Here is a 72089-nt window from a genome sequence, read left to right on the forward strand (position 1 = left end):
AGCTGGTAGAAAATGAATGAATGTTTTCTCGGTCCCCTCTGAAGCCAGTAGTAGCTGGTATTGCTATTGCTCTTTGTTCTTGTCAATGTGTCCCCTCTTAATCCAGGGTATAGCCGTTGTTGCTTAATTTTTACCTTTTTTGTGGTTCTGTTCTCTTTTTGTCTTTGTGGCAAGTACTAGCTGATGTTGTCATTGTTGTTATTTTCTGTCCCCTCTTAAATGTAGGCAACACAGTCAGGAAATGACGAAGACCTGGGATTGAGTCTCCGAAGACCTGGGATTGAGTCTCTGCTTGGCATCTCTGTGTGGAGTTTACATGTTCTCCCCGTGCATGCGTGGGTTTTCTCCGGGTACTCCGGTTTCCTCCCACATTCCAAAAACATGCTAGGTTAATTGGCGACACCAAATTGTCCATAGGTATGAATGTGAGTGTGAATGGTTGTTTGTCTATATGTGCCCTGTGATTGGCTGGCCACCAGTCCAGGGTGTACCCTGCCTCTCCCCCAGAGTAAACTGGGATAGGCTCCAGCATACTCGTGACCCTAATGAGGATAAGCGGCATAGAAAATGCATGGATGGATGAGTCCCCTCTTAAACTGCATACTGTCTGATTGCTGTCCTTTTAGCAATAGATTTTTTTTTTTGCAATTTTGAAAAAAAAGATTGTGGGTTCACTCCTTGAATGGGATACACATTCCATGAGACTGACTATTAAAAATGCCACTACAGTGGGAGGAGTAGCGGGTATGTGTTTGGAAAGGTGCATCTGTGTGTAAACAAACAACAACACCCCAGGGGGGGCACGGCACAAAACACCTTGATTCAATATCTGTTGCTGTGATAGATCATCACTCATGCATATACTGTCTGATGGATTGTGTGTGTGTGTGTGTGTGTGTGTGTGTGTGTGTGTGTGTGAGGGAGGGAGATGGTGTGTGAGTGTGTGGGAGTGTTTGTGCTTCTGACTTCTAAGCAGAAAGTGGCGAAATGACGACAGCAGAAATCAATAAGTGTCCTGACATCTTCTGATTCATCCTGTCTGCTCATTTCCACACAGCTTCAAGATATTTTCATCTCAAGTTGTTTTACCTTACCTTTCTGAGGTCTTTCAAAATAGGAACCGTCTCACCATCAGGTTGTTGTTACTGTAGTTTCTTTTTGTCAGTACTGATAGCGCTGAAAAAAACAAAAAACTCCTTTCCCATGCTTTGCTACACATCTTAAAATGCTCTGCCAAGAATCTGTCACCCGGCTACTGATGTGGGAGCTGTAGGTTTGATCATTTGGGAAGATTACTTTGTATATCAGGGGTGGGCAAACTACGGCCCGGGGGCCACATCCGAAGTGTTTGGCATCATGTCTTAAGCCAACCTTTTGATGGTTGAAGTCGCTGTTTTATCAATTTCGTTGTCACGATCGGGCTTCACCCCTTCGTGACAGCTCTCTTAGTTTTCCTCTTTGCCTCTGTTCCGGTGTCCATGTCCTTACTTTGTAACCACTTCCTTTGTTGTTCCCTTCCGGTTTCCTTATCCCTGCTCTTTTCACGCACCTGCCTCTAATTTCTTAATCCTATTTAGTTCAGGTTTGTGCTCGTTCTGTTGTGGCTTCATTGTCTTTTGGTTGGGTTTGTTTGGTGGTTGTTGCTGTATCCTGCTGCTGCAATTAGCAATAAAGAAGATGCCCTTTTATCTGCACTTTTGGTCCTGCTCTCTGCATGCTGGGGTCGCATCGCAAAGCTACCAAGACCGCTTGTGACATTTGTTATTTGATGTGGTCTGTTGTTTACAAAATGCTCCTGAAAAAAGGGACACAAGCACATAATAATAATAATTAAAAAAAAATATTATTATTATTATTATTTAATATATATATATATAAATATATATAATATATTTATAAAATATATATAAAATATAAAATATATAATAATAAAATATATATAAAAAATAAATGATCTCAAAGTGCACATATAGCAGATGCTATCTGACACAGATGACACTTTTACCTGTAAAATATGTGTAAAAAAATATACATGTAACATGTACTATATAGTCTACCCCCCCCGCCAATTTTGTTAAATCAATGCCGCGCGTGAGTCAAAAAGTTTTCCTACCCTGTCGTATATGTAAAAAGTGGACCCTTCTTGGACGGATACAGGTCATTAACATTAACATATAAAGAAACATATATATAACATTAACATTAAAGCGGTATGACTTACTAAAAGCACTAACACTTAAATTCCACCCTCAAAACTACATTTCCACTGCTATTGTGGCACTTCTGACATATTTAAAACCGTTGATGATCATTGTTGAAATGCTTCTCCAAATACTGTCTATGATTCATGGTTATTTTCCATGCAGTGAAGGTTGCCGTGCCCTATAATTATAAACAATGGTCGACATTCTTTTCTAAAAGACATCTTTTGTACATCGTTTACAGAGGAAGATGATACACACCAGCCCTTTTGTGTCTAAACTGCAGCGTAAGCAAACATCCTCACAGCAACCCAATTAAACATTAGTGAAGCCAAACAATGTGAACACAGCTCTGCGGAATGGAATGGTTGCAAACCAGAGACTGTTCTAATTTACTTTACTACAAATGTGCAAACATGTATTCATGAATGTGGCAAGTGTTTGGACACTTTGCAAACAAACATTCTTCAAGTAAATAAATAAAGGAAAGAAAAAGACAAGGCGCAAACACCATGGAATGAAAAACTAATTAGTGTCAAAACAAAGTGCTAACTATGCTAATGATCAAGCTATGTTTATTGTGAGACTTGACTAGGCAATTGGAATTCTGTGGACCAGCAGAGAATTAAAATTTAAATAAGAATACTGGAATACTATACTGTATAAGCAGGTGCTACAGTTCACTCTGAAATATTTCAGTTCTAAGAAATGACCCCAAAAATGGGGCAAAGATAATAAAAGATACAAACACATTAATTCCAAGTAGCTTTCACAAGTCTGTTTTAGTAATAATGCTGCCATCTGCTGGATCTAGTCAGGTACTACATTGTTTGTGCCAAATGCTAAATGACTTTAGACAATATGAGGCAAATTGGTACTGCCGCAGCAGCAATGAAAACATACTTAAAAATAGCAGTAAAAACTATACAAAAACCAATATTACAATTGCAAGTCGTAACTTACGCCAGAAAGCGTAAATAGGCATTGTGGAAAATGGGCTAATGTTATATGCTAACACTAAAAACTACTACTACTAACCCTGACGTCCTTGCCATAATAATAATTAATAATAATAATTATATCCTTTTTTTTTGTTTTAAACAAATGAAAAAAAAAATGCCAAAACAAACAAAAAAAGATTAAAGACTAAAAAACAGGAACAGAATGTGGAGTCATCAAGTTAAAGATTACATGATTATATTACAAGATTACAAGATTCCAAGGCATTTACAAGAGTACCACATTTGGTAATGGTAATGGTTTTATTTCATTTGAACATGCATCAGATTACAATTGAATGCATCACATAATCAGTTCACAGTTCCACATGTCCAAAAGGAGTAGGAAGAAGCAAAGCTTATTAAATCCTACCCCTCCATCTGCTACTTTTACAATCAGTAACTGTTACATTTGTTCACTTCCTGCTTTCCATAATACAGTTTAAGGTTTTTTTTGTTTGTTTTGTTGTTTTTTTTACTGAAATGCTATGGCTAGCATAACGTAGTCCTAGCATAGAAGTGTTTCAAATGTATGATCATATTTCTCCTTTCTTGTAGAGAAGTATTGGATGACATTTTTAGCTAATTGCTTATTTTTAGCCTTATGCATTATTTTAGCTGTTTGAAGATGAACTATATCAGCAAGTTGAAGTATTTGTGATTTTAGAAATAAGGAGTTAGTATGTTCTCTGTAGGCGGCATTATGAATTATCCTTACTGGCCTTTTTTGCAGTACATTTAGCCAGTGAAGATTGCTTTTATAGTTATTAGCCCATATTTCTACACAATAAGTAAGATATGGTAGAACCAGAGAGCAATAAAGAGTGTGGAGTGATTTCGGATTGAGAACAAATTTTGCTTTGTTCAATATTGAAATATTTCTGGCCACCTTATGTTGTATATTTGTAATATGAAGTTTCCAGCTCATATTTTCATCTATTGTGATCCCCAGAAATGTATTTTCCTTCACCCTTTCAATGTCTACACCGTCTATTTGTATTTGCTGGTGCGTGTCCTTTCTGCTGTTAGCAAACAGCATGATTTTAGTTTTATTTAGGTTCAAGGACAATCTATTATCATCAAACCATGTGTGACCTTGCAGAGTTACATTGATGTGGTGCCCTGATGAGAAGCTTGTGCCCATGGATATGGTATGCCGTAAATAGAAGCCTCAGCTTTCAGGTGCAGTACCTTCCTCTTCCAATGGAAAGCCAGAATGAGGTCTGGTCACTTTTTCTGTTTACATGCGGGCTTGAGGTTGGATCACCTCCGGCTCCCATCTCCAAGGCAAGTCAAACTTCTGTCGCTTCCTATCCCTGTTCCACGTGTCCAGGTTTCCCCTGTTCCCACTCCAAGGCAGACCGAGGTCCGGTGCCACTGGTTGCCTCCAATTTCAGCACCACCACCACATCGCACTGTTGTTAGGTCACCTACTGTTCTTGCGCCACTCCACTCCACTCCAGCCCAAATTATGGAATATACTGGTTCCTGCTGAGTGGTCAGCGTGGGGGTGGTCATTGAGCTTTGACCCTCTTCCAAGCCTCCCTCCAACCAACCAGAACCATAATATCTTCAGGTTCTGACAGGCCTACCCGGGCCACTTCAGAGAATGTGGTCATGTGGTTGTCAGGTTCAAATTTTTAATTTGGTTTCACTTTTAAAAACACTTCAATACAGAAATACAGAAGAGACAGACAACAATATTCAAAGTTACTCGCAGCGAGGAGAGTGAAACCACATACCCAGTGACATGCCGCTCCACTCTGAATATGCAGTTCACACTCCTCTCTATTTATTCTCTTTCGAGGGTCCCTACGACATGGTCGTGCAACTCTAAGGGGGGGGGGGGCAGTTGCACAAGCTGTGTTTGTTTGTCTATGTGTGTGTGTATATGTGAGAGTCATTACTTTTATTGTTTTATGAGTTCTTATCTTGACACATTCTTGCAGGATTAACATGAACATCTGCAGGGTTGTTGTTGGCGCATCCAGGCACCTCCAGGACCTGGGGGTCCCTGGGGGTCTCTGATCAGGGTCACGGGAACATTTCATCTTCAGCACATTCAAACACTTTCTATCGTCTAAGCCAGGGGTGCTCACACTTTTTCAGCATGCGAGCTACTTTTAAAATGACCGAGTCAAAATGATCTACCCACTACAAAAATGCAAAACATCTATTTATTTTCAAATGTATTGAGGATTATTTGTACGTACAATGTATGTTGATGTACCTTACATAACCAAATGAGACAATATTGCAAAACACACATAATTAACTATTAACATTTTTTGTAATTACCTGAGTTTACTTTGATGACTTGCACTGAATTGAATCAGCCAGGAATGCATAGTCCGGACAGTAGCTGCTGATAGCCAGGTTAGCCAGGCAAACGCACTTCGAAAAAGACATTGTGAAAAAAAAAGTCCACCTCCCATTCCGTATGGAAGTGATATGTTTTTGCCTTTTTACTTGGTCCAGCTCCTTCACTCATTTTAGTGACCATAAACTTTAGCGAGGGCTTAAAATCTGACGCAATTCGCCGACTAGCTTAGCACTTTGCATCGTTGTTTACGCATGAGCGGTGACCTAAAGGTCAAAATTCAGTTGTCATCTGACTGGTTGTCCTGTATGTCAATCAAGTAACGGGGATGGATGATAGGCTGACATCGTAAGTTCTGCTGCACTTAGAGACGTTGTTTGATTTGATTGGTCACCCGAAGGGCAACATTCAGTTGTCATCTGAATGGCTGCCCTGTATATCAATCAAGTGACGACATTGATGCTAGGATGATATTTTTTTTAATGTCACGCCGCGATCGACCAGTACCACCTCCGCGATCGACCGGTAGATCGCGATCGACTTAATGAGCACCCCTGGTCTAAGCAAATGGATATAAGGGTGATAATTAACACTATATTCATTCTATCTACATTTTATTCTAACAGTGGTCCAGTCTGGTTGCAGCGCCATCCATCAGGCCTCCGTCAATCTCATCTTTCTCACCTGTTGCTATGCTAACCTCGGGTGTCATCTCCCTCACCAGCCACGGCATCGCTCTACTTGTCACCATCGTCCTCATCATCTTCGGCGAGGGAGTGTCAACCATAACCATGCTAGGTTAATTTGCCACTCCAAATTGTCCATAGGTATGAATGTGAGTGTGAATGGTTGTTTGTCTATATGTGCCCTGTGATTGGCTGGCCACCAGTCCAGGGTGTACCCCGCCTCTCACTCGAAGACAGCTGGGATAGGCTCCAGCACCCCCTGCGACTCTTGTGAGGAAAAGCTGTAGAAAATGAATGAATGAATGAATGATATCTATCAACTTAATAATAATAACCAAACTCACTCATCTCTTACATGAATAACTACAGCATTATACTGCCAAAACAATTATCTTCTTTGAGATATTTGTTGTTATATTTGTCTAAATAAAGGTACCTTTAGTTGTATCAGGCATTAAAATGAACAAGAAACTGAAGAAAGTGGTCTAATATTTGTTTCCATGACTGTATTTGATTAATAAAAAGCCTGCAGCATGTATATATTCCCCCCAGGAGCATGAAGAAATTACACCCCTAAAAAAGAAAACACTCCTTGAGGCAGCGATCCATTTTTCTGTTCACCTGCTGTGTTGTTAAATAGCCTCAGTTTGTAGTTACTCATCTTTAAGCAAAGCCTTCATCCGGTAACATCTAGACCAGCGGTCGATCTTGAGTGACTGGTAGATCGTCAAGGTTGATCACGTAAACGTCACCTTGCAGATGTCATATGACATCAGTCAGCTGACATGAAGCTCACATCTTGATTCACTCTTGTTTCCCCGCAGCGTTTCAAGCTAAAAACATCTGTATTACTCTAAGTATGGATAAGCTAATTCAGCTGTAAGATGCTTATAATATCTATAACAAGTTATTCATTCACTTGTAGCAGATCATGTGAACTACTGCCGTAAAGTTGGAAATATATTCACAGATTCAAACTTGGACATTTATTTGGACATTTTGGACGTATTCATAAATGTAGCACATGAAGAGACTTATTTTGCTCAAGTAATAAAAAACAACCTCAATATGTAATCACGTTTATTATATTTAGAGTCTTGCAATTACGTTCAGTTCTTTTAAAGTTTGTATCAAAAGCGAACTTTCCGCTGTAGTCCAGTGATGACTGCTCGCCGCCATTTTCAAAACCTGAGCGACGTCTGCGTGTTACGACACAGCTGAGCATGCGCTGAAAGAACGCACCCTGACAACTTTCCGATTGAGTGGGTACAAGATACCTCAACCGGATTGGGGAAAGGAATATTCCACCCCTGTGAATCCGATTATATATTCATTCGGAGTGGCACTTTTCTTTCGCAACGAGGTGTATCCCTGCCGTTTGAGCAAATAACTGGAATGGAATTGGAATATTTGGGTCCATGTAAACGTGGCTACTGATAAGGAACAGCAAAGAAACATAAGGAAGCTTTTGGGAAACATTTGAGTATAGGAACAAAATAGCAGATGAAACAATAACATCATGATGGTCCACTCACATTGGGCCAAAATAAAGCCTTTTTCTTTTTCTCGGTCCGCTGAGGCAGAAACAGCATCAGAGCAAATGAGATGGGAGGAGAATAAATAGCGTTATGATGAAGACGGTCCGATTAAACTGTGGCTAAGCCTTATTATGTGAGTGGTGCCTTGGTGTAATTCCAGTACTACCCCTTGGAGCAAAGATCTTTCCATGATATATGAGGCCCTATTTGCATGTGACACCGAACATGCCATCTTAGATAAGCACCTCCTTTAATGGCGCTCACATTTACCAAATGCAGTGCACTGTTAGTGCCTGGATTTTGGAATCAACGGTCAAAATAGTAAGTTAGCACAAGATAAGATAGCACACGTTTACCTAACAGTAGTCTTTTTGTTTCATCATAGCACAACATTTGAATCACACTTCAGCTGTGCTATGATCAATCCTAATACTTGGGATTGAACAACTGATGGACCACAGAAACAGAGCAGAAAGCAGACAAACAGAACCGCAGGAAAACTAAAGAAGAACAGCAGGATAATGGATTGGAGGAACAGCTGAGAAATGATGTCAGAAAAGTAGAGGTACGGAAAGTTAGAAGTAACGGCCAGAAAAACAGCGGAGGAAAAGCTGAAAAATAAATGGAAGGACACAGATAAAAAAAGATAAAGAACATCTGAGAAAATAAATGGATAAGGGGGAACATCGCGAAGTCATCTGTCTCACTGTTCCGAGGGACTAGCGGGAGAAGCCAGTGACAGATAGCTACAGTATAAAACTTAGAAACAGCAGAAAAAATGAACAGCCTAGGAAAGAGCAGAGGAAAAGTAGAGAGACTGATAAGGAACACTGAAACAGATAATGAAGCAAGGAAACGAATGAAACCCAGCTGAGAAATAGCAGAAAAAGAAACAACGACAGGCACAAAAAAAGATAAGGAACAGCTGGTGAATGGTTGGATAAAGAGAAAAAAAAACCCGATAAGGGACAACACATGAATAGAGAAAGGATAGCAGTGAAAAAGATTAAAAATAGCAGAGAAAAAATTAAGAAAAGAGGAGAGGAACAGCTAGGAAACATTACTGTGACAGCAAGACATTTTTTCATTCATTCATTCATTTTACTGGGGGTGCTGGAGCCTATCCCAGGGGGGTACACCCTGGACTGGTCGCCAGCCAATCACATGGCACATATAGACAAACAACCATTCACACGATCATCACTCAAAACCCATGCATGCACGGGGAGAACATGCAAACTCCACACAGAGATGGCCGAGGGTGGAATTGAACTCGGGTCTCCTAGCTGTGAGGCATGCATGCTAACCACTCGTTCCGCCGTGCAGCCCCACATTTTTGTCATCTTCTATTTCAATCAAAACAGATCAAGATATAAGATGGAGATACAGCTACATGTGATAACCAGCACAAAAAGCTTTGGAGATCTTCCAGAATCTGCACCTATTCCAGCTGTATTTCGTGCTGGGATAAGGGTTGATAATAAATGTCCATTTATCATGCCCAGCCGGGAAAAGGCCCTGGGGCAGACCTAGGACACGCTGGAGGGATTATGTCTCACAGCTGGCCTGGGAACGCCTTGGTGTCCTCCCGGTGGAGCTGGAGGAGGTGGCCGGGGATCGGGAAGTCTGGGCTTCCCTACTAAGACTGCTGCCCCCGCGACCCGGATAAGCCGAGGAAAATGGATGGATGGATTTATCTTTTTAAAATGTCCGCTTTTAACATAAAGCCATATGCGTTGGATCCCGAATCTGATCTGGAAGTAGAGACTGGACAGTCTGAAGTTTCTCAAGAAAAAAGGTTACTTCAAGATGTCTCTCAATAAAGTAGCTTTAGCATTTTAGTTTTCCGTAATGTGGTCATTACACGTTTTTTGCAGGACTACAAGTGTTTAAACAAACCTTGGGTAGACCCACTGATTGTGGTGGGGAATAACTATTAGCAACTCCAGATTCTGTGAGCTTGTAATTTGCACCCCACTTCATGTATGCACACTCTATAATGCTACACAGACAACCGCTTCTGCACAATAGCATACTGGCCCATGTTCACAAAACAGTCCAGTGCGAAATGCCGGCGACAGATTGAAATGTTTTTCTTTTGCTAGGAGGGAATCAGGAACTCCAACCACTTCTGCCTGATGTTTGCTCGGTTAGGAATTGTAAACAAATGTAGCTTCCTTTTACACCCGGAGGAACACATCCTGTGAGGCGTTCTAACACTGTAAACAGAGACGCTTAGGGGTGTATCTGGCTTACAGCCACGCCCATATAAGGAAGCCCGGCACTCTGTGACATCACAAACCGCCAGTGTTAGAAAGCACTCTGAAACCCAGCGTTCAGAGTCATCCCAAACTTCTTTCAGGGATCACTTCCAAATGCGCAAAGCTCATTATCTGGAATTTTGGCATTGTTTCTAACTACATTTATAGGTCAGACAAGTGGAAAAGCATAATAGGTCACCTTTAATTTATGTCAGTCTTGGTTTAGTATCCTGACAGCTTGTTCTCTGCATGTGTAAAGGCATTCAGGGACAAAGTCAGGCCCTGCAATAAACCCCCAAATGTGATTTATTTCATAGCATGTCATACTGAATGTGTTTGCATATTTTAGTCAAAGCGCCGCGGGTATATTCATTGCTATCATTGGCATCGCCTCCATTCACATATCTTCATGTTACATCATCATAGCCTATTGGCAGACAGAATAAAGATGTATGTTTAAAAGTCAGAAGAGAACCTGTGGTTAAAAAAAAAAAAAAAACGCCAATGCTTTGTATTCAGGACCTGGTGATTGAAGAGGCTGTGTGGGTTATCGCAGTGAATACTGAACACTATTTCTTTTTACATGTCTCAAATTCAAGTAGACTGATTTACCTATTGTATGTTGTACAATTTGAGGAGGTAATTGTGGGCTGACATTAAAATGGGCTTCAAGTTCAATCAGCCATGTAACTGGATAACGATGATACAGAAATGAGGCCGTCAAGAGGCGCCCGACTCAATCACTCGATGCACCTAGCTCTACATGGAACCAGAAAGACGGTAATAATTGACTTTATAGGAAGAGTGGGGACAATGCAAAGGAATGAGATGGATAGCAATGATGAAGACCAATTTAGAGCTAATTGATTTAACAAAGTGATTCCCATCTGTCCATTTTATATCCAGGGGAGTCCACCGTGGACCGGTCGCCAGCCAATCACAGGGCACATGTTACATTCATACCTATGGACAATTTAATTGTGGTTGCACCTTGTAGATTTATTGTTGACTTAGCGTTCGGGTGGTTGAGATAATGATGAGTTGTTATGGTCATCAAGATCAATAAAAAGCCAGCATTCTTAGTCCAGTGAACGGCATCACGGTTTATCATGTGATATAACCAAGCGCATGGGCTGTTCCCAATCCAAAACTGGCATCAGTAGCCACGTTTACATGAGGCGTTTTTCTCTTTCCTAATGGAAATTTTCCAAATGACCTTTCCGAAAACAATGGTATACATGTCTACATGCGCCGCTATAATCAAACAGAACAGTCAATGGGCCAAGCACAGTAAAACGTAAACATCAACATCACGTGATACCGACTTTACACAAGTTTTTCTTTCACTTGTTGGAATAACTCCGTATTGCCAGTTTTTCGTTCATCCAGTCTTGGAATTTAGTTTGAATCAAAAACAAATTTTCCACAGCAGTCCGGTGCCGATTGCGCGCCTCCATTTTTAAAAGTGAAGAACGACTGGAGCTGAGTGTTACGTCATTGTTAGAATAAAATGTAGATAGAATGAATATAGTGTTAGTCATCACCCTTATATCCATTTGCTTAGACGATAGAAAGTGTTGTGTGAAATGTGTGAATGTGCTGAAGAAGAAATGTTCCTGTGACCCAGGAGATCAGAGATCCCCAGCGACCCCCAGGTCCTGGAGGTGCCTGGATATTCATGTTAATCCTGCAAGAATGTGTCAAGATAAGAACTCATAAAACAATGAAAGTAATGACTCTCACATATACACACATATACATAGACAAACAAACACAGCTCGTGCAACTGACTACCCCCCCTCCTTAGAGTTGCACGACCATGTAGTAAAGACCCCCGAAAAGGGAATAAAAAAAGAGAACTGCATATTCAGAATGGAGCGGCATGTCACTGGGTATGTGGTTTCACTCTCCTCGCTGCGAGTAACTTTGAATATTGTTGTCTGTCTCTTCTGTATTTCTGTATTGAAGTGTTTTTAAAAGTGCCACAGGAGTTTGAACCTGACAATCATATCTGAGCATGCACTGAAAGAACGCACCCGGGATAAATTTAAACAGGAAAAGATCAAATTCAGTATTTTATTTTATTTTTATAGTATTTTATAATTAAAACTCATTAAACTCATGTTTGATATAGATATATATTTCTTTTTTAATAAAACTGGACTCGTGAATGGCGTATAGAAGGGTTTAGATTCTGTTCCACAGATGGCGCTAATGCACAAGCTGCTTGCCAACCGCCAATAAACAACAGAAGAAGAAAAACATAACAATGAAGAACGCACCCTGACAACTTTCCGAATATTCCACCCCGTGAATGCTATTATAAATTCATTGGGATTGGCACTTTTCTTTCGGAATGAGGTGTATACAAAGGTTCAATTCTTTCTGTTTCAGCAAATAAACTGAATGCAACAGGAATATTTGGGTCCATGTATACGTGGCTAGTGCCAAAACACTACAGGCTCTATTCACGACATTTCAACTTGGCCGTGCCAGTCGTACAGGATAAGATTAGAAGCAGCACATTAAGCAGCCCCCGAGTCGCCCCCAACCCCCCACCTTCTCTCTCAGGAGCACCAGTTGTGTTTGTGTGTGAGAGGACAAGATGCCCTCAAGAGGGTTGCACTGCAGTCTGTCTTATTGGATTAGCGGCAGACGTGTCTGTCATTGACATTTCCTTTCATTTCTCTAATTGAGTTTTTGTGGAGACATTAAAGGAAGACACTGGGATCCCTGATATGTCACCCATGGCTTCTTCTCCAAGAGCAGTCGTGAAAAGATAGCAAAATGTGTGTGGTTTTTTTTTTAAAGTACGTAGGATTCAGCTCTACAGAAACTTGCTGTAAGTTTAGGTTGTTTGACCACAGAATTTGGAACTCACCTTTCGGCGACTGATAAGCACATGTCTGTAAAATTTGAGCATGAATGGCTGAAAAATATGGCCACCATCAAGCAAAACATCTTTCAACAAACAACATATTACAAATATACAACATAAGGTGCACATAATACTGCAAAAAAGGTCAGTAAGGATAATTCATAATGCTGTCTACAGAGAACATACTAACTCCTTATTTCTAAAATGACAAATACTTCAACTTGCTGATATAGTTCATCTTCAAACAGCTAAAATAATGCATAAGGCTAAAAATAAGCAATGAGCTAAAAATGTCATCCAATACTTCTCTACAAGAGAGGAGAAATATGATCTCAGGGAAGAAGTACATTTGAAACACTTCTATGCTAGGACTACGTTATGCTAGCCATAGCATTTCAGTATGTGGAATCAAACTATGGAATGGATTGAGTAAGGAAATCAAACAATGCACAACGATGAGCCAATTCAAGAAACAATACAAGCAGTTGATGTTTGCTAAATACAAGGATGAAGAGTCTTGAACCAGTCATGATGTGCTATATATATCACTATATTGACACGCACTATGGTACACATTATGGCATTGGATGCTCATATCACAGAGTACTTCGGTATGAGGTACATTATTACAAAAAAACAACAACAAAAAAACCTTAAACTATATTAGGAAAGCAGGAAGTGAACAAATGTAACAGTTACTGATTGTAAAAGTACCAGATGGAGGGGTAGGATTTAATAAGCTTTGCTTCTTCCTACTCCTTTTGGACATGTGGAACTGGGAACTGATTATGGGATGCACTCAATGCACTTATTTCAATGAAATAAAACCATTACCATTACCATTACACTTGGCTCGCTCATGCAGGGGCAGAGGCAAAGAGCAGGTAAGAGTTTTTAATGCGTCTTTAATGCTAGTATATGTGCCCTGTGATTGGCTGGTGACTAGTCCATGGTGTACCCCGCCTCTCGCCCGAAGACAGTTGGGGTAGGCTCCAGCATACCCGCGACCCTACTGAGGATAAGCGGCATAGAAAATGGATAGATGGACAAAACAATGTATCTGCAAGCATCTTTTTTCCCTCCTAATTTTTACTACGTTTAGTACGTTGCATTGCTCCTTACGAGGCTACCCCCCCTCCGAAAAAGCGACTATATGACAGACCTCCTTTCTCCTCAATCTGACCCTCATGATGAAGTGATTGGCTTCATTAGATAAGATATGAAACAACAAAAGCCTGTGACTTGTTTTTTTTCCACTCAAGCAAGACTAGTATTGATTAGCAGAGCTAATTAACTAGCGGCCCAAGGACAGCTTGAGCATGCATTATTTTTCTCTGCTTAATGATGTTATCAACATGCCAGGAGAATGACATTTTTTACTCTCCCTTTCAGACAGAGAACAAAAATAGCTGCCAAAGTAATACAGCATATAAAAGACCAAGCACCAAGATGACAGATTATTATTGGAACAACTTCTTTTTTAATTAATTAAAAAAAAAATTTCACTTACATCAGATTGACCTGAGCTAAAATTGGCAATAGTAATAAAAATAATAAAAAAAAGGGTGTGACTCTCTTTGGGGAAAGAGATTAGAACAGACTTCCTGTTGTGCTCAGCTTGTTTATCGTCTATGACATTCATTTCTAATCAAGAGCAGTTTAGTAGGAAATAATCTAAAGCCAATGTGTTTCGTCATTTTAATCTTAAAATCTGTATCAGTGAGCACCTCTTTGTCACACGTGCGGCATATCAAGATGCCGATTAGGCTGACCACAATAAAAGGTTGCTCCAGATTTAGACAGGTTTGTGAACTGTTAAATGTCTTTATTGCATCTTTAGATTCAGTCGATTAGCTTTATCAATCTAATAGCTTATCGTAAAAGGACTTCACACAGCACATATGAAAGCTCATGGAAAAGTACTGAGTTGAGGAGGAATAGTTTGAACCCGTCCCTCTCAAGCTTTCACTTTCCATAAAGGCATGGCAGAGTTTCATTGTGTGTTTACTTTCATTTTGTTGAACTTGATCCATGATTAGAGTTCAGCAATGTAAACAAATGTACTGGTATTATTTTTAAATACTTGAAAAACGTTGAAATTGTGTGATCGTTGACATGACAAGTGTGTTGATGTGTTCCCTAGCAGAGTTCCGCTTAGATTCTGGGGCTATTTAAGTAAAGAGACTGACTTTTCAAAACAATATGCATTCAAAAGAGCATTCTCCATCGCTGCCCCACCCTCTGGAATTCTTTGCCCCATTCACTCTGTGCTTGCCCCGACCTTCCCAAAACAACTCAAACCCACTAAATACGTTTTTAATGTTTAACTTTTATATACCTGACTGCCCCCCCCCCCCCCCCCGCTTTTAGCCTTTTTTTTTTTTTTTTTTTTTTTTTTTAGCTCTGAATGAATGTATGGATATTGTATTTTAATGCATCTTTTACTCTGTTTTTTTTTCAACTCTATTTTTTATTTCTTTTTTCTTCACTGTGAAGCGTCTTTGAGTACCCTGAAAAGCGCTGTACAAATTAAATGTATTATTATTGTTATTATTATTGTTATATTGGTGTTATTATTATTATTATTATTATTATTATTAAAAATGTAGTACAGTTGCATCATGAAATTGTGCCGTATCCCTGTGCTACACACACACAAACGTCTTCATCGCATCGAAAATGTTGGCAGTTTTAATAAAGTGTAAATAAAAAAGGCAAGGTCATTTATTTTTTTGTATCAAAAAAGTATTGAATGGTAACACAAACATTCCGAACTGATGTGTATCGGTGCATTCCTAGACTACACTGCTGATGGGAATGTCACACAACAATCCCTTTAATGGCGGGTGGACAGTTGTGTCGTCTCAGCGAACACCGACACCTTGTGGCCAGTTGAGAATTCATTTTGAATGCATCTGCCTTGTATTTGTATTTTAGCTCTTTAAGTAGTTCATTTTTATGCTTGAAAATACTTCATTTTGGCCGGGATTAAGTACAATTTGCTTAAATATGGATATTTTATATTGATGCATATGAGTCGCAACACTGCTTATTTCTAAAATGTAAAATCTAATCTTTCTAAAATACTTCAACTTGCTGATATAGTTCATCTTCAAACAGCAAAAATAATGCATAAGGCTAAAAATAAGCAATGAGCTAAAAATGTCATCCAATACTTCTCTACAAGAGAGGAGAAATATGATCTCAGGGAAGAAGTACATTTGAAACACTTCTATGCTAGGACTACGTTATGCTAGCCATAGCATTTCAGTATGTGGAATCAAACTATGGAATGGATTGAGTAAGGAAATCAAACAATGCACAACGATGAGCCAATTCAAGAAACAATACAAGCAGTTGATGTTTGCTAAATACAAGGATGAAGAGTCTTGAACCAGTCATGATGTGCTATATATATCACTATATTGACACTTACTATGGTACCCATTATGGCATTGGATGCTCATATCACCTTGTAAAAAATAAATGTATAAATGTATAATAAATGTAAAAAAATAAAAAATAAATGTATAATAAATGTATAAATAAATGTAAAAAAATTAAAAAATAAAAAAATAAATAAATAAAACTGTATTATGGAAAGCAGGAAGTGAACAAATGTAACAGTTACTGATTGTAAAAGTACCAGATGGAGGGGTAGGATTCAATAAGCTTTGCTTCTTCCTACTCCTTTTGGACATGTGGAACTGTGAACTGATTATGTGGTGCATTCAATTGTAATCTGATGCATGTTCAAAGGAAATTAAACTATTCCCATTACCATTACAACATTTCAAAGTGCATGCAGAGGTAGATAAAGCTGCTCATGATGCTTCCAACGCAGTTACTGCTGTTTTATGGAGTCAATTGAAAAGCTCCACCAGGCCACAGCTGTGAATACCAATGTTATTTTAATTAGAGACCCTTGTGGGTATTTACTTTTGTGGCTATACTAGCTGTAATGGATTGAATATCAGTGTTAATTGGAGCATTTACGATAATCGTTTGCTTGAAATGAATGAAGAAGCCAGACCCTTCCCGATGTTGCCCGCTGTGCCTCTTTGTCATCGCTGGTACCCTTCTGTTGTGGCCTGACCAAAAAATGAATAAACAAGGCTATGGAAGTATGATGTGGCACACGTTTGTCTAGACGCGATCCTGCTGTTGGAGTGGTGTGCAGATGGCGAGGCAGTTTGCCGTTATTACACAAGCAGCAATGACAAGCAACACCGAGGAAGCTGTGGCTTCCTGCCACAGAAATACGCCGGCATGTTCACTGTGGGCTTCCAAGGAGCAGGATGCTATTGGAAGTGCACGGACACTGTGCAACACTGCCCTTGTTGGTGTCAAACAGCTTTTTTTCTTTTTTTTTTGCCGAAAGAGATTAGCATTCCCACAGAATGGATTGAACTTGATTCGGCTTTTGAATATTCACAAGGAACAAGACTGGGCCTCATTGGGATTCGGAGGGGACCGACATAGACTGACATGTTATGCAAAGTATTGTTTTTGTACACCTCATATACACGGCGTTATTGTGAAGGATTGGAAATAGCATGTCCTTGCATCAACTGGTTGAATCTGGAAGAGGAACTGACACTCAGGTTTGATTGACAGTCAGCAATGTATTCATATTACATATTATTATTATTCCGCTTGTAGTTGCTGCTGCTTCTTGTTCCAATATTTTGGTTACATAAGAGGAGACGATAGACGACTGATGATGGGATTACAACATCAAATATCAATGATAATGAGATCCGACATGGTCCAATTGCAATATATTCTGCATACATTCACACTCAAGATGAAAACGAGACATCACTGCTTTGTACAAGAAAGAGATGAATGTGGGAGCAGATATTTGAAAATGGAATTATATATTTACCACCAGATTTCATTCTGCAAGATGTGCATCTTCTTCAAACAGCCCTTTTTTAGTACACGATCTGCAAAATGTTACATTCACTACAATACAGATGTTAAATAACATTACACTCAATGCAACATCTGTAATATTAATAGAAATAAAAATCCTAACTTACAAGAATGGAGGCGAAAAAGCATGTAAATACAGTTCTATATTATCAGCATAACATTTTTTTCAGCAGATGTTCGTACTGTACAGTATGTGAGTCTGGTATATTATAATGCATTTTTATTGCATCCATCCATTCATTTTCTATGCCGCTTATCCTATCTAGAGTCGCACGTATGCTGGAGCCTATCCCAGCTGACTCCGGGTGAGAGGTGGCGTACACCCTCGACTGGCTGCATTTTATTGCAGTTTTTAAAAATAAAAATAAATTCCTACACATTAAAAGAATACAGTTAAAATGTTATAATTGTATGAATGAACTTGTAAAAATTCATTAATTCATTCATTTTTTAATTTAATTTAATTTAATTTAATTTAATTTAATTTAATTTAATTTAATTTAATTTAATTTAATTTAATTTAATTTAATTTAATTTAATTTAATTTAATTTAATTTAATTTAATTTAATTTAATTTAATTTAATTTAATTTAATTTAATTTAATTTAATTTAATTTAATTTAATTTAATTCATTCATTCATTTTCTTCATGTTTTTGGAATGTGAGAGTACCAGGAGAAAACCCATGCATGCACGGGGAGAACATGCAAACTCCACACAGAGATGGCCGACGGCGGGATTGAACTCGGGTCTCCTAGCTGTGAGGTCAGCGCCGCCGCCGTGCCGCCCAATTTGTAAAAATAAAAATAAATAAAATAAATAAAAACAAAAACGGACACAGTCGGAATTTCATGAAGTTTCATAAAGTTGTCATATTAGGTGTATAACAGCCCAACTTTATGAAAGTAATGACATTTATATATATATATATATATATATATATATATATATATATATATATATATATATATATATATATATATATATATATATATATATATATATATATATATATATATACACACACATACATACATATACAGTGAAGAAAATAAGTATTTGAACACCCTGCTATTTTGCTATTTCTCCCACTTAGAAATCATGGAGGGGTCTGAAATTTTCATCGTAGGTGCATGTCCACTGTGAGAGAGATAAACTAAAAAGAAAAATCCAGAAATCACAATGCATGATTTTTTAACAATTTATTTGTGTGATACAGCTGCAAATAAGTATTTGAACACCTGTGTATCATCTAGAATTCTGACCCTGAAAGACCTGTTAGTCTGCCCATTAGAAGTCCACCTGCACTCCATGTATCATCCTGAATCAGATGCACCTGTTTGAGGTCGTTAGCTGCATAAAGACACCTGTCCACCCCATACAATCAGTAAGACTTTAACTTGTAACATGGCGAAGACCAAAGAGCTGTCCAAAGACACCAGAGACAAAATTGTACACCTCCACAAGGCTGGAAAGGGCTACGGAGCAATTACCAAGCAGCTTGGTGAAAAAAGGTCCACTGTTGGAGCTATCATTAGAAAATGGAAGAAGCTAAACATGACGGTCAATCTCAATCGGAGTGGAGCCCCATGCAAGATATCACCTCGTGGGGTCTCAGTGATTCTAAGAAAGGTGAGGAATCAGCCCAGAACTACACGACAGGACTTGGTCAATGACCTGAAAAGAGCTGGGACCACCGTTTCCAAGGTTACTGTAGGTAATACACTAAGACGTCATGATGTGAAATCATGCATGGCACGAAAGGTTCCCCTGCTTAAACCAGCACATGTCAAGGCCCGTCTTAAGTTTGCATATGACCATTTGGATGATACAGAGGAGTCATGGGAGAAAGTTTTATGGTCAGATGAGACCAAAATAGAACTTTTTGGTCATAATTCCAATAAGCGTGTTTGGAGGAAGAAGAATGAAGAGTACAATCCGAAGAACACCATCCCTACTGTGAAGCATGGGGGTGGTAGCATCATGCTTTGGGGGTGTTTTTCTGCACATGGGACAGGACGAGTGCACTGCATTAAAGAGAGGATGACTGGGGCCGTGTATTGTGAGATTTTGGGGAACAACCTCCTTCCCTCTGTCAGAGCATTGAAGATGGGTCGTGGCTGGGTCTTCCAACACGACAACGACCCGAAGCACACAGCCAGGAAAACCAAGGAGTGGCTCCGTAAGAAGCATATCAAGGTTCTAGCATGGCCCAGCCAGTCTCCAGACCTGAACCCAATCGAAAATCTTTGGAGGGAGCTCAAACTCCGTGTTTCTCAGCGACAGCCCAGAAACCTGACTGATCTAGAGAAGATCTGTGTGGAGGAGTGGGCCAAGATCCCTCCTGCAGTGTGTGCAAACCTGGTGAAAAACTACAGGAAACGTTTAACCTCTGTAATAGCAAACAAAGGCTACTGTACCAAATATTAACATTCATTTTCTCAGGTGTTCAAATACTTATTAGCAGCTGTATCACACAAATAAATTGTTAAAAAAATCATGCATTGTGATTTCTGGATTTTTCTTTTTAGTTTATCTCTCTCACAGTGGACATGCACCTACGATGAAAATTTCAGACCCCTCCATGATTTCTAAGTGGGAGAAATAGCAAAATAGCAGGGTGTTCAAATACTTATTTTCTACATATACATACATATATGTATATACATATACACACATATATATATATATATATATATGTGTGTATATACACTAAAGAGGGTCACAAATATAAAGGCATAACATCACATGGATATTGTTGGAATTTTATGAAAATACATAATTTCTGTGGCTAAAGTCGTAATACTGCAATGCTAATTGCATTGTATGACCATTTAATTTGTGTTTGCTCAAGATAAAAAGCTACACCCCACTGAACTGAACTGAGACTGAGACTGACACCGCCTGCATGTCTTTTGTTGACCTTGTGTTAATCATCAACCACAAGTCCGTTCAACACACATGACCTTCCTGACAAGTAGATTGGGCATACTCATTCTACAGATAATACAATCAGCTGATATTTTACAGTACTTTACAGCGAGAGATACACAATACAGTACATACCGGTCGTCTGAGGTTTGGGAACGTTTGTGACATTGAGCAAAATGGCACACCAAAGGTAAGATGTTTCTCAACAAAGGTCTTATATTTGGAATATTTGGCATTCCTGATGCGTTTGTTTATGTGTATAGAAGTAAAAGATTTTATTTTTTCATGAGAATAAATAACAATATTGTAATGATAACCTCAGAACTTTATGAGGAAAAAGTAAGCGGTAGAAAATGAATGAATGAAAGTCGCAATACTAATAGTATATTGTTATAGTATGAAACGAGGTTGCAATTTTACAAAAATAGTTGCAGTTTTATGAAGATAAGTTGTAATGTTATTAGGATGAAGAAGCTTTCGGAATAAACTGCAATTTTATTTTTATTTTTATTTTTATTTTTATTTTTATTTTTATTTTTATTTTTATTTTTATTTTTATTTTTATTTTTATTTTTAATTTTAATTTTAATTTTAATTTTAATTTTAATTTTAATTTTAATTTTAATTTTAATTTTAATTTTAATTTTAATTTTAATTTTAATTTTAATTGTATTTTCTACCGCTTGTCCTCACGAGGGTCGCGGGGGGTGCATCACAGAGCACATATAGACAAACAACCATTCACACTCACATTCATACCTATGGACAATTTGGAGTGGCCAATTAACCTAGCATGTTTTTGGAATGTGGGAGGAAACCGGAGTACCCGGAGAAAACCCACACATGCACGGCGCGCTAACCACTCAACCGCTGTGCCGAATTTTAATTTTAATTTTAATTTTAATTTTAATTTTAATTTTAATTTTAATTTTAATTTTAATTTTAATTTTAATTTTAATTTTAATTTTAATTTTAATTTTAATTTTAATTTTAATTTTAATTTTAATTTTAATTTTAATTTTGATACAGGGGGAACCTTTTCAAAGCTTGTTGTACCTTGTATAATGACAATAAAGGTTTTCTAATACCAGGAGGAAGTTGTTTTATCAAAATAAGTTGTAATGTTATGAGGAGGAAGTCGGACATTTATGAGAATAAGTCATAATATTACGAGGTTGCATCTGAAATTTTATGGATGAAGTCGGACTTTTATGAGAATAATTCGCAATATTACCTGGATAAAGTTGAAATTACAGAAAATAAGTCCTAAGGCGAAATTATGATTTTAATGAGAACATGTTATATTACAAAATTGAAAGTTTGAGAATAATTCATGATGTTTTGTGGCAAGAATAATTACATTATGACAAACATATTTTGTATTAAGTTGCAATGTATCACCGATAAAGAACTTATTTTATGATATTAAACTGGCAATTTTATACATATAGGTCAATCAGGTTGTCAATAAACGAGGAAAGCATACATTCTGAGTTGTCTGATTTTTGTTAAACATGCTGCTAATACTCTGAACAGTGTCAATCAAAATAATGATTGCCTTTGTTAAGGCATTTATGATAGTGAATTTATGATGCTGAACTGCGACAGCCAGTGGACATAAATGACATGTCAATTTCCCTTTGCCTCAGTGTGCCTCTGAGCAAGGACCAGTTCCTCTTCCATTATGATAATTTGTTACTGGCAAAGGGCCGGAAGGCAACATATTTGTGCTATGAGGTGAAGCGTGAAAATTCCCCTGACTTGACTGGATTCTTTAAAAATGATCCCGTAGACCATGCAGAGGTGAGTATTCAATAAAATACATAGTATTGCATTCCAATATATACATTTTCTTCTTCACCTGCAGATAAAGTTGAAGTCTTTCATGGAAAAACTGCCTCCAGGATGTTACACAATCACATGCTACTTGTCCTGGTCCCCTTGTGCTGATTGTTGCAACAAGCTGGTGGATTTCATTAGATTGGCGGAAAACATGAAGCTTTGCATCTTTGTGTCACGCCTCTACTACTGGGACAACATGGAAAACAAAAACGGCTTGCAAGCGCTGGGAGACGCTGGCGTAGAGCTCAAAGTCATGCACAAAGAAGGTATAAGGAGTATTATGCCGGCCATATTCATAATCTTGTTGAGGCCAAATATACCAATGACTTTTTTGATTTGGTCGTTATTTTTCACAGAGTTTGAACACTGCTGGTTAACCTTTGTTGATCATCAGCAAGGGGAATTCCCGGCTTGGGATGACCTGGACCACAACTCGTAAATATACATTACACTACACTGCATGTGTCTGTCTATGCACCACACCGCAGATCCAATGTTACAATCTTGGAAGTGAATACTGTCTACAGTGTTCCCTTGTTTATCGTGGGCCATAGGCTCCCAAAATAGCCCGCAATACATGTCAAATGGAGTGGGAAAAAGGACAAAATAAGAAGAAAAACATACCACTTCCACACGGAATAGGAGGACAACTTTTTCTCACTATGTCATGTTGGATATGGGGCGGCACGGCGGACGAGTGGTTAGCGCACAGGTTGTGCTTTTCTCTTTTTAAAGTATAGAACAAACTACAAAAACTGGCTGCACAGTGGACGAGTGGTTACACAGCTAGGTGACCCGGGTTCGATTCCCCACTCAGTCATCTATGTGTGGCGTATTCTCCGGGTACTCCGGTTTCCTCCCACATTCCAAAACCATGCTAGGTTAATTGGCCACTCCAAATTGTCCATAGGTATGAATGTGAGTGTGAATGGTTGTTTGTCTATATGTGCCCTGTGATTGGCTGGCCACCAGTCCAGGGTGTAACCCGTCTCTCGCCCGAAGACAGCTGGGATAGGCTCCAGCACCCCCCGCGACCCTCGTGAGGAAAAGCAGTAGAAAATGAATGAATTAATTAATTTAGATCGCTATAATGTACGTATGTTTTACTGATGTGTTGATGACTAGCTAGTGAGCTGCTCATGCTAGCGCTGTTAGCTCATGTCACTTTGACATATTTTTAATTAAATTTTAGTTTGCAGTACAAGGCAAAGAATCAGCCAAGAAATGTCTCACAGCATTCGTATGCCAAGGTACGGCTGTATAAATGACAATTAAAAAATACCCGCAGTGCTTCAGTACCTTCTCATTTTTCTCCAGCAAGTCGACGTGACAATTCCAATCACAGAGACAGTAGATACAAATAACGTTGGGCTTGTGATAGACATCTGCCGGGGCTTTAAAGCTAAATTGCCCAATCAAAATACCCTTTTCTTTGTCTATTTATGCTCAATATTTGTTCCTCCTTGTGGCTCCATGGTCACCACTACATCCTAAAACTACAGTGTGACCTGAGGGTCAAAATAGGGTGTGCACATGTTAATCACGCGCCCTATTAAAAAACACTTCTAGTAACTTTGACAACCCTGATAAAAACCTAATCATATAAAAACAAGGACACATGAAAACAAGTGTTTAAAGGGGACCTATTGTGCTCATTTTTCGACCCTTTGTATTGGGTTGTGGTCTCCTGTAGAGCAGCTACACACAATAACCCACACAGAAACTTTTAGGATTCTCCAGAATCTGCACCTATTCCAGTTGTATTTCCTTTGACTTGTGCCTCCTGCCAAAACGGTCTGTTTTAATTTATTCCACCCAAGCCATGCCCACTCCGCTGCAATTGGTCAAACGTGCTTCCTAACTATGAACCATATAAGGAAGTCCGCCCCTCTGTGACATCACAAAGGAACAGTTTTACCACGTCTTTTGAAACGGGGCGTTTTGAGCTATTCCGAACTTCTTTTAGGGCTCACGTCCAAATGCGCACACCTGAAACTTTGGCACAATTTAACACAAAAATACAACATTCCATCTGCATTCATGGGTCAGAAAAGTGGAAAAATCATAATACGTCCTCTTTATTGTAATTCACCAAAAATGATCCCAACATGAGGATTGAATTCTATTCTAACATCTTTTTTTTCAATTTTTTTAAAGGGAAGAGATTGATGAACAGCTAGAAGATTGTTTGAATGACCTTCATTGACTGGCTCCAAGAAAGATCTCCAAGAAAAGGACAAAAGTGTATTTTAAATATTGTTTAAATATTGTATTAAATATTGTTTTTGAATCATATCGTTTCTTGTGTATCTTCATTTGAATCACATCGGCCATCACAAAGAAATTTACATCCCTAATAATCTGACTGTAAAGATGACCATAGGGGTGTTATTTCATGTCTAGAGGGCTTTCATAATGTTAATGATATTTACAAAGTTGTACACAGATTTTTTTATGCTCAAACTACTGAAATATTCTATTCATAAATAAGGAATCCTAATTTGCGGAAAATCACTTACCACGGTTGGATAGCCAATGTTGGAGCCAATGAAGTGCTACAATGCAGTGGTGTATTATTGTACTAAAAAGGAACCCCCGGTTGTTAAGTATGGATGTGTATTGATGGCAGGTGTGGCGTGGAAAACTACCTCACAGAGGAGAACAAGCCCCATCTTGACATTTGCATGTGTCCAACTACAGCAGACACAATACCAGCTCATGAATAGAAATAGCAGTAAGTGTTTGTATGGATTATTATGTCAAACGGAGATGGCCTTTAATCATAAAGGGATGCAGAGAGGAAACACAATGAAAGAGAGGAAAAGGACAGCCGAGTTATAACACGTTTCAATACGGCCTTTATGTAGCATGTTAAAGGTCAAGCATATCAATACATCCAAAAGAATGGGCTGTTTGTTAGTAAGCAATATTACGCGAAAACTACAAAAACAATTCTGTTGAAACTTTGCAGAGAGATGCCACCAGTACCGAGGAAGAACCACATTTTTTATGGAACACATGGGACAAAAAATGTGGGTAATGAAGGTATTCGCTCAATTTTGCTAGCTAAAGATAAAAGCTAAAATAAACACATAGTCTCACAAATACAGACAAAAGATACTTAGCAGAATGTTCCAGATGCCTTGACGCCCCTGCAAACAAAGGAAAAGATGCCTCGATGCCCCTGCGAACAAACGAAAGCAGAAACGCCATGAAAGCGGTTCAAGTAAGGGCAGTGGCGAAAGCTGATTGGTCCAGGACTCCAGCCTCTTACACAATCTTGAGTGTATAAAAGGCCGGGCAGGGAGAGGAAGGGTGCTTTTTGCAGCTATGCTGCAATAAGACCCGCTTACTTGTAGGCATACAGGGACTGCAGATAAGCCCGGTCTGTATTAGGTATTGTTGTCAGAAATAAACAATCTGGTTCTCATTCTATAATTTGGTTCTTTAAGATTCCCTTATCCTCTATTCGAAACCCACTTAGAGTCCTCAGGGGGAGGATTTCTTCCACAATATATAAAGTATTGTAATTGTAGGCCCTACTGGAAACACAGTGTTTCTGTCCACACAAATACACACAAAACATAGCATAACAGGGAAGCGTTCAATGTGTGGGCAAAGCAACTCAGTCAAATGCAATCCAAATGTCCTTGCCATTCCAACATTCCCTCGCCATTCTTCCAAAATAACGACATTGTTGTCAAAGGTCCGAACGGGTCTTGTCCCAAATCGCCATCATTGGCGAAAGCGTCTTAGCAGTTTTAGTTTTAGAGAGCAAAACAGCAGCAGCAGCGTCCCCCGTAGCCCATAATGGTGCAGTTCATACTGCATACTGAGTTTTCCGAAATCTTGTGATGAAGTATTCCAAAAACTCAGTTTTTAAGGATAAAATGTTTGTGTGTGGACGAGAGGCCCAAACGCATAAAGAAAATATGCGCTGGTGAAAAATCGGAATCGGAGTTGCTTATACCTACAATAGAGTGTGTGTCTTCAAGAGGTTTGACAACAATAGCCACGTTTACATGAGGAGTTTTTCCTCTTTCCGAATGACTTTTCCCGAAATAGCCACGTATACGTGGACCCAAATATTCCAATTGCATTCGGTTTATTTGCTGAAACGGAAAGAATGTAACCTTTGTATACACCTCATTCCGAAAGAAAAGTGCCAATCCGAAAAAACATATAATCGGATTCCCAGGGGTGGAATATTCTTTTCCACAATCCGATTGAGGTATCTTGTACCCGCTCAATGAGAAAGTTGTCAGACTGCGTTCTTCTTCGTGGTGTTTTTCTTCTTCTGTTGTTTATTGGCGGTTGGCAAGCAGCTTTCGTATGCATTAGCGCCATCTGTGGAACAGAATCTAAACCCTTCTATACGCCATTCACAAGTCCACTTTTATTAAAAAAGAAAATATATATCTATATAAAACATGTGCCGAGCTTAATTATAAAATACTAGCAAGATTGAATTTTATCCTTTCCTGTTTAAATTTATCCCGGGTGCGTTCTTTCAGCGAATGCTGAGATATGCCGTAACACGCAGCTCCAGACATTCTTCACTTTTAAAAATGGAGGCGAGCAATCGGCACTGGACTGCTGCGGAAAGTTTGTTTTTGATCCAAACTAAATTTCAAGACTGGATGAACAAAAAACTGGCAAAAAATACAGAGTTATTCCAACAAGTGAAAGAAAAACTCGGGGAAGCCGGTATCACGTGATGTTTACGTTTTACTGGGCATGCCCCATTGACTGTTCTGGTTGATTATAGCGGCGCATGTAGACCAAGAGATTAGATGTATAAAGGATTATTGCACCCCTGTGAATTCGGATTGGCACTTTTCTTTCGGAATGAGGTGTATACAAAGATTCAATTCAGTCCGTTTGAGCAAATAAACCGAATGCAATTGGAATATTTACAATACAAGCAGTTGATGTTTGCTAAATACAAGGATGAAGAGTCTTGAACCAGTCATGATGTGCTATATATATCACTATATTGACATGCACTATGGTACCCATTATGTCATTGGATGCTCATATCACCGAGTACTTTGGTACAAGGTACATTATTATGGATTATGGAAAGCAGGAAGTGAACAAATGTAACAGTTACTGATTGTAAAAGTACCAGATGGAGGGGTAGGATTTAATAAGCTTTGCTTCTTCCTACTCCTTTTGGACATGTGGAACTGTGAACTGATTATGTGATGCATTCAATTGTAATCTGATGCATGTTCAAATGAAATTAAACCATTACCATTACCAATATTTGGGTCCATGTATACGTGGCTAGTGTAACATGAAGGAGTGGGACAGGAGTAAAGCCTGTAGTGGATGTATAGTACATTGAGTGGGTTCATGTGACAATAAAGGGTATCCCCGTCCACAAGATATTTTTCATGATGTCATCAAAACACGCAACCTCAAAAGCATAACTTCAGCGAAATAAATATTTACAGTATCTTTTAAAATGGTACCTTTGAAAAGCAGCATCTACCCACCAAACCTCCACCGTTTCTCTGAATATTGCATAAATAAAGAGGCAAATCTACCTCTCCTCAATGGATTACATAAGATAATGGGACAGGCCGCTATCGCCGATGTCACTGGCTGACCGCATTATTTCGGACGTAAACAAGGCTGCCACCGTTTGGCGGCGTTAATTATAGAATGAATAAAAGGATCAAACTGGCTGGTGTCTTCCGTGGGGTCTTCATTGAAGTAAAAGGCGTTCTTGTGTTCCCCACTGCACTTCCATTCTCTTGGCTCTGTCGCGTGATCCGCTCACGGGTGGTTAGGTGTTCAATGGCGCCTGTCCTCTGATCGTGGCCGCCCTCACTGGGCCGCCACTTTCCAGTGTCACGATCGCTCTTCTTGACGTCTTGTTTGATGCAAGCAGTCCAATTTGCAGCTTAACAAAGCGCTCCCATTGGAGTGGAAATACCAATGATTCTTTTTTTCTTACTTTGTACCCAGCTCCAAAAAGCTTTTTCATTATTATTTTTTTTTCCTACTGAAAGGGAAGGAAACCTTTGAAAGCACAGCCCAAATGTGTCACAGAAAAGCAAAAGCCTCCAACGTGACAACACAAGTCTTATTTTGATAAGATTGCTTCCTGCGACAACTAAAACATTCTGTCTCCCTGAGAGAACATCAACCAAGATCCTGTGAGGCTGCGTCAAAGATCCTCAATTTGACAGAAATGATCTGTTGAAAAAGAAAAAAACACCACTTCAACATTGTCCATATGGCAAACATGCTGTAGTGTCTTCAGGAATCTGGAGGAAAAACACGAATCAAAGATCCTCAATAGGACGGAAGCCATCATCTGTTTTTAAAGACATACTTGGGAAAAAAAACAGATTTAGCAACTGCTGCAAAAATGCTCATCAAAGATCCTGTGTAAGACTTTCTGCTGTTCTGTTGGATCTACTTCAAAAATGCATGTCAAAGGTCATCCAATTGATACAACTATTTTTAGGGACCTCCCGCAAATAAGATTCTCTCTTTAACCAAAGTCAAGTGCTGTAAAAACGGCTGCACAGTGACCGAGCGGTTACCGCGCAGGCCTCGCAGCTAGGAGACCAGGGTTCAATTCCACCCTCGGCCATCTCTGTGTGGAGTTTGCATGTTCTCCCCGTGCATGCGTGGGTTTTCTCCGGGTACTCCGGTTTCCTCCCACATTCCAAAAACATGCTAGGTTAATTGGCCACTCCAAATTGTCCATAGGTATGAATGTGAGTGTGAATGGTTGTTTGTCTATATGTGCCCTGTGATTGGCTGGCCACCAGTCCTGGGTGTAACCTGCCTCTTGCTCCAAGACAGCTGGGATAGGCTCCAGCACCCTTGCTTGTTTAATATGCACATCAAATTAAATGCAAATTGAGCTCTGTTGCCGCTTTTTCGATTTTGGAATGCTATATAGGAGGAATGTGTTTCCCATTACATGCATTCTTAGCTGTGTGTTTTTATCTGTTTTTATATCTTTAGAACACACATAAAAGAGGACGAAATGTGTTCATGTCCCAGATAAGGACTGTGTATAAAATTCCAGAAAAGAGCAGTTTTCCTTTAAATCTCTGACAGAGTTTTCTCCGGGTACTCCGGTTTCCTCCCACATTCCAAAAACATGCTAGGTTAATTGGCCACTCCAAATTGTCCATAGGTATGAATGTGAGTGTGAATGGTTGTTTGTCTATATGTGCCCTGTGATTGGCTGGCCACCAGTCCTGGGTGTACCCCGCCTCTCGCCCGAGGACAGCTGGGATAGGCTCCAGCATACCCGTGACCCTTGTGAGGATAAGCGGTCGAAAATGAATGAATGAATGAATGAATGAATACTGAAAACACCAGGTCAAGATTGTCTATATGACAAGAGTGCTTTACTCTTTTGAGGATCTACTGCAAAAACGCTCGTCAAGATCTGCTATAAGACTCTCTGCAAAGGACAAACTCCAAAAACAAAGATCCTCTAAATGTGACTACAGCTTTTAGGAACCCCTGTTAGTGACAGAAAGGATCTGTTGCTATTGATGTCATTTATACTGTTTTTAGGAATCTGATCTAAAAGATGATCTGCTGTGTCTGAGGATCTACTAGGAAAAAAAGAGTGCTGCATTGTTATTAGGAATCTGCTGCAATCACGCAGTCCAAGGTCCTCTATATCATACTACTGTTTTTAGGGACCTACTGCAAGAATCAAAGATCCTCAAAAATCCTCTATATAACAGAAGTGATCTGCTGTTTTTAAGGACCTACTGCAAAAATCTTTTTGCCAGAGGAGTCAGCTGCTGTCTTGAAGGGCTTGCAAAAGACGCCCGGCCAAAGAGCCTCTCATCTCTATGGCAGTATAAGAGCTCTCTGTTGCTTTTAAGGACCTACTGTAAAAACTCGAGTCAAAGATTCTCTTTATGACAGGAGCTCTCTGCTGTTTCCAGGGATGTACTGCAAAAATGCGAGTCTCTACGGCATAAAAGATAAAAGCATGATAAATGCCGGATACAGTCACAGCTCTCATCTCATGTCTGCATAACTGATGATGACTTTTTCACGATTGTCACACCACTTTTTTTTCTCCTCTATTTTTTATGACAAACCTGCTTGTGCAACATGATGATAATTACATTCATGCTGCAGTAGTCATGTCAACAATGCGACACTTTGTGTTGTGGAGCACAGTAGAGGTTTCATGGGTCTTCCGCTCTTGGATGTCTTTCTTCTTCATATCATTTTCTTGGCAGTGTTGTTACTGACAATCTGTTCTCTGGTTGGGATGATGAGTGCCTCGTGAGACAGGCCACACTTTCTGTTATTTTTTTGTTTTTTTTCCTTCCATACACAAAAATAAAAATAGAGAATAAAAATAATAAATAAAAAATAAAGTAAAGTAATTGATAATAATAATAATAATAATAATAATAATAATGATGATGATGATGATGATGATGATGATGATGATAATAATGATAAATTAATAGTATTATTATTATTATTATTATATTATATAATTATATATATATATATTATAATTATATAATATAATAATAATAATATTATCATTATTATTATCATCATTATTATTAATAATAATAATAATAACAATAATAATAATAATAATAATGATAATAATGATAATAATGACAAATTATTATTATTATTATTATTATTATTATTATTATTATTATATAATTATGTATATATATATTATATAATAATAGTAATATTATTATCATTATTATCATTATTATTATTATTATTGTTATTATTATTATTATTATTATTATTATTATTATTATTACCAATTACTTTACTTTATTTTTTATTTTTATTCTCTATTTTTATTTTTATGTATGGAAGGGAAAAAAACTAAAAATATTATTATTATTATTATTATTATTATTATTATTATTATTATTATTATTATTATTATTATTATTATTATTATAATACTCTATGATACTACTATTGATACTTAATATATAATAATAATTTATATATAATATATTTTCTAATAATTTAGATCTTTTAGCTATTTTAGATATGATAATAATAAATATATACATACCTACACACACACATACTATATACAAATATAGCCAATACATACCTAAGGGAGAAGGCTCTGCAAGGGCAGCGGGGTACAACCACCCGTGCCCACACCAAGGGCAGGGCCAAAGCCTCCTATGCCTACACCCCACGGTCCCACACAGTAGCTACACTTTCTGTTTTTAATGTGCTCAATCTGATAGCTCACCCGTCTTCTATCCTACTTGGCATATGTGATATTCATTGAACAATATGTTAATTACTGTGCAGTGTACTGTACAATTGCACTGCACTGTTTCTAATATTTCCACCTTCTCACATACTAGCTCAAAAAGCAAACTAAAAACGGGGCGTAATTATGATCTCTGTGCCACTGCAGTGACTTCAAAAGGGGCTGTGTTCTCTGCCGTAATGCAGCAATCGCCATGATGGACCTTAATGCATCCTGACATCATCATCACACACACGGAACAATCCTGTTATGAATGCAGCACACTGCGCCTTGTCCTCAGCGCCATCTTGACATGAATTTGTCTCTCTGCTGTCACGTCAGCCTTTCAGACCTCTTGAAATCCTGTCTCTGATGTCACCTTTATGCTACTTATGGCCTCTAAGGGGCAGATTTGCAATAACTGCAAACATCTCGGCAAAGATCCTCTATGGAACAGGAGCGTTCCGCTTTTTGAAGGACCTACTGCGAGTCAAAGATATGACAAGAATGCTCTGCTGTTTTGAATAACCTTTCATTCATTCATTCATTCTCTACCGCTTTTCATCATGAGGGTCCCGGGGGTGTTGGAGCCTATCCCAGCTGTCTTCGGTCGAGAGGCAGGGTACACCCTGGACTGGTGGCCAGCCAATCACAGGGTACATATAGACAAACAACCATTCACACTCACATTCATACCTATGGACAATTTGGAGTGGCCAATTAACCTAGCATGTTTTTGGAATGTGGGAGGAAACCGGAGTACCCGGAGAAAACCCACGCATGCACGGGGAGAACATGCAAACTCCACACAGAGATGGCCGAGGGTGGGATTGAACCCTGGTCTCCTAGCTTTTTGAATAACCTATTGCAAAAAAAAAATATATATATATATATGTAACAGGAGCACTATGCTGTTATTAAGGATCTACTCTTTTAATGAGCAGCAACAAAAGGATTGTTAAAAAGCATCAATATGACAAGAGTGTTTAGCTGTTTTTGAGGACCAGCTGCAAAAAAAAGCTTGTCAAAGATCCTCTACATAACAGGAGAGTTTTGCTGTTTTTAAGGATCCACGGCAGGTAAAAAATATCTACCATTTGAAAAGAAAACACTAGTCAAAGATGAAACTATATTAGGAAAGCAGGAAGTGAACAAATGTAACAGTTACTGATTGTAAAAGTACCAGATGGAGGGGTAGGATTTAATAAGCTTTGCTTCTTCCTACTCCTTTTGGACATGTGGAACTGGGAACTGATTGTGGGATGCATTCAATTGTAATCTGATGCATGTTCAAATGAAATTAAACCATTACCATTACCATTACCATCTATGTGATATGAGCCCTCTGCTGTTTTTAGGGAACAAATGCAAACAACATAATACATAACAAGAGCCCTCTGCTGTTTTTCTGTGCCAGAATAGTTCTGCTGTTTTTAATGACCTACTGCAAAATCACTGGTTAAAGATCCTCAGACTTGGTCCTGCGGGCCCCTGGTTGAATATCTTGGATCAGATGGTGACGGTATGGTGCACCAAAGTTATTGGTGCATGATATATTCACTGAATTATGATATTATTAATTATAACGTATACATGAGCTCCAGTGAGGAGCGCCTTTCATGCCCTTCGAGCTACTTTCAGCATGATGAGCACTTCCTGCATGTGGGCATGGTGACATATTGACAAGAAAACACGTGCACGCTCTCATAAGAGACTCTAGAAAGTGCGGAGGAAGCCCACAGCTGGTGGAGTTAGTTGAGACGAGAGGTGTGTTATTATCCTCCGACTGGTATCAGCAGGACGTAGGTGGTTCAGACGTTAATAAAAAATATAAAAACAAGCGGACATTTAATTGGCAGTATCTCTATGGTGACCATGAGAGGATGAATCACCATGGCGACACCCTTTTTTTACTCTTTTTTGTCTCGTGTTGTCTAAAGAAATCCTTCTAGAAAGCCAATGGCATCATAACCCTCTTGTATTTTCTAATATGATGCGCAAATGAAGACACATTTTTAATTGTGGAAGTCACAGGAAACATAATAATAATAATAATAATAATAATAATAATAATAAAGCCCTTTATAAACTATACAGACAATGTTTTGTAGTTTCCCTCCAAGTGTTAATACAATACAGTACAGTACAATTAAATTACAATAAAGTAAAAGTAATCAGCTTTTGAAGATGCACTGGAGATTGAACAGGAAGCTGGTCTTCTTCTGTGGTTTGGTGTGTCAGTTCACAGCGCCACACATAGGTGTGCCTTGTGTACTATGTCGTTCATTATTATTATTCTATTATTATTATTATTCTATTTCTGGTTCTATGGTTATCATCACCGATACTGTACCATTGTATGGTCTAAAAAAGCACTTTTCCAGTTAATCAGAAATCTTAAAAGATCCTCTAAATCAGGAGTTATTAACCTTTTTGACATTGAGGCCCAATTTTTTCAGTGCATGGTGGCCCGGGGGCGTATTACATACTAAAATTGTATCAATTTAATTGATCTTAATCATTTGTTTTCAATATTAAATCAAATCCACTCACAGTTTAACTAACAAGCTAAAACCTGTAAAACCTGTAAAAAAAGTTTAATGAATAATGACATGATAAAATGTGATCATCACAAACATTTTTATTAATTTTATCTTAACTTTTGCTAATAATTCATGGAATAAATCAAACAAGAAAAAAAAGGTCAGGCGTATTTATAAAAAAATAACAAATTATTAATATGAATAAAAATCGATAAAATTAATCAGTCAAAATAAATAAATAAATAAATAAATAAATAAATAAATAAATAAATAAATAAATAAATAAATAAATAAATAAATAAATAAATAAATAAATAAATAAATAAATAAAAGCCATTCTTTGTGACTTTTGGGGGTGACTGGCACCATTTTTGTCTTATTTTTTTCCTTTTAAAAACGTCTCCATTCCTAAGTGTAGTTGAAGGTCTTCTTCTGATCTTCTTGTGAGCTTGTTAAACAACCGACGGCCACATTACCGTCACCATCTGGTCGGAAACTGCACTGTAACTGAGCGTCCCCTGGATAACATACAGTAGCATAGCGGCTAGCTTACGTCTGGTGTCTTCAGTTGCTAACCTACTACGCAGTCCCGCGGCCCTATGGTTAAGAATCACTTCTCGATAGGTCAGTGGCTTTCTACTGTTTTTAAGTACGTACTTAAAAGAAGCAGTAGTCAAATATTTAAAGTCAAATATCCTTTCTGTTATATAGACAGAAAAAGCGTTTGTAGCGTTAATTCCGTAGACGCACGGAAGTCATTTTTGTTTTGCAAATTTGAGGATTAAATCCAACTTTGGAGGTCATGTGGATGCCTGGAATCCCAGATGTGTTGTTTTTTTTAATTGACTAGACAGCAAATGCATCCTGTGTGTGATTTGTCCGGTGGAATCATCTAAGAATCAAATCCTACTTGATGCCAGTTTATGTCAGCTGAGCTCCAGCACCGGCAGCTAAGCTTTTACTGCCATCTAGTGGAGGAGCTTCACACTGCAATTCCCATGCAGCGGAGGACATCCATTAAAAAAACACAGATTTATTCTTCAGAATGTATTTATTTGTTTGCATTGAATTGCATTGGAGTAATGTTGTATATAATAACATCCATCACAATACACGTATTCTTAAAATGAAAACTATTTATTGATTTATATATTTTTTTATGTTTTTAAAAAAAGAGGACACACTAAAAATACAAAATACAAAAAGCAAAACAGACAAAAACATGAATTATTATATAATTATTCTGGAGGGGAATTAATGAATTTGTGGTTTGGTAGTTACCAGCTCACTAATGATGTACAGTTTGTAAGTGAGTGATTGATTATGTTCCAGGAAATGGTTCATTACATTGATTGAGAACAAGACAATGGGGTGTGTCAATAGTCACAGTCTAAATGCTAAAAACGCTATGTTTGCATTGTCCATCTTCTTCTACATGTGCTGGGAGTCCATGATGTCCAGATACTTGGCGTCAATCATTCTCGGAAGCAAGCTGGTCCTGAAGCGAAACATGCAGAGAACATGATTGACACAGTTGCATGTACGGTACCTAGAAGAACTACACATGGAAAGGTATGTCCATTCACACACAAATGTCCGAGTACTAATTACATACAAACAAACGTAAGCCTATTTGCATACACAGAGAATGCACGTCTGTCTGTACTTCCACACACGTAATCTTTATTTCCATTTAAGTAACGAGATAATGCAAATGCCGGTCAATCCATTTACTTACACTGATAATGAAAATGTCTGTCTGTGTATTTAGTACATAAAGAGGGAATGTAAATGCTTGTCATTGTCATTTCATTGACATACACAGACATAACACAAATGTCTCTTTCTGACCAGTCATTTACACACACATATTGCAAACATCTGTCGGTCCATTCGCACACACATACAATGCAAATGTCCATTCACATGTTTTCGCAAATTTAGCCTAACGCAAATTTCTCCAAAGTAATTTTACAGATTTTGGAAAAGTCTAAACCGGGGGTCAGAAACCCACGGCTCCAGAGCCGCATGTTGTTCTTCAGCCTCTTTGTTGTGGCTCCCTTCGCAATGCTCAAGTATTTTTTTTTTAACACCTGAATGAGGAAAATACACATCTTTGTAATGGGTTTTGGAAAAAAATATGACTTTCTGTGAGACCGTACACTAGCAAGAGTAATAATAAATAATAATAATAATAATACATTTTATTTTGTACAGCGCTTTTCAAAATACTCAAAGACACTTTACAGAAGAATGGAGTTGAATAAAAGCAAGTAAACAGAGTAGAAAACACACCAAAATACAACATTCATTCGTTAATACACACACTCAAAAAAATAAATGTTTAGCCTCAACAAAAAAAAATCAACACAACAGTTTCCATTAGTCTTTCTTAGTTAGGACAACTTAATTTGAAATTGCTTTGAATCAACAAGCAATATTGCATCGCACAAGTTAGCTTTTCCTCTTCACTCAAAGCTTATTTTAAGTAATGCTTACTGAATAATTGTTGTCATAGGGACAAGTTTTTAAGTTCGTAACTCAAAAAAAAATATGTTAAGTCAACTGACTTAATCATTTTATTCAAGGAAGTTAAATTTGTTGTCTACTTAATTATAATAACAATGCACACAACTTTTTAAGTAGCAGTAACTTTATATACATATATATATATATATATATATATATATATATATATATATATATATATATATATATATATATATATATGTATATATATATATATATATATATATGTGTGTGTGTGTGTATATATTATGTTACCAAGCTAATTTTATTAAGTCATGGCAAGTTGAATTTTGTTTTAAGCTTACCAACAATAAAATTTGAGTGTATATGACATGCTAAATTAAGTCATAGCCAACATTATTATTTGAACCTAACTTAAAAAATAAAGTTAGCAACTTAGAAAGTTTATCTAAATCAATTAATTAAATTTTTTTACATTGCATTTATGTATTAAATCAAGTGGTGTCAACAGATACGCTGAATTACTTTTTAGAGTGCAGTTAAAACATGAGTAAAAGCGGGGAGGGGCGGGGCACAGCAGTCAGATATAAAAAGTTAGACATTAAAAACAGATTTAAAGAGCTGGGTTTTTAGTTGTTTTTTGAAACTGGGGAGGTCAGGGCAAGCACGGAGTGAATGGGGCAAAGAGTTCCAGAGGGTGGGGGCAGCGATGGAGAAGGCTCTGTCTCCCCTTGATCAACTTGATCAACTCTGCTTTTTCTGCTCTCAACTACTTTGATACCCCCAAATTCCCTCCTAATCAGATTACAAATCAAATTAAAATCTTGGGAGACTCGCAATTGGCTCTGGATGTGAGCACGTCGCTGCACATTTCTTCAGGCGTCAGATATTGAGGTTTAACCAAGATGATACTGTCATCGCTCCATGAGTTGGCTTCCATTACACATGCACACTGCACTTCTATTTGCTGTATTCTGCTGTTAAAACTTGTTAAAATTAAGAAAGAGTCAGACTCTCAAAAGTTTATAAGATATTGTTTTAAAATTATGTTTTGCGGCCTATTTTTCTTTAGTGAGCAAGTGGGTAAAATGGCTCTTTAGATAGTAAAGTTTGCCGACCCCAGGTCTAGATCCTCAACATCCTTGATGTTTTGGTGCCGTCCTCATATACGTTGAAAAGAAATATAACAGTAACTTGGTTTAATGTCCTCACCTGACAGGGACGAGCAGGATCATCAGGAGGGGGAAGACCATCTTCATGTAGGGCAGAGGGTACATGCCAAAGGCACACAGGATGATGAGCTGGATCATCTGCAGCCCCGTGAAGTAGTGCACCTTCCTCTGGGGTACACGGCGGACATAGTGGGTGGGGGGATAGGCGGTCTACATGAGGAAATGTCAAAAAAATGTCACGGAATTTGGTACAACATCTTGGGGGACTGACAAGCACTAGTATGGAACATTTGAGCGAGATTGTTTGAAAAACGGGGCTGCGCGGTGGTCAAGTGGTTAGAGCGCAGACCTCACAGCGAGGAGACCAGGGTTCAATTCCACCCTCGGCCATGTCTGTGTGGCGTTTGCATGTTGTCCCCGTGCATGCGTGGCTTTTCTCCGGGTACTCCGTTTTCCTCCCACATTCCAAAAACATGCTAGGTTAATTAGCGACTCCAAATTGTCCAGTCCAGGTTGTACCCCACCTCTTGCCCCAAGACAGCTGGGATAGGCTCCAACACCCCCGCGACCCCCGTGAGCATAAGCAGTAGAAAATGAATGAATGAATGAAACGTGCACCAAACATGATCTCCTCTATTGTGCAGTTGCATCATCACCCACACGCCAAAAACATGCTAGGTTAATTGGCGACTCCAAATTGTCTATAGGTATGAATGTGAGTGTGAATGGTTGTTTGTCTATATGTGCCCTGTGATTGGCTGGCCACCAGTCCAGGGTGTACCCCGCCTCTCGCCCGAAGACAGCTGGGATAGGCTCCAGCACCCCTGCGACCCTCGTTAGGAAAAGCGGTAGAAAATGAATGAATGAATGTTTGAAAAACGGGCTCCAAGGCGGTTAAGTGGTTAGCGCGCAGGCCTCACAGCTCGGAGACCCGAGTTCAAATCCACCTTCGGCCATCTCTGTGTGGAATTTGCATGTTCTCCCCGTGCATGTGTGGGTTTTCTCCTGGTACTCCGATTTCATCCCACATTCCAAAAACATGCTAGGTTAATTGGCGACTCCAAATTGTCCATAGGTATGAATGTGAGTGTGAATGGTTGTTTGTCTATATGTGCCCTGTGATTGGCTGGCCACCAGTCCAGGGTGTACCCCGCCTCTTGCCCCAAGACAGCTGGGATAGGCTCCAGCATACCCGCGACCCTCGTGAGGATAAGTGGTAGAAAATGGCTAACATTTCTAATAGTTTGACATGTATGCTAGCATGTCTTTCAAAGCATTTTGACACATAATGGGGTGCCACAGGGGTTTTCCTGTAATGAAAAATGATGTCCAAACAGGTTTCTTTCTTCCCCACCTGTTCCTTCAGCAGCAAGGCCATGCGGTCCACCATCTGGTTCCCATCCAATGAAGTGGCAGCAATGTAGAGAAAGAGCCCGTAGAGGACGGGCTTTGGAATCCACTGGAGTGGAATGGGCAGCATGAAGGCAGACAGGCCGATCAGGATGTTGGCGGCCAGCGAGGTCAGACGCGTCTCCTTCACGCTGACGATCCTGTAAAACGAGAGAGAGAGAAAAAATGCTTCGTCTGGATTTTTTTTAGGTTCAGTTAGCTGTCTTTTAGTTGGAGCTGTCCTCGAGACGCTCATTATCGACATTCCCAGTCAATCACACTGTGTGTTCGGAAAACCTTGCTCCAGGAGGTTGTGTTTTCATCGACGTGGGTTTATTGTTTGTTTTAGTGTCACTTTGCAGACTTAGCATACACACAGCATCATATCCTCTTTATGGCTACCAAATGTGACAAAAATCCATCTTCTGCAGCTTTGCATTAAAGCAGGCTTTGCTACATATCTTAAAATAAAACCTTGATATCTACAAATGTATTATCAGCAGCTTATATCGATGTTTTATTCAGATTCAAACATAAGAATATTCAATTTGTTTGAGGTTGACATACGTGGAGTAGAGGTGGCCGTTCTCCACGTGCTGCTCCACTTTGGCGAGCTGACGGGCGTGCAAGGAGGAATGCGGGAAGGCGGCATGCATCCATGGCAACCCCAGACAGGACATGAGGATGTTGATGAGGCCCGTCAGCACTAAGTCCCAGTGGAATGCCGTGCCTTTGAGCAGCCTGGTACCAACAAATGCAGACATTTCAAAGGTACGCTTTGTTTTTCAACATAAACATAATCAATTATGACGCCCATTCGTAGTGTTGTAGAAACGCATTACACTGAGACCTGTAGCCAATACGTTAAATCTGGTTCAGTGGTTATCATATTATGGTTAGTGTTTTACAACTGTGGGCCAAATCAGGACTGGTGTACAATGTCACTTCAAAACTTTGGAACGACAAACATTTTTGCAGTATGTTCCAAATAACGGGTCGCACGACTGGTTAGCATGTAGGCCACATAGGAGAGTGGGAAGACCCGGGCTCAATTCTCCACTTAAACATCTCTGTGTGGAGTTTGCATGTTCTCCCCATGCATGCGTGGGTTTTCTCCGGGTACTCCGGTTTCCTCCCACATTCCAAAAACATGCTAGGTTAATTGGTGACTCCAAATTGTGAGTGTGAATGGTTGTTTGTCTAGATGTGCCCTGTCATTGGCTAGCGACCAGTCCAGTCCGCCCAAAGACAGCTGGGATAGGCTCCAGCATACCCCCGCAACCCTAGTGAGGATAATCGGCATAGAAAATGGATGGATGGAGGGTTCCAAATAACAGCAGAGCACTTGTCTTAAAAAGATCTTTGACTAGTGTTTTTGGTTTGCAGGAGGCCCTTAAAAACAGCAACATATTCCAGTCATATTTTTGCAGTGGTTACTAAAAACAGCAGCATGTTCATGTTGACTAGTATTTTTGCAGTTCGCCTTAAAACAGCAGAGCACTACATAGAGTCATAGAGGGGATCTTTGATTAGCGTTTTTGAAGTAGGTCTAGTGTTCTTGTCATATAGAGGAGCTTTGACCACTATTATTGCAGTAGGTCCTAAAAAACAGCAGAGCACCCCTGTTATATCAGGGATCTTTGACTAGCGTTGTTGAAGTAGGTGCTTCAAAGCAGCAGTCTATTCCAATCATTTGGGGATCTTTGACCATCATTTTGCGGTAATGGTAATGGTTTAATTTCATTTGAACATGCATCAGATTACAATTGAATGCATCCCATAATCAGTTCCCAGTTCCACATGTCCAAAAGGAGTAGGAAGAAGCAAAGCTTATTAAATCCTACCCCTCCATCTGGTACTTTTACAATCAGTAACTGTTACATTTGTTCACTTCCGGCCTTTCTATATAATAAAAAAAAGTATTTATTTATTTATATTTTTTATTTATATTTTTATTTATTTTTTATTTTTTGGGGGTCACAAAGTACTCGGTGATATGAGCATCCAATGCCATAATGTGTACCATAGTAAGTGTCAATATAGTGATATATATAGCACATCATGACTGGTTCAAGACTCTTCATCCTTGTATTTAGCAAACATCAACTGCTTGTATTGTTTCTTGAATTGGCTCATCGTTGTGCATTGTTTGATTTCCTTACTCAATCCATTCCATAGTTTGACTCCACATAGTAGGTTCCATTACCATTACCAAGTGTTTTTATTTTGTTTTTTTAGGTTCCAAAAAATGGCAGTTCCTTCCTTTGAAGGACACCTTTGCGTTTTTGCAGTTGGTCTTCAAAAACTATTCTGAAAAACAGAACTTCACTTCCACATTTGGGGCATTCCCTATTTCGAGTGTCATGTTTAGGTATATGAGAGAAATTAGAAACACCAATATTCCGTCAATGCAGTTCGACACCACAGTAAACAACCATAATTGACATTAGAGCACACACTCAAGCTCTTACTTGTGTTCCGGCACATGTGTGAGTGAAATGACGATGTTCTGGTCTATAAAGATGAGCAGAGCGAGGAGGAAGCCGAGTCCCACTGCGCTCAGAGTGTTGAGTCCTGACAGCTTGTCAAAGGGAGGGTAGTTGAAGACGGGTCCGTCGTGAACGCTGAACACAGGAACTGTCAAGAGCGTAGCATTGGGAGGGTAACATCAGACCGGTTAAACATGGGTCACATGGACAAGAACAAAATAAGTCTACTGACAGAGGTTGAGATGTCGTATATGAGCACTGTGGAGATTTGCACTCACGCTGTACATCGAGGAAGAGGTAGGAGCCGATGAAGGAGAAGATGACCACAGAGATGGGCAGAGCGCAGTCTGACACTACTTCTCGGATTTTGTCGTTCAGATACGGGCTAAAGGGGCCAAACATTATTCAGCTGGGAGATTCTTACAGATTTTTTTTATAGCCGTTTTACATGTTATAGGCCCAAGACCAATAGGTCACGGTGACTGTCAGACAAATAGACTGCAGTGGCAAGTAACTCATTCACCTACAAAATAAAGTGCTAACAAATGCAGGGCCCGCTTGTATTTATGGGTATGTACAAAATCTTTCAATACTGAGCACTCACCATCCTTCCATAGAGAGGAAAAACCAGTGTGTTTTTTATAGTTTTTTTTTTTACAGCTGCACCAGCTGAAGCTAGATTTAGCAAAAAGTGAACAATGAATTTTGACTGCCAAGATGAAGAATTTAATTTAATAATAATAAATGTAATAATAATAATAAATGTTATTTATATTGCACTTTACATTACAGAAATGCTACAAAGAAAGCATAAAACCTACAGTGAAAAGCATAAAACCTACAGTGATAAGCTTTGCTTCTTCCTGCTCCTTTTCAGACATGTATAGTGATGAGGGTTTGTGTGTGTGTATGTATGTATGTGTATATATATAGATATAGATATTGTAAGTGTATTGTAAGTGTATATGTGAGAAAAAAATGTAACATAGTATGCATGTCTGAAATAAATTAATAATAATAATAAGAACTATATAAGCTCAACAGAAGGTGATCAGACTTTTACAACAAAGTTTTTCCAATAGAGGACAGGCCACACGTGCCTTGTTTACAAATAAAAAGTAAGACCACATGTTTTTTGAGGTTATAAATAACTAAATAGCGGGGCTAACAAAAATGATCTTTTTATCCTATTAATGAGCAATCTGTATTAAATGGGACCTATTATGCTTTTTCCTTTTTTCTGACCTATAAATGTATAAATGTTGTATTCTCGTCTTAAACGATGCCAAAGTTTCAGGTAATGAGGTTTCCGCATTTGGAAGTGAGAACTGAAAGAAGTTGATGGCTCAAAGGGCTCGGTTTCAAAAGGCGTGGTAAAACTAGACCTTTGTGATGTCACAGAGGGCGAACTTCCTTATATGGTTCATAGCTAGGAAGCTCTTTGGGTGTGCATGCCTGGCAGCGGGCCGTGGGTGGAATAAATTAAAACTGTTTTGGTAGGAAGCACAAATCAAAGGAAATACAGCTGGAATAGGTGCAGATTCTGGAAAATCTAGAAAGTTTTCTGTGCGGGTTATTGTGTGTAGCTGCTCTATACGAGACCACAACTCAATACAAAGGGTAAAAAATTAGCATAATAGCTCCCCTTTAACATAAAAATAATACATATAATACCAAATAATGTAATTGAAGTTCAGATATAGCATTATTGTGTGTATTTTCCCTTGAGAAGATATAATAGCATATAGTGTAGCGATAGTACAAATTTTAAGCACAAGGCTGCATACGTCATGTATTTAAGGTATTGAAACACATTGTGTGGCCCATCCTGGGTCTGTTGCAGCAGTTGGCCTACCTCCTCTTGATAAGGTAGAGAGCGTAACCCAGCCACAAGGTCCCCAGCATGAGCAGAAGGCACAGGATGGGGATCTCTCTGGAGCACAGCACCAGAGACTTGGGCAGGAAGACTGAGGCATGTCCTTCAGCGTGAGCCATCAGAGGCACACTGGTGTTGGCATGTCCTGCTGTCTGGTTCTTCATCTTCTCTAGAACCTCGGCGATCTCGTGAAGCACCAGCGTGCTGTTTGCAGTCGCCAGCGTGGGCTCGTGGAAGAAGTGGTCAAAAACTAGCGAGTGTGAGAGAAAGGTACTGTTAGGTGTCTTGCACTGGCTAAAGGTTACACAGTCCTCCGATCTGCTCATCGCTCTTTAGTATTGACTACTACAGTTTGTACTTTAAATGCACGTGTCAAATATATTTATTCATTCATTCTTTAGCGCTTATACTCATGCGGGTCGCAGGGATGCTGGAGCCTATCCCAGCTGTATCTGCACAAGAGGTGGGGTACACCCTGGACTGGTCGCTAGCCAATCACAGGGCACATATAGACAAACAACCATTCACACTCACATTCATACCTATGGACAATTTGGAGTGGCCAATTAACCTAGCATGTTTTTGGAATGTGGGAGGAAACCGGAGTACCCGGAGAAAACCCACGCATGCACGGGGAGAACATGCAAACTCCACACAGAAATGGCTGATGGTGGAATTGAACTCTGGTCTCCTAGCTGTGAGGTCTGGCCGCTAACCACTCGACCGCCGTGCCGTCCCTTGTCAAATATATAATAGATGTTTTTATTTGCATATAATTACTTATGCTCACGGTCCAGGGTCCAATCCCTGCACAAAGCTAGGATCGCCTGCATTACACTACAAATGATCAATATAAAGTGATTTCACTTACTTTTAACCGTGCCTTTCACCGCATCTCCGACAAATGCGATGGAGATGAACAACGCGATGACTTCCTCAGTGGAGCTGGGGAGAACACGGTTATTTTTTTTCATGCAAGCAGACACAACATGACAGCACAGAATGTAATGAAAGATTACAGGACAGGCAGAAATAAAGGAGTCATAACACAGTCTGTCCTCGTGTTAAGGTCACATGATATATGCAACAAAGACTTAAATATTTCAACCGGGGTTTTCTTCTGAGAAAAGTGTTATGTTCCTGGTTAATTTATGCTTCAAACATGGCAGATAGGCTGTGGTGAAAATGATCATTACTGTTTTTATAGCGGAACCTCCAAAGTCAAACATTCATATTGGACAGAAGTGCTTTGTCGTTTTACGTTTGACATAAGAAAAACTTATATTCTGTCTGTATGAATAAGTCATACACAGGCTACTTGTGTTACTTGCTTCTATCCATCCAACCATCCATCTTCTTCCACTTATATGAGGTCTGGTCACAAGGGCAGCAGCCTAAGCAGGGAAGCCCAGATTTCCCTCCCACCGACTAGTTCATTTAGCTCTTTCCGACGGATCCCAAGGTCTTCCCAGGCCATTTGGGAGACAAGGTCCTGCTGGACGTAGGGAGGTGTCCAGGCGGCATGCTAACCAGATTTCAGAGCCTCTCTTGGCTCCTCTCAATGCATAGGACCTTACTCAGAGCCCCTCCAGCCACCCTCAGCCGATTGTACCCACGATCTTGTCTTTTCGGTCACTACCCAAAGCCCATGACCCCGGGTCATGGTAGGAATGTAGATCGACGAGTAGATTGAGAGATTTGTCTTTCGGACGCAAGACGGCGCATCAATCTGCCTGTCAATTTAATTTCAGGTTCCGTCCTTCCCTCACTAACCAGAGCAGGCTCTCTTGGCATCTTGACAAAATTGTAAATTGATATTGTAAGTGTATTGTATTGTAAGTGTATATGTGAGAAACAATAATGTAACATAGTATGTATGTCTGAAATAAATTAATAATAATAAGAAGAACTATATAAGCTCAACAGAAGGTGATCAGACTTTTACAACAAAGTTTTTCCAATAGAGGACAGGCCACACGTGCCTTATATACAAATAAAAAGTAAGACCACATGTTTTTTAGATTATAAATAACTAAATAGCGGGGCGAACAAAAATGATCTTTTTATCCTATTAATGAGCAATCTGTATTAAAGGGGACCTATTATGCTTTTTCCTTTTTTCTGACCTATAAATGTAGTTAGAATGTTGTATTCTCGTGTTAAACAACACCAAAGTTTCAGATAATGAGGTTTCCGCATTTGGAAATGAGCACTGAAAGAAGTTTGGGGTGGCTCAAAAGGCTCGGTTTCAAAAGGCGTGGTAAAACTGCACCTTTGTGATGTCACAGAGGGCAAACTTCCTTATATGGTTCATAGCTCAATACACAACTCAATACAAAGGGTCAAATTAGCATAATATCATAACATAACATAAAAATAATGCAAATAATACCAAATAATGTAATTGAAGTTCAGATATAGCATTATTGTGTGTACTTTCCCTTGAGAAGATATTATAGTACAGGTATACAGGCTCTCATGGCATTCACCGTTTGAAGAGCTTCATCAGCAGGCTGACATTGAATAAACCTCCCAGGATGAGGAACAAACTGTTCCACAGGCCGATGCAGGCGTAGAACGCGTCAAAGTCAAGGTCGTAGTCGTCGCAGATGCCCCTGATCACTGCAAGCAAACACCATTATGTGTTAAAGGAAATCCCTGTTGGTACTATTATGTACAGTACGTAGTATATGACTATGCACCACTAATGAAGATGGCGAGCGGCGCGGTGGTCAGTGGAATGACGAGTGGCGAGCCGGCGAACAAAGCGTAGATCACCCCACCAATGCTCTGGCCGACAATGGTCTTTTGAACATCTATGAAAGACATTTGAGCTCGGTTGTCTTTGTATTGCATCATTGTGAAGAGTCATCATTACCGATCTCCCCTCGTGTGCTTTCATCATTCAGAGAACCGAAGGCGATGGCGGGCAGTAGAATAGCGATGTACAGGAAAATGGCGGTGGTGGTGTACTTAAGCAGACAGCGGTCCTTCCCAATGATGCCTTCATGGATCAAAGTAGTGTGAAAAAGATGAAAAAAAGCACCTTTTCAGAAGACCACCAGCAGCGTTAAAAGCTGATTACAGACCGTCTGTGAAGTCTGAAGGGTAGAGGGGCAAGCGGCGGCGGAGGTCGTCGTAAACACCTTTACCGGCTTTGAAGAAGTCTTTACACTGGAATGGGGGAAAAAACAGCACAGAAGCTCATCTGACACATGAGGGAATACTAGGTTAAAATACAGCTACTAAGTAACCACACATTACTACTACTACTACTACTACTACAGATTCATGCTTGTTTGTTTTTCCCTCCATCACTACAGTACTCACTCATCTCACCAATTGGCTAACATAGTCAGAAGTAAATTCAAACACAAGCAATATGTTTATGCTTATCCTACTGTAGATCATCTATATGACAGGAACGCTCTGCTGCTTTTAAGGACCTGCTGCAAAAGATTCTCTACATGAAAGTAGTGCTCTGCTGTTGTAAAGGTTATTCTACATATACGTATACGCTAGTTGGCTGTGCTGTTTTTGAGGACCTACTGCAAAAATAGCAGTCAAAGGTCATCTATATGGTAATGGTAATGGTTTTATTTCATTTGAACATGCATCAGATTACAATTGAATGCATCCCATAATCAGTTCACAGTTCCACATGTCCAAAAGGAGTAGGAAGAAGCAAAGCTTATTAAATCCTACCCCTCCATCTGGTACTTTTACAATCACTAACTGTTACATTTGTTCACTTCCTGCTTTCCATAATACAGTTTGTTTTTTTGTAATTTAAAAAAAAATTTTTTTTAATAATGCACCTCGTACCGAAGTACAACCATACATCGTCATCTACCTTGCTGCTGCCAGGCAGACTTGGCAGCCAGTTGTCCAACCCATCTGCCTCTTGTTCTCCAGGCCTGACTAACGGATTGCGGAATCTGGATAATCAGATCATTTGGCACTTCACCTCATGGCTCCTCATATTTTTGTCACGTACCGAAGTACTCGGTGATATGAGCATAACTACAAAAACTGGTTGCACGGTGGACGAGTGGTTACACAACTAGGTGACCCGGGTTCGATTCCCTGCTCCCTTCTCCGGGTACTCCGGTTTCCTCCCACATTCCAAAAACATGCTAGGTTAATTGGCCACTCCAAATTGTCCATAGGTATGAATGTGAGTGTGAATGGTTGTTTGTCTATATGTGCCCTGTGATTGGCTGGCCACCAGTCCAGGGTGTACCCCGCCTCTCGCCCCAAGACAGCCGGGATAGCCCCCAGCATACCCGCGACCCTCATGAGGATAAGCGGTAGAAAATGAATGAATGAATTGAATGATTTTAAATGCCAGGGTGTACCCTGCCTCTCGCCCGAAGACAGCTGGGATAGGTTCCAGCATGCCGCCACCGTTTAGTGGTACAGAAAATGGATGGATGGATACCACAAAACAGTGACAGAAGCTCTACTTTTTTGAGGACCTACTGTAAAAATGCTAGTCAACCCTCTATATTATAGGAATACTGCTGCTTTTAAGGACCTCCTGTGAAAACAAAGAGTGCCACAACACTACCAATGGCCCTTTCTTCTATTAGTGTGTTAATTCACCAAAATAAAAGTATTCTCCGTGGGGAGTGTTTGTGTCTAAATGTCCTCAGTGGACATAATGAAGTACTTTGTCTGCAATCATTCTGCTGCCAGGCAGACTTGGCAGCCATTTGTCCAACCCATCTGCCTCTCGTTCCCCAGGCCCGACTAATGGATTGCGGAATCTGGATAATCAGATCATTTGGCACTTCACCTCATGGCTCCTCATATTCACATGCCTGGCTTGAAGCACTAAACCATGAGGAAGGACTTAGAGAGAACATGTTGCCTTATTGCTATATGTTATTTTGTTTTATCATCATTTATATTCCATATACAGGAACATCTTCCCCGTCTTTAACCACACCTGAAGTGCTTTGCCTTTCCGTGGATCGGATTCATCCACGTCATCTACAACGGGCTTCTCCATGACCACGGACAGCTGCTGTCGCTGGCGGACCAGTTCTTGTTTGAATTCCTCCTGGGTTTTGGTCTCTAGAAGTTTTTGTCTGAAGGACATGTCTGAGAGCATGGTGGCAAATGTTCTTCCCAGTTCGATGGCCGACTTGGTGCTTTTCTAGGATGTTAAAAAGAGGGTTGTTGTGTTAAAAAAAAACGCAATATGATGCAAGGTTTATTTTTCCAGAGTAAACCGGCATCTTACTGTTCTGTGTGGGGCCAGGATGAGGACAACGTAGCGTGCCTCGCAGCAGTTGACCCCCCAGTTCTGCGGCCTCTCCAGACGTGCGATGCAGACATGACGTCTCTGCAGGGTTCTCACGTTGCAGCTGGTCGCATTGAAAAGCAACAGCGGTAAGTTAGAACACGACTATGTTAGGGATGAATCAAATATGTTTCAAAAAAGGCAGCACAGTGGATGAGTGGTTAGCACGTTGGCCATGTTCTCCCCGTGTATGCTTGGGTTTTCTGGTACCTCACACATGCCAAAAACAGGCGACTCCAAATTGTCCATAGGTATGAATGTGAGTGTGAATGGTTGTTTGTCTGTATGTGCCCTGTGATTGGCTGGCCACCAGTCCAGGGTGTACCCCGCCTCTCGCCCGAAGACAGCTGGGATAGGCTCCAGCATAACCCATGACCCTAGTGAGGATTGGCTTTAGAAAATGGATGGATTTTTTGAAAAAAGGGATATTTGTAGGCTGTACCAGGAAAACTACAATTTAATTTAATTTAATTTAATTTAATTTAATTTAATTTAATTTAATTTAATTTAATTTAATTTAATTTAATTTAATTTAATTTAATTTAATTTAATTTAATTTAATTTAATTTAATTTAATTTAATTTAATTTAATTTAATTTAATTTGTATGAAAAACAGCATCCTCTACTGGAACCAGTGGGGCATTGCCCCTACTGTTGAGTCCTCACTTATTCACTCCTAAGGCCAGTGTAATAATAATAATAATAATAATAATAATAATAATAATAATAATAATAATAATAATAATAATAATAATAATAACAATAATAATAATAATAATAATAATAATAATAATAATAATAATAATGATAATAATAATAATAATAATAATAATAATAATAATAATGTGTCCTGCATGACGCAACCTTAGCCAGGAATTGAACATATGTCCTCGCAATAAGGTCAATGTAATCCACATGAACCCACAGAATACAATGACTACTCTGTATTAAATATAAAACAAATTCAAAAGTATGACAAACAGCATTATCTGCTGCAACTGGTAGGGCACTGCCCCTACTGCACAGTCCCCACTAGGGAGAGCTCAATGTAACTGTAACATACTCACAGAATACAGAGCCATGACTGCTGGTAATGAATGCCAGTGGGCGTCGCCGTCACTCCCTGAATGGTCTCTGACAGAAGATGGACTGTCGCCGCAAAACAAAACAAGTTTCAACGTCGAAATCTGAAGCATAATCTTCCCTAGTAGAGTTTTTCTAATCTCACGTCATCTTACCATCCAACTCCCTTCTCCCTGCGTCTGTGAACAGCGAGCCCATCACCTCGTCGACATCGCAGCCCCCTCCGTGGCCGTCCTCCGCCACGGTGCTCAACATGCGCCTCAGGACCTCATCCAGCGTGGAGGCGCCCTCGTCCAGGAGGATGCTCGCCTGGGCCAGGAAGCCGTCCAGGTCCCTGTGGGCCCGCACCTCCTCACGGAAGTCCATCGGCTTCACATACTTGTGTGTGTGTGTGTGTGGGGGGGGGGGGGGGGGGGTCACTAAATGTTCTTACTTTTCTATAATAATAATTACAATATATTTAGTTTAAAATCAAACAATTTCCATCTTACCTTCCTTGTTGTGTTAAGAAGGCCAAACCCTGGTCCTTCTGGTTCTGTCAATAAAAACATTAGCACAGTTTAGACGGTGTAGACATTGAAAGGGTGAAGGAAAATACATTTCTGGGGATCACAATAGATAAAAATATGAGCTGGAAACCTCATATTACAAATATACAACATAAGGTGGCCAGAAATATTTCAATATTGAACAAAGCAGAATTTGTTCTCAATCAGAAATCACTCCACACTCTTTATTGCTCTCTGGTTCTACCATATCTTACTTATTGTGTGGAAATATGGGCTAATAACTATAAAAGCAATCTTCACTGGCTAAATGTACTGCAAAAAAGGTCAGTAAGGATAATTCATAATGCCGCCTACAGAGAACATACTAACTCCTTATTTCTAAAATCACAAATACTTCAACTTGCTGATATAGTTCATCTTCAAACAGCTAAAATAATGCATAAGGCTAAAAATAAGCAATTAGCTAAAAATGTCATCCAATACTTCTCTACAAGAGAGGAGAAATATGATCTCAGGGAAGAAGTACATTTGAAACACTTCTATGCTAGGACTACGTTATGCTAGCCATAGCATTTCAGTATGCGGAATCAAACTATGGAATGGATTGAGTAAGACCCTCAAACAATGCACAACGATGAGCCAATATGAATGTGAGTGTGAATGGTTGTTTGTCTGTATGTGCCCTGTGATTGGCTGGCCACGATGAGCCAATTCACTTCGGTACAGGACAAAAAAAAACAAAAAAAACCTTAAACTACATTAGGAAAGCAGGAAGTGAACAAATGTAACAGTTACTGATTGTAAAAGTACCAGATGGAGGGGTAGGATTTAATAAGCTTTGCTTCTTCCTACTCCTTTTGGACATGTGGAACTGTGAACTGATTATGTGATGCATTCAATTGTAATCTGATGCATGTTCAAATGAAATAAAACCATTACCATTACCAGTTTGTCACTAATATTGAACTTATCCAACCTGAACAGCATCAGAAAGTTAAGTGCTGTAAACTAACTTGAAAAATAAGAAATAAGATAACATTATTCACACTAATGGTGATTAGTTGGAATCTGTCTGTTGTGTTCTTCATCTTTATATTGTGTTTTTATGTTGTTATGGCAATATTTAAATACATTTGGCCTCATCTATCATCCATGGAAGAGGTTGTTCATATCGATTTCCATTCATGTTACACACCTGACACACTGAGTTGGATCTGGTTGTCATAGATGATTTCCTTGTGAGAGACAGGAGAATTCTTCCCATAATCCGCACCCTCTTCTCCATCTTTCAACGCTGTGGATAGTCCTCAAAATTAGTTCATTCACTCTAGCGGGAACCAAACTTTTCATAGAATCAACCATTCTTGACATTTTAATGCAATTTTTATGATTTCGTCGCAAACTACATTGCCTTTTTCAGGGCTTTAACATACTCCAAAATATATGCAAGCATGTGTATTCTAGCAAAATAAATGACATATTTCAGGCACAACTCTTCCCCCAAAACCAGAGTGGAAATAACCGTAAATGGCCTGTGGCCTGTGCCTTGGACACCTCCGATTTACACCGAGCGAGCTTTATTGATTTCATATGTCAGCCTTCTATCTAGATTGGCCTCTCTTGGGTTGAAAGGTGTTTTCCACAGTTTGTTTTACTCTCCTACAATCCACAAAAAAAGAAGCCACCCTTTAAAGCAACACCTGCAGCCATATAATCGCTGCTCCTTGTAAATCCCTTTATTATACTGAAGATAAATAATATGACCCCCGGGTGGAAGCCTCCTTTAGAAGGAGGATTAAGGGAATTAACTCAAACCCTGCGTGAGTTTTGACTGATGATTGTTCTCCTTCTTCTCGCAGTCAACTCACAGATCAACCGCCTCATTACTTAAGTGTTAATTAGGCTCTCAGTTCTCCAACAGCATGAAATAGGCCACAAGTGAGAGGCATTAACTGGATAACTGTTGCAATACATTTCCATATGGAAAAGAACATTTTTGTAATCTTTCATATATCCTAAGGAATTGTGTTTACAATGTTGGCAAAATAGACCATAATAAGAACATCACAGCACAGCATTCAAACAAATTATGAATAAAAATACACTGGTTACTAACCCATTTCCTGGAAAACATAGCCATTCTTGGAGCTCCCGGTTGGTGGGGCCTCTATAAAAGAGAATACACAAAATGAATGCTTACTTCCATTATTTAGTCAATCGTTATTATTATCTATATATAGCCAACATATCAGTATATTGTCACACTTGTCATACTGTGATTCCACTTCTTGATGCATATACACTCACTAGTCACAGAATTAGGCATACTTGCACAATTTTAAATATAAAAAAGGTATTTGCAAAGATAATTAAATAAAATAAAAAATACAGTCATGCGTTTTGGTTGATACTGTCAAAAAGAACACCATTGTGCTGATGTGAAATTCAATTCCAGGCCACTAGAGGGCAGGTTCGCTTGGAACACACACAATATTGTATTGGAATCAAAGCAGCATGATGGAAGTTAACTTTAACATTTAGCGTTTTCGGAAATGAATTATTCGCTTTTATCAATACACAATTATAGAGGTACAGGACGCTTTTTTTAAACTACAGGTCTTTTGTTTGGACATCGTGCATCCATGTATTTTCAATGACAATCATGGCGGCAGTAATACCTGACCGTAGAAGAAGAAATGCGAAAACGGTGAACTAAATACAAAGCAACAGAAACAATGGGTGAGCATTCAATGTATATCAAACATTCATGAGACACCAGGAATCATTAAGTGATTAATGTGTGATATTGAGCTCTGTTTGCAAAGTTGTTACTGCTAGCTGGTGTTTGGGGAGACATCACAGTTCTTAACGTGAACACAAGACTGCCATTTCTTAAAATATACTTACGTTCCACTCGTTAATTAAATAACGCAATTATAAATTCAAACATGCTAAGGTTTGCTAGTCGTCTATAATATAGAGGATGACATAACATCATATTACCTAAAAGAGGGGTATGCAGATTACCATAGGGGGTAAGTGAATACAAATGAAAAACGTCTTGACATTGATTCACGTCTAACATTAAGACTTACGTGATGCGCCCGAACGCCTCATGTGAACAGACAACCAGTGCAGAAGAAAGTTAAGTTGTTGTTCTGTGTGCATTAGATGAACAAATAAAGAAGATTGTGGATGATGTTGTGCAGTAAATTGTTCAAGATGTTTCAAGATTAATCTCATTGTGTGCTAAACAATTGGTGCTGTGACTAATTAGTGTGTTTTATGAGTGGAATATCAAAGCTCCTAATTTTACACATGTAAGTAAATTTATGCTTTCATTTTATGTCGTCTTTGGGCGTTGCGGCCATTTTGTTCGGCAGTCCTTGAATATGCCACTGTCATGCAGATTTTGAGCAAGACACAAGATGTGTATTTTGTAGGCTTCCTTTCACCTCATTCTTGTCCACAAATGTTAATGCTGCATGTAAATGCACGGAGGTGAGCTTTAATAATGTTCGCTCTGTGCTGCTTTTCACTTGGGACATGATCTCCTGCTATATGTGCTCATATGTCCCTTTGGCTCAGTCATGAATCTCATATTTAATGAATGTCCTAATTAATTAAAAACAAAGTCACAGTTCACCACAGCTTGTCACCGCTTAAATATTAAATACACATACAAATTAGGGGCGAAAAAAAAAGCAAAAAATAATCAAGGATTTTTTTTTCCCGCCTCAAGGAATTGCTGACGTCACCCACGCAGAAGACGAAGAAGGAAGCGGATGTTTGAAGGCACAGGATGATGAAAGAGGTAAGAAAGTTTCACCTGCAAAAACACAGCACTGGGAACAAGGAAGTGCGTGTCTCATGTACTTTTGCTCGTTTTATTCTGTCCGCATCCGCGAGGTCCATACAGACGAATCCCGTCATTTTCGGGCCCACGTACTCTCAAGCTAGCGACACTTTTCATTTGCAAAATCTCCTCTCCACTCACTTTCAAATTTTTGTAACAACGCGGACGAACACATGAAAAAAAATGAGCATGAGATCCTCGCCGCTGTAGTACAGAATATAAACTACCCTGATGCGCCATAGTTGTGTTTAAGTCAAGTTGTTTGTTTTTCTTTTGCTGAGTTCAGAATTATTTTCCTTTTCTATTGCAGCAAAAAATAAATACAACACAATTCCTCTTCTTCAAGAAGTAGATTGCCAAGTGTCACTATGAGTTTAGTAGCGTGGTTACAAGTATGTTTTTCATACACTGCCACTGCAGTTTTGGGAGCAAAGGCTGTGCTAAGGATTAAACCAGCCTTAAGATGGGATGAGTAATGTGTTCCACTACAGAAGATGTCTTTACTTTGAACACTGCAACAACTCCATATCTTCTAAAGCAGTGATTCTTAACCCAAACTTGGGCATCAAGCGCCACCAATAGTGCTTGCAAAAAAACAGAGTTTTGCACCAGTTGGCCACGAGGCCGTGGGACTGCGTAGTAGGTTAGCAACTGAAGACACCAGACGTACTTAAGCTAGCCGCTATGCTACTGTATGTTATCCAGGGGACGCTCAGTTACAGTGCAGCTTCCGACCAGATGGTGGCAGTAATGTGGCAGTCGGCTGTTAAACAAGCTCACAGAAGATCAGAAGAAGACATTCAACCGCACTTGGGAATGGAGACGTTATTAAAAGGAAAAAATTATGACAAAATAAAAGACTACATTTTTACATAAGTACAATCCTGACTTCATCAAGAACGGTTTTTTATCACTTTTTATTTTTTATTTTATATTTGTATTTATTTATTTATTTTTATGTTATTTTTTTCAGATTCAGAAGGTTTATTTCAAATCTGCACACAATTGCATTAAAAAAAACAGGAAAACAATGAAACACGATGATTTGAAAAGTGGATGGATGAAGCAAAAGCTACTTTTTTATTGATTGATTGTATTGATTTTTATTGATATTAATAATTTATCATTTTTTTTATTAATAAGCCTGACTGTAATTTTTTTCTTGCTTGATTTGTTCCACAAATTATTAGCAAAAGTTAAGATAAAATTAATAAAAATATTTGTGATGATCACATTTTATCATGTCATTATTCATTAAACTTTATTCAGGTTTTAGCTTGTTAAACTGTCAGTGGATTTGATTTATTATTGAAAACAAATGAATAGTGAATAATCAATTAAATCGATACACTGTTAATATTTAATATTATTATTTAATATTTAAAAATGGGGCCTCAACATCAGAAAGATTAACAACCATTGTTCTAAAGAATATTTGTCTAGTCAGCCTGTTTAATTTTAGGATTTCAACATAATCCATCCATCCATTTTTCTATGCCGCTTATCCTCTCTATAGGGACGCGGTTATGCTGGAGCCTATCCCAGCTGTCTTCACCCTGTACTGGTGGCCAGCCAATCACAGGGCACATATAGACAAACAACCATTCACATTCACATTCATACCTATGGACAATTTGGAGTGGCTAATTAACCTAGCATGTTTTTGGAATGTGGGAGGAAGACTGCAAACTGAAGGCATTATTTATAAGATGTGCAACTTACTCTAACTTACTTTAATTGAAACTGTACTTCCGATGTGGACTGACTTAGTTTTCCACTAAGTTAGCACTAAACCACATTCCCATCATATCAGCACCCTGCAGAAACAATGTCGGAGAAGATGAAGCGGTGCGGGACAATAACACATAGTGAGAGGTTCCACACGTTTCCCTCTCACTTACAATGCAAACCAAGGCACCAGCTGTGTGCCGTGTTTTCATAAGCAGTCGTGTGTTTCTCAGACGCTGCATATGATGAGCTGTTTGTCTCCGACGGCCACGCCTGAGTGAGACGAGGTCCTCTGGCAGATTAAGACGGAACATTCCCAAGGCCTCCTGCGTCTCAGTGGAGCCTCACGGATCTGCGAATGCGGTTATTTGTACCACGCGGGTCGGCTGCCAGACCTTTATGTCGCAGTATTGTAAAGATAAAGGTCCAAGTTGGCGTAAGGATTCACGACTGTACCTGATTATAGCGATGGACAAGATGCCTTCTATACTACAGACGAAAGAAAATGACACTTCACAGTATCGGAATAATGCTAGAAAATTCCCAATGCTATGTTTTATAAATCTTAGCTGCCAAGCCGCTCTTAGTGAGAAGAGGGTGTCCAAGAGACACTATTCAAGGTCCTGCATTTAAACAGTAAAACCATGACGTGATCAAGCTCAGTCAGCCTCAATGATCTGAACCGTGCACGTCGCTGTGTGAGCCGTGTTTGCACTTTAGGTCCCAATGTAGAAAATAAAGCAAATAGCAGGAAGGAAGCCTCACAGCTCAGTCCACTTTAGCAGCTTAAAAACGACCTGATGTTTGCTCATACTACTCACAGTGGACACAGCCACTAAACCAACAATAATCATCTTAACTTCATCCATTATGGAGTGCATCATGTCAATCTTTTTAAAATCATATCATAACATTTGCCTCTTTTGAGGTGCAACGATACATCAAATACAAGGGGGGGGGGGGTACAACCTGAAACAGATTGTAACATGAGGGACATTTTTTCTGCTGCATAATCTTCTTAACCCGAGACCTGCAAACGTTAACTCATTCGTGGTAACCACAGTTAAAGAAATTAGATTTTGCTATGGTGTATTTGTAATTGGATTTTTTAGTGTGGGACATTTGTTTTTTTCTCACGGTGCGGCAATCTTATTTGTGGCTGTGGGTTATAGTTGACATCATAGTGTCATTTTCATATTTGGCCATGATGCTTGTGTATATAATTTGCAAACTCAATCATTTTCTACCGCTTATCCTCACGAGGGTCACAGGGATGCTGGAGCCTATCCCAGCTGTATACGCACAAGACTGGTGGCCAGCCAATCACAGGGCACATATAGACAAACAACCATTCACACTCACATTCATACCTATGGACAATTTGGAGTGGCCAATTAACCTAGCATGTTTTTGGAATGTGGGAGGAAACCGGAGTACCCGGAGAAAACCCACGCATGCACGGGGAGAACATGCAAACTCCACACAGAGATGGCCGAGGATGGAATTGAACTAGGGTCTCCTAGCTGTAGCGGTAGTTCCCCCTCACTATGCCTGGATTGCTGTGTCATTCAAACCGCTGGTTGTTTGTACTAGGGACCATCAATAAAGGACTATTACGTTGAAGAGAGTTTGTTTTAAAGGCATATATTCTAAATCACACCACAAATTGATCTGTAACCATGTCAAATGATTCGTTCTACACTAAAATATTTTTGCACACCCATTTCCCCCCCAATTGTATCTTTTATTGAACTGACTTTTATTGTATCTTTTATTGAATTAGGGACCTGACTCACAGAAGTTTGTTACAAAAGCCAAACAATATTGTTCGTCATGCTGTGTAATAAAAAAGTAAATTCAATGAAACTTGAATTGAAGCTAATATCATAACCATATTCAATTTTCAATTCCACAAATTCATGTTTGCAACAAAAGCTTTCATTCATTCATTTTCTACCGCTTATCCTCACAAGGGTCGCAGGGATGCTGGAGCCTATCCCAGCTGTATTCAAACAAGAGGTGGGGTGCACCCTGGACTGGTGGCCAGCCAATCACAGGGCACATATAGACAAACAACCATTCACACTCACATTCATACCTATGGACAATTTGGAGTGGCCAATTAACCTAGCATGTTTTTGGAATGTGGGAGGAAACCGGAGTACCCGGAGAAAACCCACGCATGCACGGGGAGAACATGCAAACTCCACACAGAGATGGCCGAGGGTGGAATTGAACTCGGATGTCCTAGCTGTGTGGCCTGTGCGCCAACCACTTTTTACGCCGTGCAGCCTAATTTGCAAGAAAAAAAAACAACCAAAAAGCAAAATGAATATGCTCATTAATTCAAATGAACTTCCTTCTGTGAGTCCCCAAACTTGTACAATTAGACCAGAGAAAGTCGATAGAGTTGTCGCTGGTCACTTAAAAAAAAAAAGACCCCAAAGGGACAGATTGGCGTCTGTTAGTCCTGCTATATTATCTTTATGAGGGAGGGCAAACAGGTGGCGCCAAATCTATTTGTGGTGATCCATATTAGATCAATAATTTACTGTAGTTGGGGGGGGACACTTTTTTTTCTAATAATAATGAATTTATACGAACTGGAACAATTTACCCGGAGCATTTTTGGACATTTTGCCTCCCCGTGAGTCATTAAACATAAACAGTGTTAGAATTGTATCAGCCTTTCCTAGCGGCAGATAGCAAATATTCCCTTAGCTCATCATAACACAGCCACACTGCTGTATTGATTTCTGACTCATGTGCCATCTGCACATACAGAAGAGAGGGGGATCTGCACGTGACACAAGGTGGCTCAGGTTGCACCGTGGGAGACCCGCTCAACACCCCGCTCCACCCCAACCCCACCCAACCGACACACAGCACAGAAACTTACCGGACGGCACGAAATGGAGGACCTTTCTGCCTTCCATGTTGTCCAGGGGTTCAGGTAAGATGCTCCCAAGGGGGTCAACCCATCATCCTCCAGTTTTCTTCAAATGTGCTCCCCCTAGCCCCTTTCTCTCTCTCTCTCTCTCTCTCTCTCTCTCCCTCCTTAACTCCTCTCACATACATACATGTGGAAGTCCTAACACCTCCTCCAGCAGCACATGGGTTTGAAAGAGGAAGTGGTTTGGTGACGCAGTAGTAGGGGCGGAGACTGACTCATGAACTGACTCATGGCAGTTGGCCACAATATTAGGAAAACATATATAACAGTGGCAGCTACCGTTTTAGGGCTATTTACTGTATTTAGCAATATGTCTGTTGTTGTGGTTGCAGTTTGCAACATAAAGCTTATGTAAAGCTACAGTCATGTTTTAAGTCATATTTTAATCATAGAAGGGCTGCACGGCCGTCTTAGTGGTTAGCACACTTAGTGGTTAGAGTCACCAATTAACCTAGCATGTTTTTGGAATGTGGGAGGAAACCGGAGTACCCGGAGAAAACCCACGCATGCACGGGGAGAACATGCAAACTCGGGTCTTCTAGCTGTGTAACCTGTGCACTAACAACTCATCCGCCGTGCAGCCCTGTTGTCAATATTGTTTTTTAAATTGTTTAATTTGTAGTTTCCTGAAAATTCTTGTTGAACATCATCATTTTTTTGATTCAGTGCAAACTTTTTTTCTTGCCACTTTTTAATTGACTCTAATCATCCTCTGTAATATTCTGAACAAGATAATAATTTATTTTTATTAGTAAAAAAAAAATGTAAAAATTAGCTGGCCTCCAATGGTTCACGCGCCACACTTTTGACACCCCTGCTCTAGAGGTGTTCAGAGTGCCGCAATCGCCCACAGTGTTAGGTATTGCACTAATATGCAGTGCATAATACAAACCTAGTGGAAATGGGACTGTATTGTGTAGCGACACTGTCACCTCGTGGCGCATTGAGGTATTGCAGTAACTTGTACTTTATATTGTAGGTGTATTACGTATTAACATGTGCTTTACAGCAATGGTTTCCAGACTTCATCTGCTGATGAATCGTGTTCCTAATTAATTTTGTAACTCTTTGTGATTTGTTTACTTGATGAAAAAGAAATGTTGATATGTTTGTATCCGTTTTCATAATTGTATGTAATTATAAGAAACTTGCTTGTTAGCCATTTTGTGGCACATTTTATCAGGAAATTCATCAGATAAAGAAAATAGAGTAAAAAAAAAAAGACTACAGCTCTTCCTAATTCACCATCAGACGCAACAATAGAGAGCACCGTCTTTAATAATTATTATACTATCTGCTTCAGCCAGGTCTCTCAAATGTTGAATATTAACAGAACATTAATAGTGTTTGGGAAGATAAAAGTTTTGTTTGTTTTTTTCTCGTCAGCCATGAGGTGACAACATAGCTCATAAAATTACAGTGCAATGCTTTAAAAATATATACCCTTCAAAGGACTTTACATGCACTTTAGTATACAGTACTTTACAATACACTTACCCACTCAGGAAGGTAGCATTCATTACAGCACATTCCTTTTTTTCTACTAAAATTCAGACTTTCCTTTATGTTTAATCTTTGGTCTCATAAAATTAATTTAAAAAAATAATACAAAAAAACTCTTATTTCGTATCACTCAAAGACATATTTTCACAGATCATAGAAAACCTTTTTATGACTTTCCAAGTATTATTTTTCCTATTATGAGAGCCCCGTAGACATGAAATAGCATCCCTATAGTTGCTTTTACACTCACATTACCCAATATATATGTATATATACAGTATAATATTGTGGCGCTCAAAGGTCTTGAGACTTTTTTCTTTTTTTTTGTCAGCAGAAGAAGAAAAGCTCACATTCAACAACTTTGGAGCCTGTTAGAAATCACCATTGGTGATCGCTCAGCACAACAGTCTGTCAGTGGAAGAAAAACCAAAACATCACACAGCAACCTAAGAGATAAATAATAACAGACGAGGTACTCTTACTGGTAGAACATTGATGTGAACTATGTGAACAACTATGTGAATTTAAATGAGCAATTGAAGAGCTATTTTCATAAACGGTTCCGCCAAGCACGCTGGGAACCAGGAAGTGCTCCCAGCGACGCTACAATCAGATTTGATATGTACGTCCACAACATTAGCCCATGTTATTATTATTATTATTATGGATAATGACTATTATCATGTTATTATTGTGCGATGCTGTGTTATTATTGATTCATGCTGACCCATCACCACAACATTACCCTCAAAAGGCTCCATGAATACAAGCCACTTGGTGAACAATCAACATGAAAAAGGCCTTTCCCCCCTCAGTTTTCTGCAAGCTGTTTGGACTTTCATCAGCAGCACTGGTCAAACAGTGACCACTAACAATGAGCAATGAAATGCCGCATTAATAAACTAATCTTCTGTGCCTTTGCAAGGGCAAACTTTGCAGAGTTTAGTCGACAGTGACACATTAATCTAACACAAAAGAAGTGCCTAAGGGAAGGAAAAACAGGAAATGTGGCAGGAAATTATATAAAAAAAAATGTTTGCAGTAGTTTTGTTTCATATTCTATTAAAGCTGCAGAGAGACTCATGAGTAATGGTAGTAATACTAGTTTAATAAATCACCATTTGATCACACATGCTACTGAAGTGCTACTGAATTTGATGATCTACTGCTATTAATATACAACAAGGTGCACTTTCTCTTGTTTTGTTTTTTTTCCGTAGTCAAACATTAAATTTGAGCACAAATGTAGACGGCGCTGTACTGCGAATGCAGGCAGAATAAATCAACTACTGAATCATCAACCAGAATGAAGAGTCATTTAGCAAATACAACACTGCACATTGCTCTATTCATTTGCAGTAGTACTCTTCTCAATGAAAATGGGGGACAACCATTTTTGCTTTATTGGAGGTAGCACAGGAGAACTCGTAAAAGTAAGCATACAGACTCCGCTTCCTGTCAAAGGCCTCAACTAGAAACCTCAAAACATAGCAAATCTAATTTGAAACATTCTTTTGAATCTGTGAGATTAGGGATTTGACACGATGACACCACATCGGGGGTCCTAATTTATCATATTAATGCAACAACTGCACACAATGGGGTGCGACAAATGGCTTTCTCATGCAGCTCAATTATGCTCTTCACTACAAAACACCCACTGTAGCTTTAGGGCATTGACCAGCACGTGTGTGTAAAATTTGAGTAAGATTGTTTGAAAAACATGGCCGCCATCAAGCAAAATGTGAAACAATTGTTCATAAGTCATTGACAATTGGTCTGTTGACTATAAATCATTGATTATATCTGTAATACATGTACACTAGTGTGTGTTTTTCACTTATTTTTAATTTTTTTTTTTAAAATGATATCCCTTGTAGTGTAGTGATTTTTTTTCTTGAAAATGTCAACAAAACAAAAGTAACATTATGGCATTTACCAACAAATGTATTTACAATACTTTCTATACAAATACATTACATAGAATTGATAAATAAATAACAAATAGAGTAAGGGTATGTTTTTTTCCCCCTTTCGAAATACAAAGGGTTGCTGTTGCAGCATTTAGGTACATTGGATGTGTGTTTGCTGCCTGTCTGCGTTGGCCTTCATCCATACATCGGCTGCACAAGTGACTGACTTGTATCTTAAATTAGTGTTAGATTTTCTTACCTTGAACAAAACGATTCAGTGTGACTCCTGGTATCTCGTTGGCTTCCTTTTTTGTCTTCATTTTGCTTCTCCGAACTTAACTCAACCCCAAAAAGCTGTGATATTTTATACTTGGACGCAAGGAAAATACAAGTTATGGAGTGCGTTGTTGGATAAAGTATCCTTTACATGTGGAAACCCACAGGTAGATGGGAGCTGGTCACCGCCAATGAGTAACAATTTAATGTCCCACCGACCAATGACTGTGAGGCAAATAGGTAATAAAGAAGCTTTGGGGGAGTGCAGATAGAGGGGGAAGGAAGGTGTGAGGCCACAGCGTTGAACCCCTGATAGGTCTCTTTTGGTATTCTAATGTCACTGACTATGCTAAACTGCAGTCGTCACCTTCTCTGGAAGCATTCGGGTTTTCCTGTGTTGGAATAATACAGCATTTAGGACATCCCCTTGGATTATTCCGGCAATATATACACCGGATTAAATGTGAACACCTTCACATGCTGTTGTTCAGTGAAAACCAGGTACACAATCTCCAAGAAACATGGTGTTACTTAGAACAACAACCAACATCAGTGGTTCCCGAACTTTAAGCCATGTACCCCCTTCTCCTGGACAATTACAAAACACAAACATTTTTTTTCTTAATTAACTTTAAATATCGAACATAATTCATTGGTTAATTCATTTTATACTAAAAAAATGTCAAAAATTTGTATTTTGCATGTTCACATTTTGATTGGGTTTCACATGAGCACTGATAACTAATCCTACATATTTTCTATTCCACTTCGGTACGAGGTGCATTATTAAAAAAAAAAAAAAAACTTAAACTGTATTATGGAAAGCAGGAAGTGAACAAATGTAAGTTACTGATTGTAAAAGTACCAGATGGAGGGGTAGGATTTAATATGATTTGCTTCTTCCTACTCCTTTTGGACATGTGGAACTGTGAACTGATTGTGGGGTGCATTCAATTGTAATCTGATGCATGTTCAAGTGAAATAAAAACATTACTTTGATGTTGACATTCTTCCGTTTGAATGGGTTGAATGTGAGCATTCGTTTTTTTATCCACTCATGATGGCCATGGTTTAGGTCTGCATTTTCATTTAATACAAAATTAAAGGAGACCTATTATGCTTTTTCAACTTTTCCGACATATAAATGTAGTTAGAATATTGTATTCTTGTGTTCAACAATGCCAAAGTTTCAGATAATGAGGTTTGCATATTTGAAAGTGAGCCCCGAAGGAAGTTTAGGATGGCTCAAAACGCTCGGTTTCAGAGGACATTGCAAAACTGTTCCTTTGTGATGTCACAGAAGAGCGGGGTTCCTTATGGGTGTGGCTGTAGGTGCAATGCACTCACAATGCGTTCCTAGCAATGGCTCGTAAGGGAAAGCTACATTTGCTACAGCCTAACTGTGTTTATTTTGTGTTGTCATGGAACAAAAGCGCTTGTCTGTGTAGCATTATAGAGTGTGCATACAGGGAGCAGGGTTGCTAATAGCCATTTCTCACCACAATTAGTGGCTCTACTCCAGTTTTTGAAACACTGTTATCCCGCAAAAAACATGTGTGACCATGTTAGATGCCATGTTAGTGATGCTAAAATGCTAAAACTTATTACCATTGAGAGATGTCTTGAAGTAACCTCTCCGGACTTTCCAGTCTCTACTTCCGCATTGGATTCGCGATCCAACACATATATGGCTGTATGTTAAAAGCGATATTTTAAAAAGACAAATTGGCGTTTATTATCAACTCCTATAAAGTTGGGTTTGCAGCTAGCAGCGCAACACCGGGCATACTTCTAAGCACACGGGAGTGTGACCAACCACAGCGAAGTGGGCGTGCCTGGAGGTGAGCCGTTGGGTGGAATACATTAAAACAGACCACTTTTCCAAAGAAATACAGATGATTGGGTGCAGATTCTGGAAGAACTAGAAAGCTTTCCGTGTTGGTTTTTGTTTGTAGCTGCTCTATAGGAGTCCACGACTCGATACAAAGCGTCGAAAAATGAGAGGTCCTCTTTAACAGTCACAATAAAGCAGTATCTGAAGTACAAAAATATATACAACCAACAATAAGATATGTCAAAAGATTTTTTTACATATGATGCACGCAGAACCAATAACTTAATGAATGCTCTGTTCACCTTGTGCTGTGAGACGTTCAGGCTAATTGTTTAGAATTTTTATTCACATACCCCCTAGTACAATTGGTGTACCCCTGATATCTTTAATAGGAGTTAATGAGAGTGTGTCACAGTCCTCTCCTTCCTGCATTCTCCACATGAATCGATAGCAATCATCTACCTTCACATGTAATCTGTCACCTATTGTGTCAGCCTCCTCAGACTAATATAGATCAGAAGGAAGCCATTTCCATTGCAAATGTCTCCTTTTTCTGTTCCACTGAAATCCTTCCTTGGCACCAAACAAGTAGGTTCCAAATGTGCTCCAATTATCGCCATATTCTCACCTTGGCCCTCAAGCTGTTTGTCTTTATCTCAGCTCTATGTGTGGGAACACTGCACCAACTAGATAGAACCAATGCTTATTATGAATCGTCTCTCTTGCTGGTGGCTTAGACCTTTTTGAATCCAAAATAGTCTTCAACATATTTCACATGAATTCAGCTTCTGAAAGACTTAATTCTCTAACTGCCTGGTGAAGGCCCATATTAAAAATGAGTCAGAATGAATGTTTACTATGCAGGAGAAACACATTCACACTTTTACTGTTGTGTTTATTGTTTGGTTTTGTTGACAGTAACACCATGGAGCAGTTTTTTCACACTGTGCCACTATGCCTTCCCCAGCTACGGTATCCCTGCCTCGCTGTGCTTGTCTTCATTATACAACCAGAGCCGACCCTCCCCAGTTATCTTTTTATTTACATGGTTAACAAATTAGAAATTCATTCATTCATTCATTTTCTACCGCTTTTCCTCACAAGGGTTGCGGTGGGTGCTGGAGCCTATCCCAGCTGTCTTCGTTATTTACATGGTTAACAAATTAGAAATTCATTCATTCATTCATTTTCTACCGCTTTTCCTCACAAGGGTTGCGGTGGGTGCTGGAGCCTATCCCAGCTGTCTTCGGGCGAGAAGCGGGGTACACCCTGGACTGGTGGCCAGCCAATCACAGGGCACATATAGACAAACAACCATTCACACTCACATTCATACCTATGGACAATTTGGAGTCGCCAATTAACCTATGTAGCATGCTTTTGGAATGTGGGTGATGATGCAACTGCACAATAGAGGAGATCATGTTTGGTGCACGTTTCATTCATTCATTCATTTTTTACTGCTTATGCTCACGGGGGTCGCGGGGGTGCTGGAGCCTATCCCAGCTGTCTTCGGGCGAGAGGCGGGGTACAACCTGGACTGGTCGCCAGCCTAGCACAGGGCTCATGTAGACAAACAACCATTCACACTCACATTCTTACCTATGGATGGACAATTTGGAGTGGCCAATTAACCTGTTAGCATGTTTTTGGAATGTGGGAGGAAACCGGAGTACCCAGAGAAAACCCACGCATGCACAGGCAGAACATGCAAACTCCATACAGAGATGGCCGAGGGTGGAATTGAACCCTGGTCTCCTAGCTGTGAGGTCTGCGCGCTAACCACTCGACCCAAATTAGAAATATATACCAAAAAAATCTGAAATCAACATTAAACAATCAGCAATCAGATTGGTATCAGATTTTCCAATATGTATTCAAATAATATTAAACAGAATAGAAGAGAATAACAATAAACCAGACAGAATAGAATAGAACCTTCCGGGGCCCCCGATGGCCAAGTCTCTTTCCTGATGAGATGTTTGTTTCTATGCACACAGCATATCTTGTCCCAATGCTGACCTTGTATATGTTCCTATCTGGTTGGCGGCCATTGCTTGTCTTTACTCGCTAGTCTTAAATGAGCTTACTGTACTCTTGCATGACCTTTGACTCACTTAAACAGTTGTCCTTTTTAGTCAGTTGTTGGTTAATGCTGCATTATTTCGTATTGGCTACTTGTAATTACTCACTTAATAGATTACTCGGTGAAATAGTCATTTATGTACTATTTTTACTTTGAGGCACATAATGACTTACTTATATGAATACTGAATCCTGAAAACACATTTGAAATGTACTTATATTAAAACACTCTAATATATCACATCCTAATTATGTTGAAATAGTCTTGTTAAATCTCACACCAATATTTTTATAACGCTCTGTTGAATGAAGCTCCATTGATGCTCTGCTGTCAAATGTAAAACTGCATTACCGTAACTCAATTGGTGCATGGCAGTTATTTCATGAAACATCAATAAAAGCATTTTTATCCGACAATAACTACACAATTTGCACACAGTAACCCGATATAAACACATTTTTGGTTGTTTTAACTTATGATTAAAGTGATTAAGTTCATTATGACATTTTTGCAGAGCTGCTGGAATTGTGAATTTCTCTTAGATATTAATAAAGTGAAGTGTCTATCTGTCGATCAATCAGCAGCTAGAAGCGAGAGTGAAATGGCACATAATGGAAGTGCATTTACCTCTTACTGCCCAACTTCACACAATACCATTGTACAAAACATTTTCCATTTTCTGGCAGCTTTTAGAGACGTGAGAGTGATGTCCTTTGTAACAGTTCACATAAAAAATCTAAAATCATTATAACATTCATTGAGTTATGTCATTGGTTCTATTCATGAAAAGATTGTTCAATGAATAAGAGTACCGCAATTTCCTGTACCAAGGAAGGAGTACAATGTGAGGTGTGTTGCACTGCCATGAACAGCCTCCTGTATACAGTATAATGCCTCTTCACGTTTTCACACAGGGCCATAATAATGAAACGATAAAAACATTATTTAACATTTAAGTGTAGCAAGAAATCAGGGGGCGGCAAACACTTTTTGACATTCGATACCACTTTGTTTTCCTGCCATTGTTCCATTTTGATAATGGTAATGGTTTAATTTCATTTGAACATGCATCAGATTACAATTGAATGCATCACATAATCAGTTCACAGTTCCACATGTCCAAAAGGAGTAGGAAGTGGAGTATTAAGTAGAGTATTAAATCCTACCCCTCCAACTGGTACTTTTACAATCAGTAATTGTTACATTTGGTCACTTCCTGCTTTCCTAATGTAATTTAATTTATTATTTATTTATTGTTTTTTAATTTTAATTTTAATTTTAATTTTAATTTTAATTTTAATTTTAATTTTAATTTTTGTTGTGCACTAATACAGGAAAAACTTTTTTTTAAAGCTTGTACCTTGTATAATGACAATAAAGATTTTCTAATACCAGGAGGAAGTAGGAATTTTATCAGAATAAGTTGTAATGTTATGAGGATGAAGTCGGACATTTATGAGAATAAGTCATAATATTACTTAATAATATTACATATTATTTTTATCACCTACCGAAGTAGGAGGTGAAAGTAGCAGTTGCAAAGCGTTGCATTCAAGAGTTGTCATTTCTGCTGTTTGTTGACACAAAAATGCTGGTTCTGGGCTTGAAAATGTATCGAAAAACAAATATTGAAGTGGAAGTGTTGACCCGTACGCCTTATCATCTAAGAATACAAAAAAACCCAAACCATCATTTTAGTTGATAGGCTAGTTCACAGTTTTGACAATTTATGGTAATGGTTTAATTTCATTTGAACATGCATCAGATTACAATTGAATGCATCCCATAATCAGTTCACAGTTCCACATGTCCAAAAGGAGTAGGAAGAAACAAAGCTTATTAAATCCTACCCCTCCATCTGGTACTTTTACAATCAGTAACTTACATTTGTTCACTTCCTGCTTTCTATAATACACTTTAAGGTTTTTTTTTTTAAAATAATGTACTTCATACCGAAGTACTCGGTGATATGAGCATCCAATGCATTTAGCTAGTGACGATTTTATATGACATTTGATTCACTTATTATGAGCTAGTGGTTGACGTGTGTCATGTTGAAATTTGTGCTTCTTTCTGGGTCATGCTGAATTTAGGCAACCTGTTAAGAAGAGCTGTTATGATGAGGTTACAAGCGCCGTGGTCAGTTAATGAGCAACAATTAGGTAATGACTGACCCTGGGTTTTGGTTAGCCACACACACTGGACACAAGTGTTCTGCTTTGAACACAGTAATAGGCCATGGTGAACCGTCTGGGGCACAAAGGGGCGAGGTTGTTTGTGTTTAATGACACTGATTGGTGACGTATTTTCTGGTTGAGCAGCGGGCCAGCACTAATAAGGTAATTGGGTGAGCAATGAGATTATATGAGCTGCTTCTTGCAATGCTTTTTCATTTGGATTTTATTGTTGCTTTTGGATTCTGCGACTACTTGCACAGGACTGCACTGCATAGTCAAAGCATGAGGGGGCAGCATTGCCTTGGAACCATTTGCAAAAGATGCACTTGTGAAGAGACTGTTCCTGAGAAGATAAGCAATATTTAGAAGCGTTGTCTCTTAAAGGCTGATTATGTGGGCTCCTCAGCTGATTGCTAGGCGTTGTTTTGATTGCTAATTGGTTGTCTTCACACCAGTGATCACTGTTTACAGTGTTGTCAACTCAATGGGAGATTCACGATCGGAACAATCACACAAGATTGCCACTTGTGTTGCTTTTATTCTCTTATGAATAAATGTATTGTAATGCGAATCAGGGAGGTGATTATGGTTGGGCATCGAGCATCGATGGGACTAACATTCTGATTCTCCCAGAATTGTTAATTTTTAAAAAATTTGATTCCTACTTTTGATAGACCAGTCCGGCGACCAGGAAAATAAACAACACCAACAAAGAAGACACCGACGATCGGTCGGCGCAGTGCAACATTTGCACAACTGACATGATTAAACACCCTCTGGATTCACGATGTAAGGAGTGCCCTGTTTTTGATGCGCTACGCCGGACTTCAACCAGTCATGAAAATAATAAATTACGTCGATTTTATGCCAACATTGAAGGTTGTGGGTTCGATCCTCTGTCCTTCCCTTGAAGTATCCTTGGGTATCTTGGTGCCATGGAGGGTGAAAAGCGCTACACAAGTGAAAGACCATTTACCAAAATGTAATAATTGGAATCAATAATAGTTAGTAACTGGAATTGCTCAAATTTAAGACGGAATTATAATGAAGTGCAAAAAATTAATTAATAAGCTTCGAATGAGGCACACACAGAATTAAAAAAAACTGCTTCTCAAGCGAGTCCAGTGTTTACAGACCAGAATAAAGGTTTGAATTAATTTGTGGGAGTGTGTGTATAACCATGAAATGCTGAAACCCAGAACGCACGTAACCCGAGGATCACCTTTTTATATGAAACAGATATACAGTAATTCCTTGTTAATCGCAGGTAATTCGTTCTAGAATTATGATGATCATGATAAGTGAATTTTTTCGAAGTATGATTCCTTAGACCATTTACCAAAATGTAATAATTGGAATCAATAATAGTTAGTAACTGGAATTGCTCAAATTTAAGACGCCAAACTCTACAGGTGGTGGCAAAATTTTCTCCGCAATCATCTGTCAGTGACCCCCGACTTGATTCTAGAATACACCAAAACATTGACAACAAAAGGGGATTTTGGCTCCTTACAGTCGATTATATACAGGACTCCAAGTCATACCATTCAGCCTTTGTGTTGCCATTCTGAGGTCAACAAAACAAGACCAGAAGGCTGAATAAAAACGACCTACACTTAGACACCTACTTCACAGTCTAGGAAAACATTTTACAAGATCTGCCATGCCTCCGCTCGGGAACCTGGGAATGTCTACTGCCATTGAGATGTGCAGTGTGCCAGTCCTCTCTCTTGTTGACCTGAACATGTTTGCCTGAATGTGTTATGCTTAGTTATCTATTCAAGTAGAATGTACATTTGTTTGTTTGTTTTCTAACGCTTAGCCTCACAAGGGTTGCGGGGGGTGCTGGAGCCTATCCCAGCTGTCTTCCGGCGAGAGGCGGGGTACACCCTGGACTGGTGGCCAGCCAATCACAGGGCACATATAGACAAACAACCATTCACACTCACATTCATACCTATGGACAATTTGGAGTCGCTAATTAACCTAGCATGTTTTTGGAATGTGGGGGGAAGCCGGAGTCCCCGTAAAAAACGCACGCATGCACGGGGAGAACATGCTAACTCCACACAGAGATGGCCAAAGATGGAATTGAACTCGGGTCTCCTAGCTGTGAGGCCTGCACGCTAACCACTCAACCACCGTGCAGCCGGAATGTACATTTAAATGTCTAATTAGTTTTCAAATTTGGAGGGTTTTGAAAATCAACACTTAATTTGGGGCGGCACGGCGGACGAGTGGTTAACGCGCAGACCTCACAGCTAGGAGACCAGGGTTCAATTCCACCCTCTCTGTGTGGAGTTTGCATGTTCTCCCCGTGCATGCGTGGGTTTTCTTCGGGTACTCCGGTTTCCTCCCACATTCCAAAAACATGCTAGGTTAATTGGCCACTCCAAATTGTCCATAGGTATGAATGTGAGTGTGAATGGTTGTTTGTCTAAATGTGCCCTGTGATTGGCTGGCCACCAGTCCAGGGTGTACCCCGCCTCTTGCCCGAAGACAGCTGGGATAGGCTCCAGCACCCCCGCAACCCCTGCGCCCATTGTGAGCATAAGCAGTAGAAAATGAATGAAACATGCACCAACATGATCTCCACCATTGTGCAGTTGCATCATCACCCACATTCCAAAAACATGCTAGGTTAATTGGCGACTCCAAATTGTCCATAGGTATGAATGTGAGTATAAATGGTTGTTTGTCTATATGTGCCCTGTGATTGGCGACCCTCCTGAGGAAAAAGCGGTAGAAAATGAATGAATGGATGAACACATAATTTGTGAATGCTAATTGCTAGCATGTATATGGGATTTCCAGTGTTAATTGTCATCAAGCTAGCCCATTTGCATTGCATTTGTGTCCACTTGAAGTCCTAACTGACTTGCTTTATTTCTGTATGTTGGGTTTGATAATGTTTTAAAGTAAAGGCTCTGAAGTGGAATCTTTATTGAGAACCTGTTATGTGTCTGCTGAGCGAGCAAGATGCTAAACATTAGCGGGAGCAGAGCAACACTGGCACTGAATGTCCCGTCTGCCCTTGCATCCCCCTGACACCTT

The 72089-nt window shown here is 39.2% G+C and overlaps 2 protein-coding genes and 1 long non-coding RNA gene across 10 annotated transcripts; 2 read left to right on the plus strand and 1 right to left on the minus strand.

Annotated features, from left to right (window-relative positions):
- The first annotated feature begins 20927 nt into the window (after positions 1-20927).
- LOC131131410 (single-stranded DNA cytosine deaminase-like) lies at positions 20928-23032 on the plus strand. Its single transcript, XM_058076104.1, has 4 exons — positions 20928-20941; positions 22401-22554; positions 22619-22859; positions 22950-23032. The coding sequence occupies exons 1-4, from the start codon at positions 20928-20930 to the stop codon at positions 23030-23032; spliced, it is 492 nt and encodes a 163-aa protein (XP_057932087.1).
- An 11886-nt stretch (positions 23033-34918) lies between these two features.
- LOC131131710 (uncharacterized) lies at positions 34919-50599 on the plus strand. Of its 5 annotated transcripts, XR_009130236.1 has the most exons (5): positions 34919-35964; positions 38102-39574; positions 40001-40214; positions 48555-49205; positions 50390-50599. It is a non-coding gene; the product is annotated as an uncharacterized LOC131131710 (long non-coding RNA). The 5 variants fall into 5 exon arrangements; XR_009130233.1 differs by having other exon boundaries at positions 38102-40214; XR_009130235.1 differs by having other exon boundaries at positions 38102-40214; positions 48733-49205.
- Positions 35485-59398, minus strand: LOC131131699 (solute carrier family 4 member 11-like). Of its 4 annotated transcripts, none has more exons than XM_058076635.1 (20): positions 59193-59398; positions 52826-52876; positions 51905-52003; positions 50692-50735; positions 50356-50578; positions 50185-50266; positions 49057-49180; positions 48760-48969; positions 46898-46982; positions 46687-46812; positions 46511-46624; positions 46298-46430; positions 44680-44753; positions 43788-44058; positions 42211-42317; positions 41915-42080; positions 40011-40184; positions 39409-39604; positions 38095-38264; positions 35485-35890 (listed from the first exon to the last, which is right to left on the minus strand). In XM_058076635.1, the coding sequence occupies exons 1-20, from the start codon at positions 59227-59229 to the stop codon at positions 35824-35826; spliced, it is 2553 nt and encodes an 850-aa protein (XP_057932618.1). In that variant the 5' UTR covers positions 59230-59398; the 3' UTR covers positions 35485-35823. The 4 variants fall into 4 exon arrangements, with proteins under 4 accessions (XP_057932618.1, XP_057932617.1, XP_057932619.1 ...); XM_058076634.1 differs by lacking the exon at positions 59193-59398 and adding an exon at positions 53805-53999; XM_058076636.1 differs by lacking the exon at positions 59193-59398 and adding an exon at positions 53713-53792.
- Between the last annotated feature and the right edge of the window lie 12691 nt (positions 59399-72089).

This window comes from Doryrhamphus excisus, chromosome 6, assembly GCF_030265055.1.
Source record: "Doryrhamphus excisus isolate RoL2022-K1 chromosome 6, RoL_Dexc_1.0, whole genome shotgun sequence".
In the NCBI taxonomy this organism is placed as follows: Eukaryota; Metazoa; Chordata; class Actinopteri; order Syngnathiformes; family Syngnathidae; genus Doryrhamphus; species Doryrhamphus excisus.

Bases quoted from the DNA above. Each gene is read 5' to 3' on its own strand.
- LOC131131410 (XM_058076104.1), top strand. The intron at 22,555-22,618 runs GTGAGTATTCAA...CTTCACCTGCAG, and splicing joins ATCCCGTAGACCATGCAGAG to ATAAAGTTGAAGTCTTTCAT. The intron at 22,860-22,949 runs GTATAAGGAGTA...TATTTTTCACAG, and splicing joins CAAAGTCATGCACAAAGAAG to AGTTTGAACACTGCTGGTTA.
- LOC131131699 (XM_058076634.1), bottom strand. From the start codon at position 53,952: ATGAGATTAATCTTGAAACATCTTGAACAATTTACTGCACAACATCAT. The intron at 52,877-53,804 runs GTAAGTCTTAAT...TCTCTTTTATAG, and splicing joins GAGGCGTTCGGGCGCATCAC to AGGCCCCACCAACCGGGAGC. The intron at 52,004-52,825 runs GTTAGTAACCAG...GACTATCCACAG, and splicing joins CTATGTTTTCCAGGAAATGG to CGTTGAAAGATGGAGAAGAG.